The following is a 68454-nucleotide window of genomic DNA, read 5'->3' on the forward strand; positions in this document are numbered from 1 at the left end:
GCCAAGCATGTGAGCAGCGGGCTGAGCTTGGGCTTGACTTGCTGAGGTGGTGTCAATGAGGTGTGGGCTTCCTAGTTTGCTGGGTTCGGGCCCTTGTGTAGAGAGAGAATGTGAGGCGCAGGGGCGTCTGCCCCCCATTCTAGCTGAATTGGGTTGAGAGGGAAAGGGACCAGGCCGTAGAGCTTGGCGTTGCTGTTGGCTCCTACGATTTTGGGCCCATGGCTAGTTGGTCCTTAGGCCGTAGGGTCTGGTGCGTTTTTTTTTGTACAACCGTTTTAACAATTTTTCCTTGTATCTTTGTAGAATTTCTTTGAGCATGTCTTCTTCAAGCCATTAGAGTGACGATGGTGGCCGCCGTTGTATCATTAAGGCGAGTCTTTGAGTAAAGTGGGCTACTTCAAAATTAATTCCAATGACTCATTCAGAGATTTCCTTGAAACATATAGGCACGCCATTCCATCTGGGATGCGTGTGAAGCATGTCACGGAGGGTAATAGTCGTGAGCCATGTAGGGTGACTCAGAAAGCTATCTAGTTTCACCCATACTACTTCGTGTTGGGATTTACTTTTCCTATGTTGCGTTTCTTCCAAGAAGTGCTTAGCTCCATGAAGTGTGCCCCCGTTTAATGTTCTCCAAATGCGGTCCGTGTGATGGTAGGATTCCTTAATCTAAGCCAATTCTTTTACTTCAAACTGACCATCAACGAATTCTAGTACTTCTTTGACATATGCCATATTGATGGATTTGGGCAGCTGCGATCTCGCCATGGCCTCTTCAACCATTCGATGTTTACAAACTGGGTTATGTAGATCATTTATTTGGTAGGCTGTCTGACTTTGAGTTTGCTCAAAAAGACTTCGAGACCTTCTCTATTTTTCTAGAAGACTTACTTGCCTTTACTTTTGAGGTTTCCATTGGTGAAGTAGTCGGAGAAGTTGGTGCCTTGGTTGTGGTAGCCGGAGGTGAAGCACTGGATGATGCCGCTGCTGAGAATTTCCTGGCTGCTGAAGGTATGACGACCGAGTAGTCGTGGGATGTCCAAGCTACTGAAGAGTAGTTTTCTAGGTAGCCTTTAGGATTTTCTTTATTTTCCTTGTTTCTTTTTGATTTTCTTGAACTTTATCGGCCTTTGCTAGTTGTCTATCAATTTTGCTAGAAAATTTAATAAACTTGCTTTCTTCGTTTTTCTTCATCTTCGCTTCTTTTGTTTACACCTAACCTTTGACCTTTAGACCAGCAACAGATGTGTTGCTTTTCTATAAGCAGACAGGCCCACGTAGCCTATATAGCCGTAGGTTTTGATGTAGAACATTTTCAAAGTTGTTAGCCATAGGGTTGGCAGACGAGTTCGCGTGACCACTTGGCTGTTAACTTTGGCTTTCTTCAATTCTTCAAGCTGTGTGGCCTGAATCACAAAGGTATGAGATAACTCTTTGCTCTTTATGTAACAAATTATGTGGGTTATGTAGCAAGTATCACAACACTTTACCAATTCTGTGGCTTATCAACTGCATAGCATGTTGACAGTGGATAGAGCTTTGTTTATGCACGCTAACTGTTTAACCTTTCACAAAAATGTGTGGTTGTATAAGTTTAGCGTGGCTTACTGCTCGAAGGGCAAGGCGTAGGCAGTCTTCTGGAAATCGTAGGCTACCTTAGTGCCCTTGGTAGCAGCTTTAGGGTTTTAGGGCATCCGTCTATAGGGCGTACTTTGTAATGTGCCTCTTTCGCGGATTAGGCCAAGAGATAAAAAATCCTTCAGTTAGTTAAGCCTTAAAAAAGACCATTGTGGCTACTTTTAGGAATCCCAGCACAAGCCATCATGCACCTAGTTACACCAAGGTAGCCCAACTCATCCAAATCTAGATATTTGAAGTGTATAGTTTATCCTCTTACATTGGAGAGCAAACCCATGTACGTGTGGGAAATTGGTTTACCTTCTCACACTGGAGAGCATAGTTGGTTCCAAGAGGTACAATTCCTGCGATAAGTCCTTAAAAAGGGCATAATCTTCTTTTGAAGTGTATGAATGATAAGTTGTTGTAAGCATGCACCCGAGCCAAGTTGTAAATTACTTCTGAATTCCTCATTGAAAACAAGTGAAATGAATTAAAAATTAGTTGTAAGGTAGGAACTATATAACAACTGGATAGTCTTTAGCGTGTGAGGTGGTGCTTGTCAAGCTGCTTGAGTCCTCGGGCTTTAATGTAATGGGAGGTCATACATGATACTTTCTCAGATTGTAGGCGTTCCACTATTTTTCGATCTCTTTGTTGTTCATGGTGGTGAAGGTGTAGCTACCCTTGCCATATACTTTGCTAATCTTGTACAGACATTCCCAGATGGGATCCATCTTTTTTGAGCCTTTTTGCGGGTAGTGATGAAGGATTTTCTTAGTACTATATCTTCGAGTTGGAATTATCGAATCTTGGCCCTTTTGTTGTAGCTGTAGAGGAGCTGCTGCTAGTAGGCTGCGATGCGGGTGATTACGTTCTCGCTTTTCTCCTCTGCCAGATCTAAGTTTGTGGCTATCTTTTTTCTGTTTTGCTTGATGCTTGGCAATAGAGTATTGATACTTGGCACAATGACATTGGGATGAATGATGGCTTTTGAACCAAATGTGAAGGAGAAATGAGTCTCGCCGGTTGCTCGTCGTTTGGTTGTGTGATTCGTCCTTAAACATCTGGGAAGTCGTCTAGCCATTTTCCCTTCTTGTTGAAGAAAGAATTCTTTAGGTAGTTGAGAATCATCTTGTTGGATGCTTCGACCTGCCCATTGCCTCGAGGATACCTTGGCATGGGCATGCGTTGCTTGGCGCCATATTTTTGGAAGAACTTCGCCAAATCTTTGCCTACGAATTACGGACCGTTATCTGTGACGATGGATTGAGGGTTACCAAATTGGAAGATGATGTTCCTCTATATGAAGCGCTCTATGTCTGTTTGAGTTATGGTTGTCATGGGTTCTGCTTCCACCTACTTGGTGAAGTAGTCATTTGCCACGATCATCTTGCCCCTGCCCCTAGTAGCAAGGGGTATTGGCCTTACTAGGTCGATTACCCACTGCATGAATGGCCAATGACTCGTTTGTGGGTGTAGTTTGCTAGCAGGCAGTGTTGGTATAGTTGGCAGTGGTTACACTTTTGCACTAACTCCTTAGAATGTCGTTCCACATGTAGTAGTGTGCTACATTCGTTTGGAGTTTTCTAGACTCCAATTTTTTCATGTGGAGTGTGCTATTGACTAGGTAGTCTATAATGGAATCTTGCCAGTTTGGAGTTGTACTAACCTATGACACCTCGGCTGCTGGCTCCGCTTCTATGCTTGGTTTGTCCAGATACTCTTTTGGAATAGAGCATTTGAGTTGATGGTTGAGGGTCTACCTAGGCTGGCTATCGCGTCCGTGTGAGCGTTGTTTGATCTCGGAACTTGAGTGAGGGTGTAAGTCTGAAATGCCTCAAGTTTCTTTTGTATCTTCTATAAGGATTGCGCCATCTTCGGATGCGTTGCTGTTTACTCATCAGTAGTTTGGCCGGTGATTAGTTGGGAATTGGAATGAATTGCAAGCTTTTTCACCGCTAACTCTTTTACCATTTAGAGACCTACTGGTAGGGCTTTGTACTTTGCTTCGTTGTTGGATGCTTTGAAGCCTAGAGTGATCGCTTACTCAAGCATCGAATCGTCTGGGGTGATGAAGACCATGCCTGCTCCCGAGCCCTTGTAGTTGGATGTGTCGTTGATGTACAAATGCTAGAAATCTCCATCGAGTGAGGCAAATATCGGTTGCCTCCAGGGCGTCGTTGGGCCGCTCTGTTGCGTTGCCTAGGCTAGGCGTGAATTCTACTATGAAGTCTGCTAAGGCTTGGGCTTTTATAGCCGTGCGAGGTTGGTAAACTAAGCCGTATTGGCCAAGTTCTAACGCTCATTTCATTACTCGTTGAGAAGTGTCTGGACCATGTAGGATTGATCGTAAGGGATATTGAGTCATAACAATGACTGTATGAGCTTAAAAATATGGTCTAAGGTTCTGAGCCATAACAACTAATGCTAAAATCAATTTTTCGATCTTCGGATATCAGGTTTTTGCATCGAGAAGAGCTTTAAAAATGTAGATTATTCGTAGATGGTCCCCAGCTCTTCTCATATGAGGGTAGAACTCACTACTACTTCTGAAATTGCCAAGTAGATGTACAAGTCTTCCGCTACTTCCGACTTGGATATTAAGGAAGGTGATGTGAAATACTTCTTTAGGTTTTGGAAAGCTCTTTTGCACTCATCATCTCATTTGTTTCACTGTGCCCTTTTGATTACTTTGAAAAAAAAGCTTGCATCAATCAGTGGACAGCGGGATGAAGCAGTTAAGTGTGGATGCTCGTCTGGTTAAGCTTTGGATCTCCGTCAATGTAGTTGAAAACTTCATCTTTAGGATTGCTCGGATCTACTTGGGATGTGTTTCGATTCCTCATTGGGTTACTAAGTACCCTAAGAATCTGCTTGAAAATACTCTGAATAAGCATATGGCTGGATTGAGCTTCATCTAGTACTTTCTAAAGGTATCGAAAGTTTATGCCGAGTTATCGATATGGTCTGATCGCTGCTTGCCCTTCACCATGATGTCGTTGACGTAGACTTCCATGGTTACTCCAATTTGCTTCTTGAACATTATGTTTACCAGTCGTTGGTAAGTATCTTTCACATTCTTAAGGCCAAAAATCATGATTTTGTAACAGTAGGTGCCTCGCTCGATCACGAACGTGGTTTTCTCATTGTCGGGCTCGTGCACGGCTATTTGGTTGTAGCCAAAGTATACATCCAAGAAATTGAGCCACTGGTTCCCGAAAGTTGAATCTACTAGTAGATTGATTTGGGGAACTGGATAAGGATCATTCAGGCATGCTTTGTTGAGGTTGGTGTAGTCGATTTCTGCTTCAATGATCGATACTCGTTCGGGTACGAAATGTCTTCTCTTTTAGATCACCGATTTAGCAGCGGGGTTGACGTGTAGCTTATGACAAGCTATCTTGGGGTTGATGTCGGGCATGTCGGAAGGTGAACATACAAAGATGTCATGATTTTCCCCAAGGAAAGTTGTGAGTTCCTCTTTTTCTTTCGGGCTCAATCATGAACCGATTCTAGCAGTTTTATTCGGTTGCTGGGAATCAAGAATGATGTGCTCAGCATCTTCTTTAGGTTTCCATCCTGTCTTGTTTGCTAGCGCGTTGATTTGGACATCATTTTCTTGATTCGTCTGTTGTAATTTCTATTTGGTAACTTCATCGTCCTCTTGGACCTCGGTGGCATCTACAGGGGTAAAGGTCTTATTCTTCAACTTCTTCAGTACTTACACAGTGCATCGTCAAGATGTGGCCGGGTTATACTTAATTTCTTAGACTCCTCTTTCCGGGATGTGGAATCAGATTTTTTCATACTTGACAGAGGCGATGACATCCAGCTTTATTAGCCAAGGTCACCCTAGAATCCCATTGTAAGGAGACGTGTCACTTACTATCATGAACATCTGCTTTGAGACAACTGGTGATGTTCTCACGTCAAGTGTCAAGTTGTTGATGGCAATCGAGGTATGTCCGTCGAATCTGGTGAATACCTCCGCTCAGCGTATGATTGTGATTTCTAGGCCTATCTTCTAAATTACTGAGAACTGAAGTAGGTTGACCGCGCTTCAGTTGTCAACCATCATTTTGTCGACTATAGCTTGGGCTAGTTGGATAGATACCATTAGGGCGTCGTGGTGTGGGAAGTCAATACCTTCGACATCCTGCTTAGTGAAGCCAATGATTGGTCTAGGTAGAGTGTTGATTGCCTAAGCTTGAGAGACTAATAGAGCTTCATAGATCTTCCTCTTCTTGGAGTTATTGGTGGCCCCCAAGTGCTCGGACTCGGTGAAAATGCCATTGATCTGAATTGTCTTGGTTGGTGGTTCTTCATTGATGTCTGTGTTTTTCCTAGGCTGCGCAGCTGACTTGTCCAGGTATTTGTCGACTTTGCCTTCTTTCACCACCTTCTCTAGGTAGTTCCTCCAAGTGTAGTAGTCGTTGGTTGTATAACAGGGACCTTGATGGAATGCACATCACTTGGTGTGGTTCAACTTGGAGGTATCTGTATTTGATTGTTTCGGTAGCTTGAACCATAGTTCACTCTTAATGTTGTAGAGGATTTGGTGGATCGAGATCGAGAACTTATAGTAGTTCTTGGGCATTGGGCCTCATTTAGTTGAGGATCGGTCCCTACGCTTGGCCTCCTGCCTGCTTTTGTTGTTGTACCGGTTCCCGTCCTCATTATTTTGAGCTATTACCGATTCTTTTCGAAGTTGCTCGGGTGCCTTGTCTGCTCGTTGAGCTTCGTCCCAAAGTGTATGCTTATCTGCTAGAGCAAATGAGTCTACCAGAGTTAGATCTTCTTTCATGGTTAATTTTCTGAATAGCGGGTGATCCGTTATGAGTCATTTTTAGAAGGCTACGCTAGTTATTGATTTGTTGCAACCGACTATTTTTTCCTTTTCTGCTTTGAAGCTCTTCACATAGTAGCGGAACGACTTCTTTGGGTTCTTCTTGACGTTGAACAAGTGGTCGGACTTCTTTTTGATTGAGCGATAAAATGAATATTCCTTGGTGAAAACCAAAGAAAGCTCATTGAAACTCCAAATGGATTGTGGCGGTAGGGTGTAGAACCAATCTTGCACCTCACCTTGGCAAGTGGTGGCGAATATCTTGCACATAAGGGTGTCATTCTTCCAACAAAGGATCATCGCACTGCAGTAGTGCTTTAGGTGCCTCTTTGGGTCACCATCTCATTTGAAGGATGTAAAATATGGCATACTGAACTTGCGTGGAGGTTCTGCTTATTTGATCTTGTCTGTGAAGAGTGACTTGCTTATGCTGGCCATGTCTCGTCGTAGCGCATCGTCAGTGACTTCGTTACACTGGAAGTTGCGCAATCGCTCAGTCAACAGCCTTTCTACTTCTTCTTGAATTTTCCTTTGCTGGGGTAGCGAAGCTATCGGTTATTCCTCGTCGTGATCTGCTAGTCTGGGCTGCTATTTCATGTGCTTGGCTCATCTATGTTGCAGTTGCAGTGCATGTGATACGTTCTTAGTAGATGAGCGAATTACTTGGAGGCTGCTAGTTGAACTTGAGCCGGATTGAGTGACTACTTCTCTCCATCTATCATGTTGCCTACTTCGATGTGAAGTGAATGATGCTTTTTGCGGGCCTAGTTGAGAATAAACACTTCGCCTGGAAGGTTGCTCATGTTGATTATCGGAGTGTGGCCCAAATCGTGAATATATGCTGGTCAGTGGGCCTAATCGAGAGTGCACGTTTCTCTACACACTAAGACAAGAGTATACGTTATCTCGGGGGCCCAATCGAGAATGTACACTGCTAGAACACTTGGTTCGTGGCTAGTTAAGATGCTGCTGGAGAGGTTCATCGTCTGCCCTTGTCTTGCTTTGGGAAACCTTGTCTGGGAATGCTACATCTTTATGTGCTGCAAGAGCTGATTCACCAAGTTTGTCTGCTGTGCGACGGCGTTCGTCAACTCTATGACTTGTTGAGATAAGTGTTGTTTGCCATTTGGATTGAAAGAGTTTGGACGGTGTGTTTCTTCTTGAGTAGTGGAAGTGTAATGAACTCTAGGCGCGAGATTTGAGTTGGAATATGTCAAATCTACAGAGAAATAAGGTGAAAATACCCCCGGTTTAATCGTCGATCCATAAATCTTAAGCTGAGACGGTTGAACCGATGTTGGACTGGTTTGGATTGTTAGATGGGCCACGAAGTGGGTTGGACCACGGGGACCGTGGGTGAGGGTTGGGCCGTTGGAGCGTGTAGGCGCTAGGCTCTTTTTGGCGAGGCTTGAGCTTGCACAACGTTCTGGGCTTGCGGGTCTTGGGCTGCTGCAGCTATTGCTTGGGCCTGTTTGCACTGGGCCGTGTTGGGCACCCTTGTGGTGCGAGCCTGGGCTTGTTGTTGCAAGGTGGCATGGGCCTGGGCTTACGGCTGTAAGGTGATGTATTCCCCGTGGGCTTCGTTCTCGCCATAAACTGCCACAATGTCTGTTGCAGTTGGTATAGCCATGGTGGTGTCGTTCCACTTGTCGTAGCGTTAAGCCTCATGGATTACCGTGGTGGGACTACATCTCGATCTGTATCACTTAGTCCAAATCCTTGAACGTTGGAATTTCCATTCGTCGTGGTTTTCGAATTTCAAGTCATTGTACTTTTCTTTTACGTTTATTCAAAGAACTTTATAAAAAATTCTAGGAATAAAAAATTCTATGAATGAACGAGAAATGAGAAACCTTGAATGCAAGAGTCTTCTTCAAGCGTGTGAATTAAACTCTCAATGAAAGGACCAATTTGTGGATGCAAATTTCTGCCGTCTTCTCCTTTGACGAAAATGCACCTGCAAAATAATAACACCTAAGTTTTAAGGCCAAAAGCGACATGCGCCCGCAATGATAGGGGGCTTTGGCTGAAGAATCTCCAACGCCAAAGTTAGAATTCTAAAAAGAATGTGGTTAGAAGTTTGTGGGTAGCAAATGACTTAGCTTTTTAGTGGAATAATATGGCGATTTATAAAGGAGTGGCCGACTCTATTTGGAGAATAGTGGCCGGCCATATATGGTGTAATTGGGTGAATAATTGCAAGATATTATATGAAATAATATCTTGCAATAACATGGAAATTAATCCTAAATTAAATAGGAAATTTGGGAGTTACCATTTGAATAAGGATTTGATAAGGAGTGATGAGAGAGATTTGAATAAATATCATTTTGATCACATTTGACTATTCCTTGATTGAGCCGTTATTCTCCGTTGAATGCGTGTAGGAATCCTGGTGTGTCTCGAGAATAATTTTGTCCTTTTAACCTAAAAGACCACTTGTCACCTCCATAATTTTCTTGATTATTTTTTGCTCCACACTTGACATTTACTAGCATTAGTTTTTGAGGTCCTAAATTTTGTGTTTCCAATTTTGCATGCAAACAATGCATGTGAGTTTTAACTCAAAGGACAAATAAGCCTTTTATTCCTCTTTTTTTTCTTGAGTAAATTACATTTTATCCCCTCAGGTTTGGGGTTGATTGCAACCTCATACAACATCTTTAAAACATTTCAATTTCATACATTTACTTATCATTTTATTTCAATTTCAAACATCTGTTAGAAAATCCGTTAAGTAAACCGTTAAGTGATGAAATGGCAAATATGGTCACATTTGTGCTGATGTGGCTGCCAACTTTGTGCCATGTGGTAATTTTTTTATGCATTTAAAATATAATAATTTACCTTATTTATAAAAAAAAAACCCCATCTTCCCCAACCCCATCCCTATCCCCGCAACCCAAACCCTCCCTCGCAACCCCCCACCCCACCCCACCCCAGCAATCCCTAGATCTGGACCTTGACAACCTCATCTCCCAACGTTCTGACCTCGATAAGCAATTCCTCGCCCTCTGCAAGTCCTTGACAACGTAAAGGCTGACTTCGACCACATCTTCTCCAACGTCAGCGCTAAGGTCCGCGAGCTCGATCTCGCCCAGTCTCGTGTCAAGTCCACACTTATCCGCCTCGATGCCATCGTCGAGCGTGATAACTGTATCGATGGCGTCAAGCAGATCCAGGGATCGTTGGGGTGAGGGGCATTGTGAGGGAGGTGGGGGTGGGGTGGGATGAGGGGGTTTGGGTTCAGGGGAAGGGGTTGGTTGGGGGATGGGTTACATGTGGGTTTTTTGGACGGGAGGGGAGGTGGAGAGAGTGGAGGAGAGGGTATCGATGGCGTCAGGATCACTGGGGTAGGGTGAGGGGTTGTAGGGGAGATGGGGGTGGGGTGGGATCGTTGGGGTGGGGGGGGTTGTAGGGGAGCTGGGGGTAGGGGGTTTGGGTTGTATGAAATTGGCAGCCACATCAGCACAAATGTGGATCCCATATTTGCCATGTCATCACTTAACGGTTTACTTAACTGATTTTCTAACGGATGTATGAAATTGAAATAAAATGATAAGTAAATGTATGAAATTGAAATGTTTTATAGATATTGTATGAGGTTGCAATTGATTCCAAACCTGAGAGGGTAAAATGTAAATTACCATTTTTTCTCTATGCATGTGAAAGGAAAGGAGGAGGAAATATGCAAATTAACTAGAAGGTTTGTGGTCATAATGCTAATTACTATTTAGTACTGGATTCCAAAGTAACAAGGGAGACAACTCAAGAAATTAGACTTGCTCAAACTCCATACTAAAACATTGAATGGACCATGGACTAGCTTACCACCCCCTTGAAGTTTGAACCTCTGCATCTTTTCATACTTAAATCATTTCATTTGCTTCAAAAAATCAAACATTTTGTGGCAGATATTTCTCGGAAAATAGCATTGATCGATCTGCGTCATTTGTGGAATTTCCCAGTAAAAGTCCAAAACGCCCAGAAAATAGAGGTCAAGCAATTGGCAAAGACTCCACATGTCCATGTCACCATTTTCTCACGACTTTTAAGAAAACCGTGTGGGTCCATCTTGTTTGCTAGGTCCCAGTTCCCCACATAACTCCCGTTTCTATGGACTGATAAATTGAAGACTTGGTCTAGTGGGTCCCATAGTCCCCAAGACCTCTCCATCGTCCAACATTTGAAGTCATGGGGGCACCTCCCACCCCTTATAAATGCATCATTTAAGAGTATGTCTTCAGTGCACCAAACATTCATTCTCTGAATTATATAGTCTCTAAGCAGTACACTATAATTTAGCCACTAATTGCATCTCCAATGGCAGCCAACACCATAGAACCTGATCACCAAATGACCCCAGAATTCGAACTTCCAGGGTTTCGATTCCATCCCACAGAAGAAGAACTCCTTGAATTCTACCTGAAGAGTATGGTTTTTGGCAAGAGATTGCGTTTTGACATAATTGGTTTTCTCAATATCTACCATCATGACCCTTGGGACTTACCTGGTACGTACACACATTTCTGCTCATGTATTTTTTTTTTTTTTGTACAAATGATATTACCTATATTAAAGGATTGAGGGAGTAGACTAGACTTATGGTTAAAATTTTGCTCATGCATTTATACCGTCTGAATTGTACTAATCACTGCATGGTTGTGCTTAGTTATAATGTATAATTAATTAACGGGTGATTGATTAATTTATATAGGGTTATCAAAGATTGGAGAAAGGGAGTGGTATTTTTTTGTGCCCAGGGACAGGAAGCATGGCAGTGGAGGAAGGCCTAACAGAACCACTGAAACTGGGTTTTGGAAAGCCACAGGCTCTGACCGGAAGATTGTGAGCCTCTCGAATCCAAAGAGGATCATAGGGTTGAGAAAGACTCTTGTTTTTTACAAAGGGAGAGCTCCAAGAGGAAGTAAGACTGATTGGGTCATGAACGAGTATCGTTTGCCTGATAACTGCCAGTATCTCAAAGTAATTACTTGTTAATGCTCAAAATAAAATTGATAGGTGTCACCTTCACATTTAAGTAATCTTGATTAGGTATTTTTATGGTCAATTCTTGGATAGTGATCTAATGAAACTTTCACTTTTTCTATTTGTAACTGCAGGATATTGTGCTGTGCAAGATATATAGAAAGGCAACTTCCTTGAAAGTGTTAGAGCAAATGGCAGCAATAGAGGGAGATCAGATAAAGAACTTGCATGCTTCCCCTAACTCATCACCTCCTCCAACATCCATGGATACCATCTCATTTTGCAGCCAAGCATTACGGGAAGATCTGACTCCGCAAATTTCCACAAACCATGTGGTATTCAAGCAAGAAATAGAAGATGCAGCTCTGGTAATAGCACAAGAGCAAAAGGATGAGAATGCAATGGAGATCAAAGGGTCTCCTCCCATGTACAATCTACCAGAGCTCCAAGTGCCTAAATTTAGCATGGACTGGACCCAAGACACAGTTTGGACCCAAATGAATAGCCCTTGGCTTCAAAACTTGACCCCTTTGGCCAATATTCTCAACTTCTAATTATTTCAATGCGTTATGATAAAAGTTTGGTCAATGTTAACCTAGACGAAAATCCATTATTTAGGCTTTAATTGGTTATTTGAATCTAAACGTGGTAAGGCATATAATATTCGGGGTCCAAAAATTCCTGTAGATAGATTTTTTTTTCACAATTTAGGGCATCTGGTTATCCCTTATCCTGCGAGTGATCACGTGTTTTATTTTTTCTAGACTTCTAGTTAAGGAACAACCTCTCTGTTTTTTCTTTTTTCATTCTTCTTGTTTTTTTCTTTTTCTCTTGAGAGAGGGAGAAATGGTATGTTATCTTATATCTCATGGACAAATAGACCTGCAAATATGGCAATTAAGGAATTTTTATTCTGTTCCACTTTGAGCTTTTCTGTTTTTCTTTTCTCTTTTGAATGCGGGCTACTACAAGTACATAAGTCTATTTGCTTTGTACGAATAATATTGCTTACATCTAGGGTTCATCTCGTGTCTTAAATTAAATTGGATAATTTATGAAATTTAAGATATTTATTGAAAGTAGAAGTTAGATTTTTTATTTTGAGGGAATTAGAAGGCATTACACGACAGAAACTTACCCTTTCTCATCCTTCCATTTTTTAAGGATTCTAAAGGAATAATGCTTTTTCTGCCTTTTAGTTGGAACGCATTTCTTCATTTCTTCACTCAACGTACTTTAAATAGTGAAGCCAAATTAAATTTACAAGTAAACAATAAGCATTAAGCTATAACCGAACTTTTTTTTGAACGGGGGCTGACCAAACTCTGAAACACATTCACTGGTAAAATGTAACTCTAAGTTTAACTATGAGAAGTAAACTAATGCAAGGCATAAGAAATGTTCTCTTCAGATAAGAATGTAATACAATTTAAAATGCAATGTAACTATACCTCTCATATCAATGTCAAACAAGTTTCTTCTGTCTTCACTTTTGAATCTGAATTGCCACTACTTAAGTACTGTCTAATCTATTAAGTGATTTAGCAGATAAACAATTACAAGTAAACAGTACAAATATCTAAGGTATATTATTAATGCACCAGCATGCAGGTGGTTTTCCACTTGTAAGAGACATCAGATTCGACTAATTTAGATGGCAAGTTTGATATCTAATGTATAATAGCTAGCAGAGACGTATCAAAGTACACAACAAAAAACGGAATACAAAACTATGAATAATATTTTACTTAACGAAACAAAGAAATACTATGAAATTTGTTGAGAATCTGAGATGGCTACATAACTTGAAGGACTAAATCTTGACAAACTTATTATTCAAATTAAACTATATGCTATATTTATACAGAACAAAACCTAGAAACCTTCATTCAGATGGGCTAGGCTCAAATCCTAAACTAACAAGCAAACCCAAATAATTAAATAACCAATTTTCCAAAATGCTCGTCAAACTCATAGCGGACAAGCAGGCAAGCATATGTTGCTATACGGATAGGCTAGCGAACTAAACTGGCTAACTAAACTTGACTTGACTTGACTTGATGAATTGGCAAATTGGCGAACTAGGGAACTAGCGAATTGGCAAACTGATTATGGCTAGCAAGCTAGTTCTGATTCACACATGATGATGTTGAGAGTATGAAAAGAACGTATATGAGTTCTCCCCATCACTAAACGGATGAGATTTTCATATCCTAATTGTAGTAATGAACAAACAGAACAAACACTATCACTTGAGTGGTCATAACTCCAAGCAGTTGAGTGACAAGCACGAAAAATCGACAACCAAACAAACAGACCTCAAACAAATCACTAATAGCCCACCAACAAACCGTGTGGGCCTCAAACAAAAAAAACACAGTATGCTGTAAATGATCTTCTTGTGGCACGATAACCTCTCCAACAGGAATCACAAAGGCCTTTCAAGGAAAGCATATTAGAAGCATGAAATAACAGACCTTGACCAGGAGTGCCTTTGATGTATATGAGGACCATATATAGGCAGTGTCCCAATGTGGTTTCCGAGGCTGATGCATGAATTGCCTAAGCATTCGAATAGAGTATACTATATCTGGCCTTGTGACAATGAGATAGGTTAACCTGCCAACTAGTCTCATGTACTAAGTTAGATTAATCAGCAGCTCTCCTTCTATGGGAATGAGTTTTAGATTCTGTTCCATTGAAAATATGTCCGGTTGTGCACCTATAAGTACTAAGTCTTGCAAAATATCAAGTGCGTATTTGCGTTGAGACATGAAAATACCTTTCTTGGAACAAAAATATTAAATGACGAAACAATACTTCAAACCTCCAAGGACATTGATACGGAAGCGTTTGAGAAGAAGTATGTCATCAACGTATATAATGACGCATGACAGAATCAAGGGTCTCGAGGAGGCAGGGGATAGAACCTGGGAATCACTCAACCAGGGGCAACCGAATCACTCGACGTCGCTAATCGTGGATTCACTCAACACGACCAAGCCAAACACTTGATTGGAGAAGGAGAAATCACTCTCTTCAAATGCACTAGACAAATATAATTTTTTATTAATCAAGTCTTCTTTCTCAAAAGTTTAGTACATGATATTTTATATTTATAAGGAATACAACACAATGAAACTCTAGTCCGAATTGGACTTTTACCCTACCCCAAAAATATTTAAAATGTTCTTAAATGACTACTTAATTATTTGTGTTGCTCTAAAACTCAATTAAATATATTTGATGGTTCCAATACGCATGAGACTCCTGTTAGATTGCAATACATGCAGAAGAGCCTTGATTACTGCATCATTCTCCTTTTCTTTGAAGAAACTCATCCTCAAGTTTAAATCTTTGTTGACTCCGTTGTAATCTTGAAATTGATTTTTCCCTTTCCAAGCGAATAAATACTTGGAATATCTTCGTATTCTTGAAATGGTAGATTCATGCTCCATGAAAAATCTTGCAATCCAACTTATATCAATCTTCATTTGATTGACTACATCAACTAAAACTTGAGAAGCCTTCCAATTAAAAATATCAAAACCAATAAAATCAATGTTTTCATAAATACTACCTTCTTTCATATCAACAATATCTTGAAATTTGATATCTCCCACTCCATCAATGTCATCTCTCATATATGCAATGCGGTATTGACCTACTTCCTTCAAATATTCTTGAAATGAAGACCCTTCTTCTCTTCCACCGAAATTTTTGTAAGATACCCATTTAGCATGTCGTGGGTTAAGCTTTTTCTGAGCACTAAGAAAACGAAGTGCCTCATAATCAAACTTCAATACGAATTCCGCATTTTCTCATGCCTTTGCAATAGGCAGCACCGAAGAACGTACACTGGAGCTCGACAAATCATCATCAACATAATCATCGTAAATTGGAGGAGAATTCCAATCTACCAAGCTAATCTCTTCAACCATTTGGTTTTCAAACGGATAGAAAAAATCATCCATGGTCTTCTAATGCAGCGGAAAAGTTATGATAGTTGGTGTGTCTTCTCGTTCTTTAAAGAATATGATTAAGGCTCTCTTAATTAGGTTGCATTGTAAGTACAAGATGCTTTCTTTAGTTTTAATTATCTCTTGTATCAATGAGTATGTATCTCCCTATTTAAAGGGTTCCATATGTAAGGTTAAGTAGTGAATTTAGTGAATTATAATGAGTCTAAGAAGAGAGTGAGTTTTTCCTCTTAAATTAAGTGTTAGACTTGGTCATGTTGAGTGAATCCACAATTAGCAACGTCAAGTGAATCCGTTGCCTCTAGTTGAGTGATTCCCAGGTATATATTTCCCCATCTCCGCAAGACCCTTCGTCCCCTCTGGCGTCATATCAGAACTGCAATAAATAAAGTACCTTGTGTCTTGGTAAACAGAGAATAATCTGCTTTTGATTGATGATAACCAGCTCTGTGAATGGTATCAAAGAAGGTGGAAAAATAGTTTCTGGATGCCTGTTTGAGTCCATAGAGAGTCTTGTTGAGCCAACATACAACGTTCTCCCCCTATCATGAAAACCATGAGACGGTTCCATATAAACTTCTTCATGCACATAACTTTGAAGAAAAGCATTTTGGACATCTAATTGGTGGATATACCAATGACGGGCAGATGCAATATTGAGGAGACATCGAAGGGTGGTGAGTTTGGCGGTGGGCAGAAAACATTTATGGTAATCAAAGCCCTCAACTTGAGTGTAACCCTTGGCAAAATGACGGGCTTTGTAACGGGCAGTGATGTTGTCGGATTTGTATTTTGATTTTATAGACTCATTTACAATCTATGGGTTTATGACCAACTGGCAGAGGAACCATACCCCAAGTGTCACTGTGTTGTAGAGCCTCTGATTCTGTTTGCATAGCTCACTGCCAAATTGGATCGTGGATAGCTTGAGCATGGGAAGTGGGTTTAGTGTGACCTAGAACGTTAACTAGAAAAGCACAATGTGCAGATGAGTGTGCCCTTATAATATTTTTGTAACATAGAAAATGATTGCTTATTGTTAACTTGGAAAATTCAAATGGGTATATAATTAGTGCAATCCTGATAATTCCACAAAATTCTCATAACATATTACTGTTCTGCAATGAATACTTAAAATAGGAGAGGGTAAAAATTACTCAATAGAATGTATCAATTTGATATCAGATGATGTATACATGTATATTTTTCATGTGTGAAATTTGAAATCTATTTCTAGTAGTTTAGGACGTTGAGAAATGAGACTTTTGTTTTGATCAACTGCCTATACAGGCTTTCAAGTCGTTCTTCGTGATCTTGAATGCACGACTCCAGATTATCAAGCTGGTTTTGGGGATTAGATTTGCTTGTCTTGAATGCATTGAGAAATGATTTCATTTCATTGATTGAATTATAATTAGTTACACTGAGGTATATATATAATCTAGATTTACACAGGTAAAGAAAATAGTTACAGTGGTAACTATTCTAACAACTAACCAACTTTTACTAAAGCTAGCTTTTACTAGATTCTTTTACAACAGTAACTTGCTCTTCACACCCCCTCAAGCTGAACGGAGAAGATTGAAGGGAAAGCTAGGATCTAAGCTGAAGAAATCTTGGTCTTGGTAGAGATTTAGTGTGAACATCTGCTAGTTGATCTGCACTACATACAAAGTGAACAGTAAGAAGCTTAGCCAAAATGAGCTCTCGGATGTAATGATAATCAATTTCAACATGCTTTGTTCGAGCATGAAAAACTGGATTGGAGACTAAGGCAATAATAGAAACATTGTCACTCCATATTTGTGGCAAAGATGACAGTTTGAATCCAATATCAGTGAAAAGTTGACATATCCAAGTAATTTTAGCAGTGGTATGTGCTAGTGATCGATACTCAACTTTAGTAGAGGATCTTGCAACTGTGTGCTGTTTCTTTGCACTCCAAGTAACAATGCAATGACCAAGAAAGATGCAAAAACCACCAGTGGATCGTCTATCCCAAGAGTAGCCTGCCTAATTGGCATCTGAAAAGGCTTTGAGAAGTAGAGGAGATGTAGTTTTGGGAAACCATAATCCATAACCAAGTGTCCTTTTTAGATACCTGAGTATTCGTTTCACTGCTTGAAGGTGAGGTTATCTGGGAGAGTGCATGAATTGGCACACCAAGTTAATTGCAAAAGACAAATCAGGCTGAGTCCATGTAAGGTATTGGAGGGCTCCAACAATGGATCTATATTCCTCTGGATTTGATAATAAAGAACCTGTGAGATCAAGCTTGGCTGAACTAAGTGGAGTGGCATATGGCTTTTCCCCATCCATTTTGGTTCGCTTGAGAAGGTCTAGTATGTATTTGGATTGATGAATGAAAGCTCTTGAGGTTGATTTCTGAACTTCCAGACCAAGAAAAAAAAATGAAGATCTCTGAGATCCTTGACTGGAAATTGAGAACTCAACTAAGAAATGATGTTGTTACAAACAATAGAAGAGGGCATTGTCACTATGATATCATCCACATAAATAAGAACCAAAATCATAGTAGGTTTGTGCAGCACAAAAAGACTATGATTAGAGTGTGAAGCTTTAAATCCCATGGAGAAAAGTAGATCAAAGTTTTTCATACCAAGCACGAGGTGCTTGCTTTAAGCCATATAAGGATTTCTTCAAGTGACAGACATGAGTGGGATTATCTTGATCAATGAACCCTGATGGTTGAGCTATATATACATTCTCTTTCAAATAACCATGCAGAAATGCATTACTTACATCCAACTAATGTAGAAACTAGTTTGATTGTATTGCAAGAGTGAGAATGATTTTTATAGTCACATGTTTAGCAATTGGGCTAAAGGTATTACTATAATCAATGCCCTCTTGTTGATTGTAGCCTTTAGCAACTAGCGGAGCCTTGTAGCGATCCACAGAGCCATCTGGTTTCCTCTTAATCCGGAAAACCCATTTACATCCAACTAAATTATGATTGGAGGTAGAGGGAACAAGCTACCAAGTTCCGGTATTTTGTAAAGCATTGAATTCATCTTGCATTGCAGACCTCCACTGAGGATGTTTTGAAGCTTGGATATAAGTAGTGGGAATAAACTCATTGTCTAAATGAGATGGCACATGATGTTCTGTGGCAATAAATGCCTTAGGTTTGTATATCCCTGACTTGGATCATGTTTGCATCGGGTGAACAGATGAAACAAGAGGTACAAGATGTGGTTCAGGGTTTGGAGAATGAGGGACTTGTATAGGAGAAGATTGAGGTGAGGAAGGTTAAGTTGGTGCAGTAAAAGATGTAGGAGAAGAAACTTGCTCAGGTTGAGTATGTGAAGAATGTATGGGTGTTGTAACAGGGGAATTATCAGGATTAGGAGAATAAAGATTGGGGAATGTGAGTGAAAAGGGTGAGTAAATTTCTGTGGTATTTGGAGTGGAGGATTTAAGAAGATGTGGATCATGAAAGAGAATAGTTTGTTCATTAAAATGGACATGTCTAGAGAGATAAACCTGATTAGTAAAGGGATCTAGACATTTATAACCCTTATGAGCTAAACTGTAGCCAATTAAAACACACATCTTGCTCTTAGGTTCTAACTTGGATTTGGTGTATGGTTTCAGCCAAGGAAAACATTGATATCCAAAGACCCGGAAAGAATTGTAATCTGGAACTTTTTGAAAAATTGTTCCCAAGAAGAGGACTTGTTGATTGGAGGTAGGCGATTAATAAGATACACTGCAGTAAGAAAAGCTTCAACCCAGAATTTATGAGGAACTTGTGATGCAATGAGAAGAGTTCGAGCAGTCTCAATAATGTTTCTGTGCTTTCTTTCAGCACATCCATTTTGCTGAGGAGTGAATGGACAACTTAATTGCTGCTGAATGCCATGTAAAGACAGATGATGCTTGAATTCAGTATTGATAAACTCACCCCCTGAGTCTGACCTTAAAGTGCCAATCTTGTGTCCAGAAAGATTCTCAACAAGAGCTTGAAATTGCACAAAAATGTGAAACACACCTGATTTATGTTTGAGAGGAAACAGCCAAGTATATTTGGTAAAATCATCTACAAATATGACATAAAAGCGATAGCCACTAATAGAGCATACTGGAGTTGGCCCCAAACATCCGCATAAACTAATTCTAGAGACCTAGAAGTAGTATAGAGCAATTCATGAAATAGTAACTTGGCACATTTGCCTAAAACACAATTTGAGCAGAAAAATTGTTGAACAATATTAGAAATAGGCAGTGTAGACTTTGATAGCAGTGACCAAAAATTCTTAAACATTGGATGTCCCAAACGTTGATGCCAAACATGAGAGGAGGTCCTTATTGTAGAATGAGCATGAACCTTTGTTGCAGAAGATGCATAAAATGGATAGAGAACACATTTGACAGGAGCTCTAAAAAGCATCCTCCCTGTAGTAAGATCCTTGACATTGAAGTAAAAGGGATTTAGGGTTAATGAACACCAATGATCATGCAAAAATATTTTGGCAGAAAGAAGATCATGCTTCAATTGTGGAACATGTAACACATTCTTTAATTGAAAGTTTGCAGAGGGTGTTTTAAGTAAAGTAGAACTAGTATGGAGAATTGGCAAACCTTGGCCATCTTTTATATAAACTTAATTTGGACCAGTATAAGGCTGCAGATTCTGAAGATTTTGAATATTGTTGGTCATATGAGAGCTTGCTCCGGAATCAAGTAGCCATGGTGGAGGAGAAGAAGTGTTGGAAGATGCATACATCGCAAGTTTAGCTGGCGGAACACGCCTTTGAAAATTTGGATTCATGCGGCTGGAACAATCAATAGCAAGATGTCCAGTGTCCTCACAAATTTGACATGGAATTACTACAGAGTTGAAAGATCTGAAGCCACGATTTCCACCTCGATTTCCACCACGGTTGGTTGAGGTATTATTGTACCGATTGTATCGATTACGGTTGTTGTAGTTCTTCTGAGAGTTGTTCCGCTGAAAATTACCTTGATTATTGCTATTGTAAGAATTTTGAGAAACATTAGATTGAGCATTGTATGCTTGAGGTTGTTGAGGTGTAGGAAGCAAAGGAGGAGCATTTGAAGCTGCTGGAATAAAGGTGAAGGCCTGATACGGTTTAGAGGAACCTTGAGTTTGCTTTCGGCGAGCAAGAGTAATTTCTTTGCTGAGAAGAAATCCATGTAAATCATCAATATTAGTATCAGCAAGACGAAATTGAATGGAATCCACGAAGGAATCATATTCATCAGGCAATCCATTAAGAATGAGGTGAAGGAGATCTGAATCATCAACTAGTGCACCGATAGTAGCGAGAGCATCTGTAATTTCTTTGAGGCGTTGCAAATATTCAGAGATTGTGGAAGTTCCTTTTGACATCGATTGCAAATTCGATCTCAATTGATGAATGTGAGAACGAGAGACTCCACCAAATCGCTTTTCAAGATTTTGCCAAAGTTCACGCACTGATTGAACACCAACAGTAAAAGGAATCAAATCCTCAGAGAGAGTGGAATTGATCCAAATGATGATGTTTTGATCCTTTTCGTACCAAATCTCAAAGGCTGGATTCGGAATCAAGGACAGATTTCCAGAAATATCAGCAAGAAATTGAGGTAGTGGCGGTTCAGATCCATCAACGATGCCAGTTAGCTTGTAGTGGCAAAAGATTGGCTCGAACAGAGAACGCTAAACAAGGTAATTATGACGCTTGAGTTTTGTTTGAATCACACTCCCAATGTTTTGGATCGTGATGGAGTTGATTGAAGCTTGAACGGAGGAATTAAGGTTTGTGTTCATCTGAGAAGAATTGAGATTAGTAGGCAGCGAAGAAGAAGGATTCGCGATCACCGGAGAAGAAGCAGCGTGTGCGGCCACTGGAGAGGAAGAATTAGAAGAATTTGTTGCCATTGATGAACAAGATTGAAGGTTTGCAGACGGAAGCTATGGTGTTTGGTAGGTAGGAAAATAAGCAAGAAAATAGCCAAAGAGGATCGGAGTTGGTGGACTTAGTCGAGAGATACCATATTGAGAAATGATTTCATTTCATTAATTGAATTATAATTAGTTACACTGAGGTATATATATAACCTAGATTTACACAGGTAAAGAAAATAGTTACAGTGGTAACTATTCTAAGAACTAACCAACTTTTACTAAAGCTAGCTTTTACTAGATTATTTTACAACAGTAACTTGCTCTTCAGAATGCAACATCCGCTTCAGCAAATTCATTGATTTCTGTTTCTTCGTCACTAGCGTCTTTTTTCGAGTGCATCGTCTTGGAGACCAATGACCAGCTGCTTGGCTTTGACTTTGGCCCGGAGATGAATGACAGTACTGATTCAAGCACCATGACGGTGACTGCTTCAACATCTCTCAACTTGCTGACAATGACAATAGCCTCTTGGTCCTTGTTGAGGGCAGAGTAGGTGGATCGGTTTTCGATGCCCTTAAGATTCTTCAAAGCCTTTCGTATTGCCTTTTCCACAATCTTCTTGGAGCTTAGAGATTTGTTAGCCTCACTTGTGAGAGCTCCTGATTCACGCCCTCGTGTTCTTTGTAAGGTTGATTGAAGATCCAATATGCATTCCTTGGTTTGCAAGACGACATCCTTGGCAGTGGCACAAGCATCCAACAGTCTGATAGAGCCATCTAATAGCTCGTTAGTCCATTTCTCGTTCTGCTCTTGGGCTAAGGCTTGCTGAGTGAGGGGCAAAGCAACCTATAAACACAATCTTGCAAATCTTGTAAACCATTTAGCTTGCGGCTAATTGATGATGATGTAGAGGTGGCATCGGAAGACCTCAATCTGCACAAAAGTTCATCAACTTCTTGAGCGATCAGGTGTGGCCTTGAGGGGAAGCTGTTTGAGAAATTGAGAGAAAATAGAAGAGAAGACTTTGTAGTTATGTATTATTGTGATTGATGAGTTTTTTGCATATGCGTATGCTTAATATAGTGTTGGTTGAGGAAGGGGACATGGAATTTCATCCACTACAATCACTAGCCAAAAGGATAACATGATTTCGATTGGATCTATATGTTTCCCTAGGAATGTCTATGCCATGTCTCTTCCTACTCCAGCATTCCAACTCAAGAAGTGATATGTTTAGCATGTATTATCTTAGAGTATCAATATCATAATTTAATTAAGCATTCATTCATTGATATCTAACACATAGAAAGTTCCAGCCATCCTTCCTATATGCTTGATCATTATTTAAATAAAAAATCATTTATGATGATCTATGTGATTAGTTAATTCATCTTATTTTGCACGTCCCTGACATGATTGTTGCGCACGGAGCAGACAAGAACTGCAATCTGTATTAACTTGTGACTGCGATGTAGAAAACTGGTAAGTGCTGGATTAGTTAGGCGATGTCCATGCAGTGTTTCCCCATCACTGGTTTCTCAGCTCATATAAAATCACTTATCATTTAAGCTTTCGGATGATGCTCCATAATATTTATATTTAGGTTGACACCTTTTCCTCACACAAGAAAAAGCAAACACCTATTATTTTTCTCTTCTGTTTCATGCAATAGCAATAATGGGATGACATGTTTGAACTTTCACAAGAAAGTAAGTTTAAAGCTTTGAGCTAACTGCCATTGTTGAACTATGTTTGCATGAACAAGGCAGAGATGAAACCATCTGTGAATGTTTCCTAAGTTTACAAGGAGTAACTATAATCTGTGGTCATAGTCCTTAAGGTTTGACTGTGCTTGTGGTGAATCATACATGAGTTTTTCACCATCACGTTGATATGCTAAGAAGAGAAATTAAAAAAAAAATATATTCAAACATGCCAACATTTTTCTTTAGACAAATATAAACAGGCTGACCATGAGCACAAAATCCTCCATGAGACTGGTGTCAAAGAAGGTGAACAACTAGTGAGGAATCACACTCAATCCATAATGAATGCATATCTATATCCCAAGCTAAGGATACAACATGAATAACATCGTGTAATTCGGCATCCAAAGAAGAGGACAAACATATTGAACCCAAAAAATAACCAAGAGAATGGCTCATAAAATCCCGAAAGATACCACCAAATGCAGCCAATTAGGGGAACCTCTTGCATCGCCGTCAATATTTACTTTGATCCAAGAATGAGAGGGAAGGCGACACAATACCTCAATAATTTTGAAGCCTTAGCATAATGTCTATGAACGCCAATAGATGAATAATGCAAAGCTCGTCCACAAAATTCTTCATAAAGCCAGATTAGAGAGAATCATTTTCAAATAGTTGGAATTTAATAGATCGTACAACAAAATTAATGGAAGCGACCTCCGTTTGAAAATGAAGAGCGTCGCAAGCATGCTTAATAGAATAAAAACCAAATCCAACCACACTCCAACAAAGTAGCTTTACTTCGGCACCAACTATTTTGTAAAGGAGAAAAAGCTAAAAAAATCTTGAAAAATATATTGAACTCTAAATAAGTCCAAAACAGTAGATCAAATTTGACATGCACAAGAGTACACAAAGAAAATATGCAAACTAGTTTTCATACGTTCACAACAAAGAGAGTACATAGACACTATAGAAAAACCTATTCACCACATGAGATTGTCAGTTAAGATCTTACCATTAAATACTTCCACAATATAACATAATTACAAGGACGAAATCAAGCCAAACCCATCGATCCTATTGAACTGCTGGTTGTTTACTACGGACCAGGATCCTCCTCATCAATCAGTGTGGGCCGTTGGATGAAAATCCAACGGCTACAAACAGGAGGGTCCCTTTAAAGTTATAATAATTGTAGCCTTTGGATTTTCATCCAACGACCTACATCTCTTGATGAGGAGGATCCTCATCCTTAGCTCAGGAGAGGATCCTGGTCCGTTTACTACACTTAAATATCATAAGTAAAAGATAAAGAAATATCACAATTAGAAGCAGACATCCAAACCAATTAATTTGTCATCAATCTTAGACACTGAAGGAAGTCCAGTAGAAGAAATATCATTCCAAATGAGGGCTGGCCATGAATGTAGAATAGGTGGGGAGTCCAACAACCATCTACAATATAGTAAAGAATTTAGCTCGTAAAGTCTTGCATAATGCTGGTGGAATACCAAGCCCATCAACAATTGGAAAATCTATATCACACCCCAACCCATGAATAAGGACTATTCACGAGTTAGGGTGTGAGCCATATCTTAGCTATATAAATAAATTATATAACCAAGACATGGTTGGAAAAAATGAAAAATGATATTATTGTAACTAAAACAAAGTACACCAGACAACACTGGTTAATAACTTTTACATAATAAATGCTTGAATTTACCAAATAAAAATTATCGAATACACAACGGAATTACAGTAGGGCACAAATTACTTCACAAGTGAAAGTACTAACAAAATAATAATTGAAATGAGTAAGTCTTGCAAATGCATAAAATTAATATATGCAAATGAGATGGATGAATGTTCTCACTCCCCTCTAATCTCGCTAACACATACCTAAGGCTCCCAAGCCTGCACATCTCATACCATGCTTAAGTCACTTTGCTCCGAATACCTTAGAATGTAAGTCAACTGCCGTTCATCCCTTAAGCCTAATTTTCATAATTTAATTCATAATTTCCACTTTATATATAGGTACTTTCCCCAACGTCCAATTGTATACTCAAGCCCTTTCCCCTACACCTGACAAATACAGGATTCAAGATTGAATAACTACACAACTCCCCACTTTAGACACAACTCAACACCACCAAACACTTGAACACAATTTTTCTTGCTTTGTGATGCTTATGCATGTGTAATGTAACATAGATATCAATAACCACATTTTATCTAATTTTTTTTTTTTTTTTTATAAAACCTCGATGGTATGAGGGGAATTTTATTGATATCAAAAAGAAGTTACACCTAATATGGGGGGGACATAAACCTAACCCCTCATAATACAAGAAAAATGGATAAAAATACATGAAAAAGAAGGGGGGCATAAACCTTACCCTTCTAGAAACACAAACAATTAAAATACAAGGAAAAAAGGGGGGACATGAAACCTATCCCCTCTAAAACCAAACCTAAAAGACTAAACCTGCAAAACAAATTAAGCAACATCACAAGGTTAAGAAAAAAAAAACGAAGAAAGTGAGTCAAACATGTATGCTGATATGCAAAATAATTTATGAAGCAGTAGCCAGGAAAGCCACCATAGTCTGAAAACAAAGCAGCACGAGCCACCAACGGAGGGGAATCATGCCATATTAAAGTTGGTGAAGATAAGCCCACGTTAGCAAAATTGTCCGCATCAATATTTCTTGCGCGACATGTGTGAGAGGCATAGAAAGTCATCTTTCGAATGCGGTCCAAACAAATAGACCATTGCATACAAAGAGGCCAAGGAGGATCAAAATCAGTTAATTGGAGAGCAGAAATGACACTAGAAGAGTCACTTTCCATTTAAAGGCAATGCCAACCCTGCTGATATGTAAACTCTATGCCAATAATAATTGTTGATAATTCTGCAAAGAAAGAGTTGCGATGACCAATCCCTTGGTAGAAGCCACCAAGAAATTGACCATGGCAATCCCTAAAAACTCCTCCACAAGTAGTAGGACCAGGATCTCTTTTGGACAAATCATCTGTATTAAGTTTAATCCAAGGAAACCAGGGAGAAGACCAAAGCACATGAAGAATAGTTGGCGCCTTGCGAGAGATAGGTTGGATCCCAAAAGAAGAAATGATACGAGTGTCAAAACCTTGGGAATAACCAGGTATAAATTTCCCACCATGAAGGATCCCAGAATTGATGGACATGCAAAAAATAAACTTATTTCGAGCTTTCCAAATATCCAAAATAGTATAAAGACCCGCAAAATCTACTATTGGAAAAATGACTTATGTATGTAGGCATCCCAAAAAGAAACCAGAGAATATGAAAAAAGACAAAGAGGTATGCTAAGATATCCGACAACCGAAGAAAAGATGAATAGTAGATTCCTCAGAATTATGACAAAAAGAACAAATGGACGCTAAAGAAATACCACGTCGTTGTAGTGCACATTCGGTAGGAAGTTTATCATGAAAAAGCCGCCATGCCAAAATAGACAGTTGAGGTGGGATAAAATGTCACCAAATAACCTTTGCCCAAGCACAATCACTATGTTTTCGTCGAATAAGATGATAGGCAGAAGAAAAGGAAAATTTCTCAGTAGATGTAGGCTTTCAGATCAATTTGTCATCCTTTTTATTTAACAGCAAAGGTAAATGTAGAATCTACTCTACTACAGAATAAATCTACACAATAATCTGGCAAAGACCAACTTTGAGCTTCAATAACATTTGAAACCCTAGGAAGAACTATAGGTGCATGATCGAAGATAATGAAGAACCAATAATCGGGCTATCCAACAATTTGTCAAACCAAAAGGAAACTGACTTCTCATCACCAATAACCCAATGACTATTATTATTCAAAATAGGCAAAGCACGCTTCAACTTGTGTCACATAGAAGACCATAAAAAGGTATCCTATTTTTTATAAGGTGCAAGAGAAAAATGTTGACGAACAAATGAACCCCACAGAGAAGAGGATTGTAAAGCATCACAACCAAAACTAATCAAAGCCGTCAAGTTCAAAGTAGTCAAATCACGAAGACCAAGGCCACTTTCATGCTAAGGTCCACACATCATACTCTAATCAATAGTTACTAGCTTTCCTGAAGCCAAGTCCTCTCCATGCACAAGCAGAAAGATGCTTTAAAAGGCAAATGGGCCATTGATAAACTGAGAAGCTATGGAGAAACAAGCTTTGATAAACACATTGCACCAATTGGAGTTGTCTATCCATTAAGAGAAGTTTACCTTTTCCAACTTGAAAGACGAGCTTACCACATTTTATCTGATAAGCTTGCAAGCTTCAACTTAAATCAATCTGATCGAGTTTTATCTAGCTATAAATTTTCTTTGAACTAACAGTGCATGTGATAAATTAGAATGAGCTTGTAATTCAGGCCCATAACGTTCATTAGTAAAACCCTCAGTGACATTTCCAAAGACATTAGCATTCCAAAGTTTTAGAATAAGTTTGAACAACGTAAGCTTCTGTTGAAAAATAAATATAGGACACCTATAAACTTGAATAGACTGCCGTGAAATTTTAATCAAAATAATAAAATAAGGATGGTCTAACCACATGCGATGAAAGTGAAAGGAGTAGGACCTTAAGCTGCAAATTTCTAATAAGAAACTAAAAGAGGATTATGGTCTGAAGAATGACGAACCAAAGTAGAGCAATTGGTGATAAGCCATGCATACAGCCATGCAAGAGAACAAAATCACCGATCTAATAACATTTCAAAATGAGATGATATGCCATACCCATTAGTCCAAGTGAAAGGAGATCCCTTAACATCGGAACGAAACAACACTTATCCACCAGAGCTTGAAACTTCTCACATGCTATTCAATGAGGTAGAATACCCCCTGTTTTCTCATGGATGCCAAGAACCGCATTAAAATCACCCAAAATAAGTAAAGGACCAGAAAAGCCAGCACAAATTTAAGAAATAGAAAGCCATAGTGGTCCACGTTCCACCGCTGTAGTAGCACCTTAAACAAAAGTAATACAATGGCAGTGCCAGCTACCCAAAGTTGATAGTAAATGTTGACTTGAAGAAGATAATACCGTAGGGGATAGAACATTAGTTGTGTGAAAAACCCAAATATTAGGTAATCTTATTAAGTCATGCTTTGTTGTGTAAGCTGATATTGGAGTGCTAAGTGTCACAATCCTAGAAGGGGAGTTGGTTAGATGATTAGCTTAGTCATTAAGCTAACTAATATGTATAAATAGGCGAGTGAATAGGATTGTAAATACTTTTGAGACTGAATGAAATAACTCTTCTTCCTCTCTCTATTTCTCTCTGTAAGTTTTCTTACTCACAAAGCATCAATGGCGATACTTTCTTTGGTCTGTTATGATGGTATCAAGAGCCAGGGTTCATCAAGTTCCTGAATTTTTTGCGGTTGGTAGTGATAGCAGTGGAAGATTTGCGGTTACGAGGCTCCGAAAGTTGATCTAAAGTCAGGTATGTTCTTCAGAGGATCTTGAAATTTTTTTTTCTCTTCTTTCAGTTCGAGTTGATGTGGTTGATAATTGCGGCACGAAGCTAGAATTAAATGTGTTTAAGGAAAGATTATGTGATATATCATGATGAATTTTAAGCACAAAGCTTGTTTGTTCTTGGATTTGAGTCGGTGTTTGTGTAATTAGGGCACTGAATTGAATATTGGCCTTGAAATGATTTTGTTTGTGAAATTTAAGAAGAATTGTTGAGCACGAAGCTCTTATTTGCACATAAATTTACAGATTTGGAAAATTTAGGGTAGGAAGCTTGTCTTTATCTATATACGAAGATCAGTTTCTTTATGAGAAATTTGGGGATTCTTTATAGCATGAAGCTCTTATTTGGTTTGATATACAATGCACGAAGCGTGTAGATTGATTCTTTCTTTATTCACAAATGGAGTCTTTTTCTCTCAAAATTGAAGGCTTATTGAGAATGCTCACGATCCGATTACAAGATGACAATTTTGCAAAGTGGTCATTTCAGTTTCGATCTGTCCTGGAAAGATATGATTTGTTTGATTTCTTTGATGGAACTAATGTTTGTCCACCAAAGTATGTGATTTCTCTGGAAGATGGTGTAACCAAGGAGATTACAAATGCTTATCGAGAGTGGGTTAAAACAGATAAAGCCTTGTTAAGTTTGTTGATTGCTGTTCTGGGTGATGAAGCCATTGAGTATGTGGTTGGTTGCAAGACCGCTTGTGAAGCTTGGACCAGTCTTACTGATAGATATGCAATAGTGTCTTAAGCGAGAATCAATCATCTCAAGACTGAAGTTCACACTATTAAGAAGGGTGCTGACACTATTGAGAAATACTTGTTACGTCTTAAAAGTTTAAAAGATCAGTAATTTGCCGTAGGGAAAACTGTTTTAGACAATGATCTAATTGTAGCTGCTTTGGCTAAGTTGCCATTTGAGTACAACATGATCAAAATTGTGATTATGGCCCGATAGTCTTCCATTACACTTAAAGAGTTCCATGCACAGCTCTTGAGTACTGAGAAATAGCAGAAGAAGTTCAGAGTGGTCCTCAATTCCCTATGACTGGCATGTATTCACATAGAGAATCTTCCAATGCTGCAGCTCAACGAGGACAGGGATTTAATGGTGGATATGGAGGTGAACAGTATTATTTAGGAGAGTTTTCAAATGCTGCAGTGCATCATGGACAAGGGAATAAGGGTCGTCAGTTTTATCTAGAAGAATCTTCCTATGTTGTTGCTCAACGAGGACAGGGGTTTCATGATGGAGGTTTTGGCTTTGTTAGTCAAAATCAGAGGGAAAAAGGTAGTGGTTCTACTGGTGGGGGCTTTAATCAAGCTAATATACCACCACAGTTTCATTCCAATCGAAACAATGGTAATGGTCAGAGGTATAATTCACGACCACGATTCAATGGAGGAAACGGGTTTAATTCTGGCTATAATAACAGAGGAAGTGGCTATGGTAATTCTGGTGGGAGTTTTTAGAATAAGGGAGGTTCAAGTTGGAAAAATTGGAATGGTAATAATGGTCAGAAGTCTGCAATTATTCCTGAATGTCAGATTTGCAACAAACGTGGTTGTACAGCTCCAAATTGTTACTATCGAAATGAACAGCCACCTGTGATACATGGTACTATATCTGAATGCCAAATTTATGGAAAGCGGGGGCACACTGCTCTCACTTGCTTCCATTGCAGTAACTATGCGTATCAAGGTATTAATCCACCCTCAACCTTGACTGCCATGACTGCTCAGGCTTATTCCAATTTCAATCCTAATCAAGCGTGGGACATCGGCGCCAATCATCATATGACTGGAGATCTTAATGATCTGGACATGATTGCACCATTTGAAGGCGATCAAAATATCACGGTTGGCAATGGAGAATGTCTTCCAGTGAAGAATACTGGTTCCCATTCTTTACATACTCAGTCTAAAACATTATATCTTGCTACTGTCTTACATGTTCTTCCTTAGCAGCTAGTTTATTATCTGTGTATACATTGTGCAAGGATAATAACACTACCTCAACCTACATGCTCCACTCACAAAGCTTCAACATACAAGCTTCAACAAAAGAAAAATTCAAAGAACTTAGTGAAGAAGGCTTTGGTGTATTTAACACAATACGTTGAAATGAAACAAAGCTTATTTATTGATATCTCTAAGAAGTTACAAATATGTACATATACACGAGTCAAAATAAACAAACAAGAGGGAGCCTTCACAAAGGTTGCTTAGGAGAAGTCTCAGCAGTCGGCAGAGCCCCAGAAAGAGAAGGCACCGGAGGGGGATCATTCGGAGCCTCAGTACTGGACAGCACCCTAGAAGGAGGAGGCATCGGAGGTTGATCATTTGGAGCTTCATTACGCGGTACAGCCCCAGAAGACGAAGGCAATAAATGCCTTTGGAACAAACCCACAAACCTCTGATGATCATGTAAAATCTGACCATCAGATTCCTTCATCTGGTCAAGCTTCCTCTTCATATTTGTAGCATAGTCATGAGCGAGCCGGTGCAACTGTTTATTCTCATGCTTGAGCCCTCTAATCTCTTGTTTGAGACTCATCACTTCAGCCGCCAATGATTCAACTTGGCGGGTTCGAGCAAATAGGCGTTGGGCCATATTAGACACAGAACCTGCACACTGAACACTGAGAGCCAGAGAATCCTTAACAGCCAACTCATCAGACCGTTTGGAAAGTAGTCTGTTATCTTTGGGAGTGAGAAGGTTCCTGGCCACCACCGCAGCGGACATATCATTCTTCATCACGGAATCCCCAACGGTAAGAGGACCAGTAGGGGATAAGAAGGATGGGCGCCATATGTTGTCTGGAGAAGGCGTGGCTGCCTCTTCAACAAGGTTCAAGTCAAAACGACGGTCGGAGGGGCCAGACATTTTTCAAAGGTGTTGAAGAGAAAAGAGGTCGGACAAATCAAGATCTTAAAAATGCAAGAAGGGAGCTTCCACTGGTGGAGATTCAAGTGTGCTTTGGAACTTAATACCAGTCTCTATAAAAATCCACACTCGATGGAGCTTCAGAAATCGAAGAGGCGCCTGCTCAGAAATCGAAAAGGCGTTTGCTTTCTCAAAAGCTGGGCTGCTCAGAGACCACGAGGGTCGATCCCAGGAATCGAAGAAGCTTTTGCTTTCTCAAAAGCTGGGCTGCTCAAAGACCACGAAGGTCGATCGCAGAAATCGAAGAGGCGCTTACTTTCTCAAAAGCTGGGCTGCTCAGAGAACACGAGGGCCGATCTCAGAAATCGAAGAGGCACCTGCTTTTTCAGCCTTGTCAGTACCTGTCACATGCACACTAAACTTTGCGGAAATTACGGGCATTCTGTCGAAGATTTCTAGTGAAGTAGAAAGCACGTGAATGTTTCTGTTCAATTATTCACTTTCCACACGCAACATCAGCTCACGGGTACCACAGATAACTTTGCCAAAAATCTCTGACAAAGTTTAAACACGTGAAGCTTGCAGCTCCCATTACATCGCTATGACCAAGAAGGGTAAAAGAATAGCAAAGAAACAGCACTAACAAAGTTTAGACACATAAATTTTGAAGGTCTAGCTACCATATTATTACCTACAAGGGTAAAGGAACAGGACCATTGCTGGATAATTGGAAAGCCCCTGTGGGTCAACCTCTGTGCTCCGAGGCAAGGTAGACTAGCAAACAGGCCTAACCTTTACTCACATTCGAGAAAACACTCAAAACAAGATTGCTTGCTTCAAGATCGAAGATGCACCGTCCTCCGAATCTCGAGAGCCAGACTCCTAACATGATTACTTTCTCAAAAAGCGACGAGGCACCGCTCTCCGAATCTCGAGAGCCAGACTCCTAGCAGGATTGCTTTCTCAAAAATCGAAGAGGCACCGTTCTCCGAATCTCGAGAGACAGATCCCCGACATGATTGCTTGTTCGAAAACCGAAGAGGCACCGCTTTCTCAACTTCGAGAGCCCCTTAGATAAAGCTTGTCTATAATCCTTACACCGTTTTCTCAACCTCGAGAGCCAGATCTCCTTGGATAAAGCTTGTCTGTAATCTTCACACGTAACATCAGCTTTCCAGATACCACAGACCACTTTTTCAAAGTGCTCTGACAGAGTTAAAACACGTGAAGCTGACAGCTCCCACTACCGTTCTATGACCAAGCAGGGTAAAAGAATAGTATTACTCTGTGTTAGGGAGACTCCTATATATGTCGACCTCCATCCTCAACGGATAGGCAGACCTGCAAAAATGCTCAACCCTTCCTCATATCTGAGAGGGCACTCCCAACGAAGCCTCTCGAAATACTCAGCTTTCTTTCCCCCCGAGAATACCTCTGCAAACAAGCTACACTAGAGCAAGAATATCTCATATCATCAGGGTTAAAAGCAAGAGTATCCCATATCATGCTTTTTCCCTGTCTTTTCCTTTGGCCTTGTTCTTACCTGCAAGACAAGGAGAAAGAGAGCAATCAGTCAGCACTTGGAATCAAGCTTCCAGTCCGGAACTGACTGCCTGGAACCCCATTGCTCTCGAGTACTCATCTTCAACATCTTATGCTTCCCGAGAAGATACCACATCTGCCTGAGGAACAAATAGGGCAAGTGAGAAGGATACAAGGAAGCATGTGGAGACAAGCGCAACAGAACACGTGCCGATACATCCACTACTTTGTCAACAGCAAAAGTATCCCATATCAGCAGGGTCGAACGTACTCTAGATTTGATGGACTTGTTTTGACCCTCAAATTCTTCAGTCGGCCTTATATTCTGGCGGAAACAAGAAAACCCTCCAGCCCAGTTCAAGAATAAGCCTGTGGAAAGTTACTTCTTCAAAAGCAAAAGTATCTCATATCACATTTTCTCCTTTTCTTCTCTTTATCTTTCATGCTACCTGCAAGATAAGGAGAAGGATAACAATCAGCCGGAACTCGAAATCAAACTTCTGATTTGGGACTGATTGCTTGGAGCTCTGATTGCTTACCTTGTCTGTCACCTCTTTCAGCAGATCCCCTAGCTCGGCGACTTGGGGGACTCCTACTACATGGTTTGTATCGCGCTTGACTAAGCCTGAAACTACAAGTAAGCGTCAAGTGAAATTGACACATTACCTTGTGCATCTCCACCAGTTAAAGATAGCACCCCTGGAAGGAGGAAGAGTACTTCCAAAGAAGATGCCACATCTACCTATGAGACAGATAAGGCAAGTGAAGACGATACCACACTTCGGTACTTAAAAGTTTCGTGATTACGAGATCATTCTTTCACAATATTTCCTAATGTCATTTGTACTAAATCATTCACTTGTACTCACTAAAGGAGAGCTTGAACCTATATATTGTGTAAACCCTTCACAATTAATGAGAACTCCTTTACTCCGTGGACGTAGCCAATCTGGGTGAACCACGTACATCTTGTGTTTGCTTCCTGTCTCTATCCATTTACATACTTATCCACACTAATGGCCGGAGCAATCTAGCGAAGATCACAAACTTAATATTTAAGATGATATTTTTTGGTGTATGCTTTTCGCAAACGATATAGTGTTGATAGATGAAACGCAGGAAGGGGTAAACGCGAAGCTTAACCTTTGGAGAGAAGTGTTGGAATCTAAAGGTCCTCGCCTAAGCCGATCAAAGACGGAATATATGGAGTGCAAGTTCAGTGTAAACGGAGGCCAAAATGAGTTAGGGGTGAGGATCGGAGATCAGGAAATACCAAAGAGCGACCGTTCTCACCCATAGAATACAAGCTGGATGGATGAAGTGAAAGAGTGCATCCGGCGTGTTGTGTGACCGTCGTAGGCCACTGAAGCTCAATGGAAAATTTTATAGGACGGCAATAAGGCCGGCAATGCTGTATGGCATAGAATGTTGGGCGGTGAAGCATCAACACGTAGGTGTAGTGGAGATGAGGATGCTTCGTTGGATGTGTGGGCACACGAGAAAGGATAAGATTAGGAATGAGGATATCCGAGGTAAAGTAGGAGTAGCCGAAATTGAAGGAAAGAGGAGAGAAAATTGGTTACGGTGGTTTGGACATGTGCAAAGAAGGCCTACTGACGCTCCGGTTCGAAAATGTGACCACGGGACAGAGGTTCAGGGCCGAATGGGTAGAGGAAGACCTAGGAAAACTTTGGAAGAGACCCTAAGAAAAGACTTAGAGTACTTGGATCTAACGGAGGACATGACACAAAACCGAGCGCAATGGCGTTCTAGGATTCATATAGCCGACCCCACTTAGTGGGAAAAGGCTTTGTTGTTGTTGTATGGTTTTTGGTTGCAGGACAAGGCAACAAAGACAATATTAATGAGAGGAAGGAGTAGTGGAGGTCTGTATTACATTCCCAAAAATATGTCTTTCAAGAATAACAAGCATCTGTCAGTTACAACTCCAAAGGCATTTCTTGGTCAAGTGGTGAAGGCTTCTCTTTGGCATCATAGACCAAGACATCCTAGTAATGATGTATTGCATAGTATGCTTTCTAATTCTCAGATTGTGTATAAACCAGATGTGAATAAACATGTATGCAGTTTATGTCTTAGTGGGAAAATGTCTAGGCAAGTGTTCACTTCTAGTTCACATTTGTCCGTAATACCATTTCAACGGATAAGTAGTGATGTATGGGGACCATTTTCTGTTGTTTCACTTGAAGGATATAAATACTTTGTTAGTTTCATTGATGACTATACAAAGTTTACATGGTTGTTTCCTCTGGTATATAAATCTCAAGTTCTATCTGTTTTTGAGACTTTCTATGCCTTTGTTTAGAACTAGTTTCATGCATCCATTCAGTATTTTCAGTCTGATGGTGGTGGAGAGTATATGTGTCTTGCATTTAAGAAAATTTTAAAATTCTAAAGAAGTCGTACATGTTGTTTCTTGTCCCCATACACCTCAGCAAAATGGAACTGCTGAGCGAAAACATCGCCATATTATAGAGACTGCTATTACATTACTAACTGCTGTCTCTTTGCCTCATAATTTTTGGATGCATGCTTGCTCTCATGCTATCTTTCTGATTAATAGAATGCCGTGCAAATCCTTGGCTATGCAATCTCCTTATTTCAAGTTGTTTGGGACTCATCCATTAGTCACTTCACTTGAAATTTTTGGAACTGCTGTATATCCATATCTTAGACCTTACACTAAGCATAAATTGGATCTTAGAATAGATCAATGTGTTTTCTTGGGCTATGTTTTAGGATACAAAGGGGTTGTATATTATCACAGAGGGAAGAGAAGGGTGTTTATCTCAAGGCATGTGGTTCATGATGAACACGTATTTCCATTTCAACAAGGTTCTATAGTGCAACACACTGTTCATAATTATCAACCTCAGTTAACACATCCAGTGGTTGTTCCAGTTGTGTTACCACAGTCTTCAGTTGGCAGATTTGATCACCATAACCATCATGCAATCTTAGTGCATAATGGTGTGAATTCAATGGTTCAGAATACATCCTCAGTGCATGCTAGTCCAGTGTCATCTGATATTAGTTAGGATGTAAACTCATCTTCTCATATACAGACTTCCTCTCTCAATACTACTCCACACTCATCTCCTCAAACTACATCTTTGTTGCCTATCCACCAATCTGCACCATTGAAGGTATCTCTTAATCTCACAAATACTAATGCACTGCCTTCTGATTCTGTACATACTGAAAATTCTGATTCTTCAAATGTTCATCCTATGACTACTAGTCTTAAATCTGGGGCTATTCATAGAAGAGATTATAGTGCATATGCAACAACAACTAGTCCTAAATCTTCTAGTTCATCTCCTTATCTTGATGATACTATATGTCTTGGTTTCACTGTTGTCCTAGATATATCTGAGCCTATTGAACTTGTATCTTATAAACATGCTATTGTGCATTCTCATTGGAGAGATGCCATGTCAGAAGAATTTTCTGCACTTCAAAAACAAGGGACTTGGGATCTTGTTCCTTTGCCTTCTAATAAGAACATTATTGGTAGCAAGTGGATTTATAAGGTCAAGAGGGATCAAAATGGTGCAGTGTCTAGATACAAGGCTCACCTTGTGGCTCAGGGTTTTAGTCAAGAACATGGCCTAGACTATGATGAAACTTTCATCCCGGTTGTTAGGCACAGTACTGTACGAATTGTATTGGCCCTTGCATCTTCTAACAAATGGTCTTTAAGGCAGTTAGATGTCAAGAACGCCTTTCTTCATGGGGATTTGCAGGAGGAAGTGTTTATGAAACAACCACGAGGGTTCCAGGATCCTCAATATCCTGACTATGTTTGTAAGCTCAGAAAGTCGCTCTATGGGTTGAAACAGGCGCCTCAAGATTGGAATTCCAAGTTTACAACTTATTTGCATACATTTGGGGTTCAATGTTTCAGATTTAGATCCCAGTTTGTTTGTTAAAACTTAAGAAAGTGCAGTGGTTATTCTTCTCTTGTATGTTGATGATATAATCATCATAGGTTCTGATGTAGTTCTTGTTTAACAAGTTATTGATGAATTAAGCATGGTATTTGATATGAAAGACATGGGTCTACTCACTTTCTTCTTGGGTTTACAAATCTCTTATCAAGATAATGGTGACTCGTTTGTGTCTCAATTAAATTATGCTAAAGAGCTCATCAAAAAGGCTAGTATGGTCTCTTGTAAACCTTGTCCAACTCCGTGCAAGCCACACACTCAAGTACTTAAAGATGAGGGCATAGAACTTTTTGATCCCACTGAATTTCGAAGTCTGGTAAGAACATTACAGTATCTTACATTCACCTGGCCTGACATAGCTTATGTTGTGAATTATGCTTGTCAATTCATGTCCAATCCTACTGATGTTCACCTTCAGTTGGTAAAGTGGATCATTCGATATCTTCAAGGTACTATGGCATATGGCCTTACATACTCATCTGCACATACTTTGGATTTGTTAGCATTCAAAGATGCCGATTGGGCATCCGATATCAACACAACGCGATCAACTATTGCGTATGTGGTGTTTTTAGGACATAATTTAGTATCATGGCAGTCAAAGAAGCAAGGAAGTGTCTCGAGAAGTTCAATAGAGGCGGAGTATAAAGCTTTCGCCAATGTTGCTGTAGATGTTGCATGGATAAGATTAATTTTGAAATATTTACAGGTCTTTCTGCCCTCATCTCCGGTCTTGTATTGTGACTATATTTCAGCGTTGGCTTTGTGTTCGAATCCAATGTTTCATACTAGGATTAAACATTTGGATACATACTTTCATTTTGTTCGTGAAAAAGTGAAAAAAGGAGACTTACAAGTTGATTATATCTCCACTAATGATCAGGTTGCTGATATTTTGACAAAGGGTCTTCATGGTCCCTTATTTGTTCAACATTGTATCAATCTCAAATTGGGAATTCCCAGTTGAGATTGAGGGGGGGGGGGTTAATAAGTCATGCTTTGTTGTGTAAGCTGATCTTGGAGTGCCAAGTGTCACAATCCTAGAAGGGGAGTTGGTTAGATGATTAGCATAGTCATTAAGCTAACTAATATGTATAAATAAGCGAGTGAATAAGATTGTAAATACTTTTGTGACTGAATGAAATAACTCTTCTTCCTCTCTCTCTATTTCTTTCTATAAGTTTTCTTACTCACAAAGCATCAATGACGATACTTTCTTTGGTCTGTTATGAAATCTCTGGCCTCTGTCATTTACCTCACAAAACGCATATGAATAGATTTCCCAAAAAGATGGACGAATTTTCATTGTAGAAGTCATAGATTCTGCCAGAAAAAACATGTTTGGAGAATATTTTCTGAGAAGGCTCCGTAAAGCTTGTTGAGTGGGGTGATCCGCTAAGCCCGGAATATTCCAATAAATGGTCTTCACGTATCATGAGGAGCCATAGCAGCAACCCTAGCACGAGTTTGAATAGTCTCACACTTGTGCGTATGATAACCAAATTCCTCCTGTTTTTTTTCGTAAGTTTAAATGTAATTAACTGTTCATTATTAGTTGTCTTCCCTGCGACAAACAATTGAAATCTTAACGACCTTGACATATCTGATATGATTTGCACAAATCCATGTCGGCTCGGTCATAAATCCTTGTGAAATCACATTTATTTGATTCTTTTGCAATTGTAATTAGACAAAAAGGAAGTTATTGTCTGAATTAATTTCTATTATGGTACCGTGGATATTATTATAATTTGAACATTTGTAACACTACGGTAGAAACAAAAGTAAATGAGTTTTCAAAGGTATTTGCTGCATTCCTCGCAAGCTGCTTGGTTGGGATTTTGGTCCAGAGATGAAGGACAAAAGTGATTCAAATACCGTGACTGTTTCAACATCTCACAACTTGCTAACGATGGCTATCGTTTCTTGGTGGTTGTTGAGGGAGATGGGTTGGATTTCGATTCCCTTGAGATTTGACATAGCCTTGTTGATTGTCCTTTTTACCGTCGTCCTGGATGTTAAGTACTTGACCTTGCTTGTGAGTGCTCCAGATTCAACTCCCTGCCTTCTTATGATTGATTGAACGTCCTGAACACATTCCTTGGTTTGCGAAAGGGCATCCTTTGCACTTCCACAAACATCCAAGGGCTTGAGAGAGCCGTTTAATACCTCAGTAGTGCATTTCTCATTCTGTGCTTGTGCCAAGGCCTGTTGAGTGAGGGGCAACTGATACTGAAGCAACCTCTCAACAGAATCATGCAAGTCTTGGAGACCACTTAATTTTTGGCTGATTGATGTTGATGATATGGAAGTGGCCTCGGAAAACCTCAATCTACACAAATGCTCGTCAATTTCTTAAACAATCGGGTGTGGCCTAGAGGGGAAGTTGTTAGAACGAGTGGGAAAGTCATTTCTTCGCGTTTTGGTTGACGTACAATTCAAACTTGATGTGTTCCTTTCCATCTGCATCTGGTTAATATATAGTGTTGGTTAAGGGAAAGGGGACATGGAATCTCATCCACCTCAATCTCCAGTGAGAGAAAACGCGATTTCGATCTGGATCTATACGTTCCCTATGTAATGCTTTTGCAATGTCTCTTGTCCCACCAGCATACCAACTCATTTTTGTAAATAAAGTTTCTGTTTGGGTTAAAACTTAAACTTTGGGCTCAAAAGGAAGTTGGCCCAAAAAGATGAGAGAAGCCCGAAATCCAGCTGAAGCCCTGAAGGCAGAAAATGCCTTTCTCGACTAGGTGCAGGTCATTTGCACCACTTGCTCACCTACCCAAAGACCAAGTGGTATAGACCAGCCAACTAATCAGCCCAAAAGTACTTTACAGTGGCAGTACAAGTAAATAGCTGATGAGTCACTATCCTTCAAACCGCATTCGGGCAAGATTACTGCTATAGGAGGCCAAGCCAAAGTGTCTATAAAAGAAGAAAGAGAAATCAGAGTTGAGGACACTCAAACAAACAAACAAATACAAGCACAAACTCTGCTTAAAAGCCAGATTTGCTTTCAAACGAAGCTGTAGTCAGCCCAAGCCTTCATCCCTTTCGGGATAAACCCTCACTCAAGCCTTTGTAATAGCTCTGCTACCCTGTTCAACTCTTGCTGCAGTATCGATTTCTTTCTGTAAACTCATCTCCCTACCCCTCTTCTAAAGCTCTCAACCCCCTTGATAAACCACAAAGATAGACAGTTGCAAGACGATCAGCCTTGCCCGACAAGGTTAAACCTTGCCTGACCCTTTTTGTTTTTGTTTTTTCATTCATTAGCCTAGCAATATGTTGTATACTTTAAGTTGTATTCAAGTTATTTCTAGTAAGATGGCTATTAAAAGACTCTCTCAGTGCTTGAATTCGATTTGAATATGTCTTCACAGTTCAAACCAGATCTAAGTTCGAAGCCCTCGGGCATGTAAGATTTGATAATTTAAAAGTCATTTTCCTCAAGGCATAAAAAAGAACCTTATGTGGACTTAACCCATCCACGACAAGCTTTGATAACAAGAAGTCCGAAGTTACTTGGGGCGCAAGTAATCGACCTATTCCTTAGTTTTATTTCTATTATATTATGATTACCATAAAACGTTTGAGTATGGAATGAATTATGATAGGAAGCATCAAGGCCTACACCTAAGGCCCTACAAAGGCACCTATTTGGATTCATTCTATTCCTCAGGTTAGAACGTTTGAGTATAGAAGTAATTCTGATGGGAAGCCTCAAGGCCTATATCTAAGGCCCTACAAAGGCACCTATTTGGATTCATTCTGCTCTTCGGGCTCAAGTAATCAGAAGTATAATGGTTATAAGACTCATACAATCAATGAAGAGGACATTATATGTTCGAGTACTGAGTTAGTTATTGACTGGAAGCCTTAAGGCCTACACCTAAGGCCCCACAAAGGCACCTGTCATAACTAACATAGTCTCTCAGATATATATACAACTAAAACTCAACATCCGTTTTACATCTGCCATGCTGAAGATGGCAGTGACATGCCTGAGCACTTAAAAGTTAATCTTGATTGTGAGCCTCAAGGCCTACACCTAAGGCCCCACGAAGGCACCTTTCAAAGTTAACTCTGTCCTTCTCTTTCAGCTTTGCCCGACAAGCTTTGCCCGATAAGCCCACCAGTGAAGCAGAAGCCCGACAGAAAGCATCAACCGACGCCAACCTCTCAGGGAGCTGTGTGCTCATCGGCCAGGGAACAATTCTTGCCACGAACAGTTTCATAGTATGCTTTCTTGGATTTCTGAAAATAAATTACGTGATTGCACGAGTGGGATCGACCCTTTGTGCAACAATATTCATCGAGAGGCGAGAAACCATCTTAGCCAACCTTCTTATATGCTTAAAAGCCTCATCTAAATTATGCTAATGAACCCTTTTAGTCCACTTTGTTCGTGTTAGGGCTATTCACTAATTATCCACATCAGTCTTTTTATTAAAATGTGATAAATGTCATCCCTTAGGGCTATTCACTAATTATCCACATCAGTCTTTTTATTAAAATGTGATAAATGTCATCCCTTATTTATAGGTTTATCTTTTACTGAATTTAGAATTGAATATTATTTCTCCTTTTTCTTGCTCCTTATTTGTATATCAATTTTTTCTTTTATCTCCATCATAGGTTAATTATGTTAACTAATTTATGTGTTGTATCACAAACCACTTTTTATAGCATTTTTTATAGCATTCAATAAATTCTATAAAAAGTGTGTTAAAGAAATCAACCCCATCTCATTGAAATACCCTACACAAATCTAGAATAAAAATTTCTAGAACATTCACTAAAGTTGGTTAGCTAGATTATCCAAGTTATAAAGTAGTCCTTTGTAGAAAGGACTAGAAGGTTCTTTCTTAAGTTGGTGGAAGAGTCTAGAAGAATGGTGAGGTTTCCACCAACATGCAAGATTAGTGTAGGTAATTATAGCTTAGGAAGTTACTGGAATTATCTAGATATCTCTAGCATTATGTTTCCATGCTTCTCCAAGATTCTATCCATGCCTATAAAAGGAGAAGGCATCCACACCATTTGTATCAATCAATGTAACCAACAAGAAAGAAAGAAGTAATCAAGCAAGTAGACAACCAAGTGAGAGTGAGAAGTAAGTGAGTAGTCTTGTGAAGAGTGTGAGTGGTCTAGAGTGTGTCTCTAGAAAGAGTGAGTGTCATAGCTTCTAAAGAGTGTCCTTGAGAGTTTGTGTGTGTAATACAAGTAATTTGTTTACTTGTTTTGTCTTTCCAACACTTGTGTTAGAGTTGTGTACTCTAATTTTTCCTTAACAAAGTGTTCTATAGCATTTTCTTTAATGCTATGGTGGACCGCGCTATAGAAAGCTTTACACCTTCAATACTTTTTCGATTGCTATAAAGAAATTGCTATGAAATGTTTTCTATAGCATTTTCCAAATGTTATAAGATAATCTATAGAATTTTTTAAATGCTATAATCACTCTTTGTAGCATTTAAAAATACTATGAAAAATTTGTCATAGCAACTTCAAAATGTTACAGTAGACTTTTTTATGGCATTTTCAAACATTTCATAGCATTTGGTAGCATATAGGAAACATCTATTACATTTATGATATCGTTGTACAATCTATCACTTCGGAAACAATAAGTGAACGAAGAAATTTTTTTTTATTACAAATCACCAATGTAATATCACCATTCAATCATTTAAAATCATATGATATCTATACACAAATAGAATTGAACTAAACGAATACAACCATATTTTAATTAACCATTGCATCTCGCGCTTATTGTAATATAAATCAACATAAACAGACATGTTACGCCCAACGAAAGCTTAATTAAAAGGGAAACAACCAGAGCAAAATTCCAAGAAGTATTTACAACAAGAAGCAAAGATTGAAAATAGATATGCTACTAGGTCGCTCAACAAAAAATAAAAAATAAATAAATACCAACTACATAAAATCCTGACACATTATGACGTACCAGAGATTGAAAATAGATATGCCAACATATGTATGGATTAGAAAAACAATTTGGACAAAAAGAGGAATAACAAGTCGGAACCCAAAATACAGCCTACACTCTTACATTTCAAATGTCATTTTGACAGAAGCTACAAACTGCAAATTTACAGAGAAATATATAAGAGGAATTATTTGGCCCCATATAACCTCTTTCTACACCCAATTTAAATTTTAAATGTAAATTGTTTTTTTCTTTTCCTTATTGCATAATTACGAACAAGCACAAATATAATTAACAATAAAACTAATATTTATCCCATCCCAAAAATTAAACCCTACCATCATACAATGTTTATCCTACCTCCATTCCGGCTGAAACCCTATGAGCTCTCATAAAGAAAAACAAGCTTTTTTTAGAATGGAGAAGATGAGTTTTTGGGTTTCAATTCATGGCTATCAACGCTAGAAGTTGAGAAGATGGGTTTTGAGTTTCGCATCGTATATGGTGGCGAAACCTCCCCTGCCAATTTGGTTTCCTCGAAGGTTTAGGCAAATCTTATAATTCCATGTCTCTCTCATCCCTTCATGAAGTTTGGTTTCCCCTGCCAATTTGGTTTCCTCAAAGGTTAGGCATATACTACTTGCCTCATCTCTTTCATGCATTTTTGGCAAATATTATAATTCTACGCTTCTCTTATCCTTCCATGCAGTTTTGGCAAATATTATTTTCTTCTTCCTGTTTTCTCTTTTTTACTTGATATATATGGAGAAGTACACAGAGAAGTAGCAATGGCATTGAGTTAATGAGGATGGAGGCTGAAGGATTTTCACCCTTTTAACCTAATGTTCTTTCAAATTCAACCAAAAACAAACTCTAATATTCTTTCTGGATATACTTTTAATTACTATGAAGTTTGTTTTAACTTTTTTGCCATTGTCATGCATCTAATCTTCTCAACAAACACAACAGTTCCTCAAATTCAAGCCGTACAATCTGAAGGGGAAACTAAAAAAGAAATTATTATTAGTATATGGAAGATTCATAAACAAGTAGAAACTTCATCAAATTATTCAGCTTGTCCATAGAAGTTGAACTCCATAAAGCTTTCATAATTCCCATAAACAAGTAGAAACTTCACCAAATTATTCAGTTTGAGATTTTATTTTCTAAATGGGTGTCAAGATAAATTTACATTTTGAATTGGGTTTGTGAGGTTAGTTTAGGTAGTAAATGTGGGTTTAAAGAGATATTAAGTATTGAGAGATACTAAACCCACTCCATTGTCTTATTTCCCCACTCATGTTATATTTACACCCACTATAAAAAGTTACAAAATTAAAATGTTATTTTCCCACCCACTATTATTCCTAAAATAACCCTATATATAATTAGGTATAAATTTCTCTTAAAAAAAGAATATAAACAAACCTTCTAAAAAAGGGAAAAAAAGAAAAAAAAAAGAAAAAAAAACCATGTTTCCTTTCCAAATTCCAATTTGAGTGTCCTTTTTGAGATGCATTGCAATTCGCATTGTCATTGACGAATAGTATTTTCAAGCTACTCAGCATCAATTAATTTAGGGAGCTTTAATGAAAAGGGTTTGGGTTAACTTTTATTTAATGAAAACCCACCCTAAACCATTATTTAATAAAAAGGGCTTAAATTTTAATCAGAATGACACAAAAATTTTATCCTAGGCCCTACAAAACTAAAACACACGGGCTCACCAAAAAGCCCAAACCGCATAACAATTAATATTCCAAAATTGCCCCTAATGGAGCTTAACCCAGGCCCGTTAGCCAAAGTTACAGTTACTAAAATTCATCATCCCTCCCAACGCCATTAATGTTCACCAACCCCTTCACACCGTACCAAAAAATCGAAACCTCCATTGCTCCAAACGTCAAGATCTCAAAGCATTTTCAAGTTCGATTCAAGTTTTCAAACAATAATCTACACATCAAATCCGGAATTTCTCAACCCAAAAACTTCATTTGAAGACGAAAAACTGAAAACATTCGAATTGTATGTTTGCAGAGTCGAAATTGGACAAACACAAGTACGAACCTATAATTTATGATATTCTTGATGATTTCTTACTTTAATTTACTAAATATGTACATTTGCATGTTTGAGATTCTAAAAAATGAATTATGTTTCCAATTTAGAGTTTTGATTTGCATCCAAACGAAAACACACAAAAAAATTGGGAAATAAAAGCAACAGAGAAGAAATAGAGGTACGTACCACAAAATGTCTGATATTTTCGGTGATTTTACAGCAATATGTAAGTTTGCATGCTTCGAATTCATTGAATGAGCAATGTTTCTGCAAAATGGTATATTTTTACTTCACTTTGATAACTGCTCATTTTCTTATAACCTTTAAATAGTATTTTCTTGCCCTCATATGTTTGTTTCTTTGCTTAAATAACTTCAATATAAGAAAAACTAATGAAAAGGGTTTTAAAACTTTGAGTTTTAACGATAAGGACAAAATAAAGGGTAAAGTGAATAGTACCAATATTGACTTTTTAGTGTAAAAATGTGGTTTTTCGTTAAAGTGAACAGTACTGGGAGCTTTTCGTTAAAGTTCCCTTAAATATAATCAACATTCTATTCCGGTGGTGTTTTAGTTTAATAGACAGTGTTTACAAAATAGTTCACGATTTTTAAGTTTAATAAACAGTGTTTACGAAATAGTTTACAATTTGCTTCATTTGTAAATAGAATTGAAATGTAAGGAAATAGTAAAATTTGAGATGCATTCACGAATGAGTATAAACATTTATTATGCTATTACACGAACTAATGTGATTCTCTGTTAATAATTTGTACATTCAACAAACAGTATAGTTTGATAAATAGTGTAGTTTTTTTGTTTTTGTTTGATAAATAGTGTGGATTCAGAATACATATGGTGTTTTAGTTCATTTTCTTAAATAGCATGTCCGACTCTGATGTAAATCTATCAATACTTTCAGTATTTTAAGTTTACGTTTCGTAAGTACTTTGAGTTATTTTGATTGATAAATAGTATGGCCATGTTGTTGTGGATCCAGAATCAGTGTGGTTTTCCAATTGTAATCTATTCAGATATAGATCAATAAATAGTTCAGTTTTCTGGTAAAAAAATTGTGGTTTTCTTGTTCAGTTTGCTAAATGGTTCAGTTTGATAAATAGTTCAATTTGCTTTGGTTAAAAAATGTGGTTTTCTAGTTCACTTTGATAAATAGTTAAGTTTGTTTTGGTAAAAAAGTGTGGTTTTCTACTTCAATTTGCTAAATGGTTCAGTTTGCTATGGTAAAAAAGTGTAATTTTATAGTTCACTTTGATCAATAGTTCAGTTTGCTTTGGTAAAAAAATGTGGTTTTCTACTTCAATTTGATAAATAGTTCAGTTTGCTTAATGGTTTAGTTTGATAAATAGTTCAGTTTGCTTTGGTAAAAAAATGTGATTTTCTAATTCAACGGAAAGAAAAAAGAAGTCTGATATGGATCTAATCAAGATTATACAATGCTATGACTCCAAGCAACAAAAATTCAAATTTGGAGATCATGAGCCAAAAGCAATAACAAGTGAAGACGTTGTTGAAATATTTGATTGAACAACCAAGGAGTTGAACTACCAAACACAGACAAATCCATAAAGAACATAAAGGACAACTTTGTCAAAACATATTTCATGAACAAAAAAATAGTGAAAAAAGGACATTCTTGAAGCATACCAAAAATCAATCCAAGACGAAACTCCTAAAGGGGCCAAAGCTATTGCTTCAATCATATGTGTGCATCTGCTACAATCCCTCTTATTTGCAACCTCCGGAACTTACATCACATGGAGCTTCATAACAATTTGTGGGGCATTGGACCAAATCAGCAAATGCAACTGGGCAAAAGGAGTGTGGGACTACTTGTTCAAGAGGATTAACAAATCAAAGAAAAAGAGGAAAAATGGAGAAGAATCAACAACAAGTGGATGCACTGCCCTTATTTTGGTAAGAAATAAGAACTATATTTTAAAAACATGAATTCTGTCTTATAAATTACACAAGAAAGTAATTCAAAGTTCTTATTTCATGCAGTATTGGATTTGTCTTCACACCAATCTGGTGAAGACAATCAGTGGGCGAGAAAACATGATTTCTGTCATTGGAAGATAGGACATAACGAAAATCCACAAAGCAATAAGAGACATTCGAGTTGAAGAAATTGAGGTAAGGACAAATAATAAAAGTATTTCAATAAACAATATATTTTTGCACTTTACAGTTTCATAACATAGTGATCTTTATAGTTTAAAGTTTCAGAAGTGGTAGCTTCATAATCATACAGAAATAGTTCAAACTAGTAATAAGCCCGCGCGATGCCGCAGGACTTGAATTCACCAGCCTTAACTACATGAATAAGACACATTTAACCTGAAAGACATTCAACATAATCATGAACGAACAAAAATGATAGATCTAGGAAATTATAAAAAGCATTGTAACCGTAGATCCAAGAAATTATAAAAATCCATCCAATCAAGAGACTAATAGTTGTGGGAAGGTGAGTATGCAACCAAGAATCTTAAGATATATTTGACTTGCAATTCCATTATAATTTCACAAGAAAAAAAAAAGGATCAAATTTTGATTGAAACATCAAACAAAACAATCTCATCTGTTACAAATTGGACCAACTAAATAAAGAATATATCGATAAGATTTTCAACCTAACTATAAAAAAGAGCTTTATAACAGCGCAATCAACATTATTTGAACTCAATTAAACAGAAACTAATTGCATGTTATAAATTCCATAGGTAATTGAATGGCAGCGCAGCCCCTACAGAATGTTTTTTAATCGATTTAGTAGTTAACACTGGACAATTGCACAATACAAATCTTAGAAACTATTCCAACTTAGAGCAAAAATTACCTCTAATCTTTGTTTCTCTTGTACTTTGGTATTGGGGTGAATGAAGTCCTGAAAACACAAAGAATAAAAAGCCTCTGTTTCAGTTAACTGAAAAAAAACAAACCATAAACAAAGTGAGATATCTGGTAACCAAAAAATGAATCTTGGAAAGCAGACATAAACAAACTTCCATCAACATTACTTTAATACATTTGGATATCAAGGAAAATTAAATTTATTCAATTTAGATATAAAAAAAATTAATTAATGCAGGAACAACATTTGTGCCTCAATGACGTGAGAAGTACTCAAAACAAACATTGTTTTCTTTAAGTCTTTAGTCTATCTCTGCAAATCGCAATAACTCATATCCATTGAGAATCAAATTAACTAATTAACTTACTAACCCGTCCTGTAAATTTCACATCTATGCTCTAAACAGATTTTGTAACTAATATCCCAAAAAAGGGGCAAAAGGGAAGGAAACAAACTTTTGTATGGTACACTGCAATGTTATTTGTGTAACCAAAGTCAAGTGCTGAAACGCCAGCAACCTCATTGTATTTTTGGAAATCTGTTGCAGATTTTATGGCTCCAAAAGAAAATATATCCTGCAGCATTAATATCATTTAGACTGACGTATTTTTTCCAAGTGAATACACATGCAAAGTATCAAAAAGAGAGAAAGGAGAAAAAATTATCAAAATAAGAATTACAAACCTGTCCTATAATATAAACAAAAGGTAATTATAGAAAAATAGCTGGAAAACACAAAATAAGTAGAAGAGAAAACAGACAATCAGCATAATCTAAAATTACTTAAACAATTAATCCACATTGAAAAGCATAATTTACAAATCCAAACCAAATTACATCATCCAATAGATTTTTTTTTATACATTTGTTATTGTGCCTTTAAATTGATTTCAGCAAAACTTGTTTCTTTTTCCATAGTTTGTGAAGCTCAAAATTTTCAAAAACCTACAATCATTACACAACGTTGTCACATCATAAGTGTAGAAGAAATCAACGCTACCAAAATTTATAAAGACCAAAACAGTTAGCACCCAAAAATAACATTGATTAGCAAAGACCAATTTGCCAACAAAAGTTGAATAGGAGATACCCAGAAAATTTCCTTAGTTTTTACGATTCTTAAAAATATGACCTAACTTTAACCAAGACTCAAATTTTATTCAAGGATCGTGTTAAGCTAAGCAGCAAATTATAAATTCACTAATCTTGTTCTTAATTATAGTAATTTAGAAATCAACAGATACAAAAAAAAAAAAAAAGAGTCACAAAGCTTAATAAAAACTCATGAAAAAAAGAAGTTTTAAACAGAACACCTACACATGACCCTATAATTTGGCTAATTTACAAACGCTCAACGTGCTCAGCAGATGTTAAACTTTTTAGTAGTATATAATTTGAAACTAATAAAACCATCTCTAACTTTTCAGAAATATTTAAACTGAAATGAATTGATATTTTTTTCTATACACTGATAAATCAAGGTTTGCTACAGAAAAGGAATCTATAATTTAAGCTTCAAAATGCATTATAACATCAATTAATCCAAAGAGAGCAAGCTGACGATAACAATTTGATTAGCTTTGGAAATCTCTTTGCTTTATCACTTCAAGATACTAAATTTTTCAAGACGTCTTCTCTCTCTCTCTCTAAAACGCCTTTTTTTTTTCTAGCAACTGGCCTAGAAAAGACTAAAACCCAAATGCATGGGGTAGAATTTCACCCAAAATATTGGGAAAACTAAATAAACAAATAAAATTAAAAGATAAGTGCATGAAAAATCAAATCTTTCACTCCTATAAAATGAAAGCAATTTTTTTTTGTCGTTGATGAGTCTAAAATCCCATCCTCATAATACTCAAAGGTAAAAGAAATATAGCAAAAAGATAAGATGTAACTACGGTCCCTGATGGTGCGCAACTAAAGAAAGAAAGACAGCGCTCATAAAGAGAGAAAGACAGAGAGAGAGAGAGAGAAGAGAAAGATGATATCTCCATATGGTATTCTGGAGCCAAAAGAAAAGCTGCAGATAGAAATAAGATGGAAAGAATCAATTTAAGATAAACATCCAACAACAGAAATCAAGAAATCAATTTAAGATTACTGACCCAGGTAAGTAAACTGTTGTGAAGGCAAAAAGACGCCCAAGAAGCTCATATGAATGAAAGGATTTTGCTTACTGCACACATAGACCTGTAAACTCGAGTAAACCCAACGTCAATCAGACCATAGGCCAAAAATCTCAACAAACAAAAAACTGAGCATAAATTCAAAAATCAGAAGTCAGAGAAATTTGTGACCCTAATTTTTGAAACTGCAGAGATCTGAGATGTAGAGAGAGGGGAATATATCCCAAATGATCCCATATTTTGGAACTGCTTTAAACCAACCTACTATGAAATTATAGCCACTTGAGAAATCTTCAAATCAGAACAGAACAGGCAGCAAAGGGAAGAATTTGCAAATCCCTAAAATCCCTCAATCTCTCGCTCTGTCTCCATCTCTCTCTCTGTCTCTCTCCATCTCTATCTCAGAGGCGGCATAACCTCCTGTCTGCCCTACAATCCCATCAACATTAATCCCAATTTTTGGCAGACCTCCCTCTCCCTTAGTCTCCCTGACATTCCACACCCTCATCCCCTTCTCCGTCTGTAACTAATCCAGCCCTATTCCACAAACCCAGCTCAAGCCTTACCCCCACTCCGGCCCTCTCACTTTCTCGAAACCAACTCTCAAACCCTAGAACACAGCACTCTCTCGCAACCCTCTGAATGACACGGATGCAACAACCCTTGCCCTCCCTCCTGTCGTTGCCTAACCCTAAATCGAGCATCACCACTCAATCCACTCTCTCTCTCCCTTGAATCATACACCCCTGTGACTCTGTCTGCCTGCAAGCCGCATGCCTTCCTCTCACCAAATCCATCTCTCTCTCCCTCCCTCCCTCCCTTCCTCTGAGTGACACAGTTTGAGTTACTTCTACTGTGTTTGACCATTTTTCTTCAAATCACATAATAAACATTTTTCATCATCATCACAATCATTTTGGGAACCAAATCTTAAGAAATATAAGAATCACCCTATTTATTTCACTTCTTCACAAGGGATAATCTTATATACAAGAATTCGAAACGTATTCAAGGTAGAGCAAGCTAAGGATTTAGAAGATAAAGACCCTTTTTTAGCAATATCTAATTTAAGCATTAGTCTATACTGCATGAATACAATATATAACACTACCAAACAAAGGAGATGAAGTGGAGAATGAAACACATACAGACTGATTAACAAAATAAGAATCATTTACCCTTCCCTACACCATGTAAGGTGCTTATGGGTTGCCAAAAAGCGGAAAATGTAATTCCAATGCTAAACAAATGCACTATACTCCCAACCATCCATATCATGAAACCATCATCGCCAAATTCTTGAATGGGACCTGTGCAACTTCCCAAGCTTTCTGCTAAACACAAAGAAACCATGAGATGATGAGATCACATAAATCCAAACCTTTAAGAAATCAGGTTATACTGTATTTTATAATTATTTGCATAGTCGAACTCAGAAATCAGGTTATGCAAAACCCTAAAAATTAGCAATTAATTTCTTTGATCCTAATTACAAAATGTATTGGCATATGAAGTGGGATCCCAAAATATAGTTTGAGAACTATATTTGGAATCCTGAGATCATGCACCAACAGAGTCACAGATTACCAAACACTTTAATCGAAACACAAAATAACCACCAAACATTAAAATTCCAAAAACCTAAAACACAAAGCAAACAATTACGGTAAAATTAATATTTAGCAAAATAAAATGAACGAACAATGTATACAAATCCCTTTTCCTAGCTTCTTGCACATTCTAAATCTGTGGGAACCATATACAATTTTTTTTATTTTACAAAATTTATTAAGCATTTAATTAACATAACAACATTCAGAATTATAGTGGTTCTCTATGGTGCAATTATAAATTACAGTGGAAATGTAAACTTGCAATTCAAGTCTATGCACCTGGTTGAATTTAAAATGCTTACATGCTAATCGTCTACAGTTAAGTTGTTAAACTCTAATTGATGATGTTGAAGTGAATAATTAAAACGAAGAGTAAACATAGTCATACAACAAATTAACAATGCCATGCAAAAAACTTGCTCGTTGGACAACTCAACCCTGTATTCCATCTCCTTCTCTGTCATACCAAAAATCTGCACAATTGTTTAAATCCAAATTCAGGTCTTTCCAAAACCCGCCTGAATTATTTGAAAAACACGAATTTAGAACAATAATTCAAACCCAAAGAAAAGAATATCCATTACTCAAAGTAAAAATTAACCATCTCGTTGCTTCCTAGCTCTAAGGAAATGCCTAGGTTTCACTTTTACTAATGTCGAAACACCGCCATAATTGACCAATTAGACAAATAAGACCCAATTCGATTACGCCCAAACTGACAGAACACCCAGATTCCCAACACCCATTGAGCAATCTAACCATAATTTAGCACATGAATAAAGTGAAAACATAAAAGATGCGTGGGATAAGCTGACAGCCAGGCATCCCTGCATAATACATTCACTTCTGAACCCCAAACACAACGAAACAAAAATCCACACACATGAACTAGTGCTCCCCTATGTAATAAGAATTAAGAGCATCTTAAAACAAAATGGCAAACTATAAGAGCACTGTAAAAGTAAAATTGCAAGAAATCTAATACTTGGAGGGCAAGTACTAATCAGACCAAAATGAAAGATTGAACTACCTTGCGTGGAACTGTGCCTTGGTTTTTTCCCATACTTACAGGAAGCTTTGCACTGAGCTCTTATAGCCCAAATTTTCTTTGAAGGGAAAAAACACAATTTTGAAATAAGATTTTCATATTATACCTTAAAGAGAAGAATTAGAAAATGAATAAGAGAACAATGAGTACTTTTCATCATATATTGTTAGAGTATGTGGTCCTCTGGTCCAATGGTCCTGCAACCATATTTACTTTATAACTCTTTCTTTTAGTCTAAAAAACATCTTGGATCTCTAATTAATATGAATACGGATTCATACTTTATAACTAAAGATCTTACTGCTCCTAATAAGATGAACAAAACGTCATTTATCTCATGCATTGCATTACAAACACAATGGAACATCTCATTAGACATCCCCACACAAAAAGTTTTTATTGCTACTTTGATTTTTGCTTATCCTTTTCCTGAAGCATGAGGGAGCTAATTTTTTATTTATTCCAATAACGTTATAGGGTTGCAAGGATATTATCAATTTAATTGATTGTATTTGATTGGTGGAACTTCTACATCTATATTTTAGGTTTTCAATTTTAGCACTGGGAGAGTCATTCAGAAAATGTTCGACATTGAGATTACCTCCATGGATTATGCTCACAATGGACAGCTCATGTTCTACGGTGATGGGACAATATTTTTCAGTCATTCGCCATTCAATCAATTCAAACTGAGGAACATGCAACATCAAGAAGAGGATCTGCCATGTCAGGATCACTGTCGTCCAATTAATACAAAAAAATGGAGATAAAAACGATCAATTTACATAACAGCCTTTCATTTTCTCAACAACCAAGCAAAAGAAAATACCTATCCGTCAAACACTCGATTTGGGAGTAAATGTCGCTGAAACTGGGCTTCAATCCCCTCAACTGCAACAACCGAATCGAGGTGTGCAAGTCATTGAAAAACTCACCCATGATTTCAAAGCTGCATAAAGAAATAAATAAGCACATAAATTAGCCAACCCAGAAATCAAAGAAATCAAAATACACCCAGATTCAAAGAAATCAAAACCCATCCAGAACCAAAGAAATCAAAATCACACACAGATACGCAAGACAACCCAAATATGAAGCCTTACTTTTCGGGTAGCTTGGCGGCTGACATGAGTCTTTTTCAGTGTTTCATCCATCCATGGATCCATTTTCTGCCAGTCACTTCTGGGTCGTACAATCTTAAGATCTGCAAAAAGAATTTAAAGAATCAATTTTTACGATTGAAAAGCCAAAAGTGCTACAAACTCCAAATTAATGAGAACCAAAGTGGAGTAACACTTACAGGTCGCGAGAGGAGATGATGACGTTGTTGGATTTCAGGCGAATCGGATTATGGAAATTGCATCTCGGATCGGGCTTTCGAACTTCATGGTAGACCCAACAACTCTCTTTCTGTCCCCCTAATCGTGCATCTGCCCTCACCCACTCTCTGCACCCAACCCCCACCCCTATCTCCCCCAAATCACGCCCCCACAACATCCCATCAGTGAAGAATCAAATCCAAAAGTAAATTGTAGTTACCTATTATGGTAGGATTTAAATAAGAATCTCCAAATAGAAAGACAAAGGATATAATACAACAGATAGCTCACCAAAAAGCTGCAGCCCTTTCACAGCGGTGATACATTTCCGCTTATCATGCATGGCCTTTTCAATTGTAATTTCTTACTTCTCCTGCAGAAAAAACACAACAGAACAGATTTCAATAACCACTCATACCTATTCCATCTCTGGAACTAAAACTTTCAGTTATTTATCTATATATAAATATTGATTATGATCACATTTTGATCATCGACATAAAATACAAATCATTGTATATTTGCACAATCAAATATTTATGGAACTCACAACCGAGAGCCAGAGCTTCAATTTCGGTGAAACCACCCTTTTCTCAAACCTTTGGCGACCAATTCTTACATCATCTATATGGTAAAATTGATCAATCAATCAAAGATTTAAAAAACTTTTGAACTTTAACCTCAATTACAACATGCAGACCCAAAATCGATCCATATCAAAGTTGAAGAATCCTAATAAGAACAAAGGCACTAAACTATAGAACTTGGTATTTCTTAAAACCCCTAACCCATGATATTTTAAATCCTTAAATTTTCTGAGCACCGAAACACTATCAAACTAACATGATTAAAGAAATTGCTAATTACAAATGGGGGAAACTACAGCCCATGGGTAGTTCTTGAAATCCCATCATGTTTTCAATTCCAAAATTTCTCGTCATTTAGGAAAACCACTAAGCTTGTCTACCCTGTACTGTGCACCTAATAATAACGCAAGGAAAGAAGAAAAATAAGATAAAAAAAATACATAGCTATACGGCCATAACTGCATCCTATCTAAAACGCACTAAAATGTTAGAGATAAAGTTTGGAACTCAACATTGTATAACATTTACAGATGACAACCAGTGTAAATTTGTGAAAAGCGAAATCACTCCATTGTTTTGAATGTTGTTATTTTGGGAAACCTTGCAAATCACATTTTTAGGCGAGGGCAAACTACCAAAAAGGAAAAGGATTTATACTTTTTATCAAAGATCTACAGCCTTGGTTCCTCCGCCATTGCTTGTCTTCTCCGGTCTGAGTTTCACTTTCCTCGCAGTCTTTTCCTTCACTGGTAGTTTTTTGTCCTGCAGAGAGAAAAACAAATTAGGGTTAAATTCCAAACGCAAGGTTCCTTGATCCTTCCGCTTCAGAAATTTGTTGTCGCATAGCCAAAAATTAGAGAAAATAAGCTTTGGTTCATAACTTACTTTCTGCAGGCATGGGTTCCTCCTCAATTTTTGTCATCCTCCTCTTTCTGTGATCTCTCTTTCTGTCTCTCTCATTGTCTCTGTGCAATCGTTCTCTCCCTCTCTCTCTCTCTTTCTGCGTTCTTCCCTCTATGCAAGCCCATACTCACCAACTCCCTCAATCAACTCTCTCTCTATCTCTCTCTCTCTCTCTCTCTCTCTCTCACTCTCTTCCCTGTCCGTGAATCCCTGTGCATCAATAATCTGAAAACCCAGTTCGATTTTTCATTGCTTGGATGGAGAAAATTGAGGAATGAAAGAACAAATTAGGGTTAGGACTAAAGTTGAGAGAGATAGAGAGTTGGGAGAAAGGGAGAGTTTGAAAGACAGTGAAAGAGAAAAGGCTAGAGAGAGGTTGAGTGTGACAGAGATGAGGGGAAAACACGGGATGGGATTACCAATCCCTGTAATTTCTCTTTCTGTCACTGTCACTCTCACTTTCTCTCACTGTCGCCCTCCCACTCATCCATGCCAGGATCGGCATGGCCTTGCCTGTGCCGAAGACAGACGAAGTGATGGGGAATGAACCTAACCCTAATCTGAAACCCTAATGATAAAAAGACAATTCTACCCCTCTAACTCACCATCCTCACCGTGGGATCTGAAGATGAGATGGGTAGTCTCGTCATTTAACACAATAAAAAATTTCTGAAGCCCAGTGGCAATTTTGCAAATTTGGTGAAACCGATATATCTGTTTAGACAAAATTACCCCCTAACTTTTGATAACTATGTTCCAACCCAGCCCCAAATCCCACGGTTTTGTTGTAAATAAAGCAAAATCGAGGGGGGATGAATTGACCTCAAAAGACAAAATCACCCTCTAAACTTTTGAGAATTACCCCCAACCCAGCCCCATTCAGCTAGCGTTGTTGTAAATAAAGCAAAATAAAAACAAACATGAACAGTGTCTGCCCTCCCCCTACTTTAGAATAAATAATTTGAAGTTCAAGAATAATTCAACTTTACATTTGTACAAACAATGAAACCTGCATAATCTCTAAGACAACAAAACCAGTCGTAGTGTCATTTATATAAAATAGAAATAGTGTCAAATCCAGCAATAGTTTCTAAATTTCTTGAAGAGTCCATGTTTGCAGTCTAAAAGAAAAGTGTATTTCAATAAATAGTGATCTATCGATAATGTAATAATACAAAATCCAGAAAATAATGTCATACTACTAATATTGTTAGTTTACAAGTTCAGAAATAGTGTCATAATAATGATATAGGAATAGTTTAGATTTCACGTTGTATATATAGTTTCTTTTAGCATTTCTATAAACAGTAACATATATTACTCTATTACACAAACTAGTGTGATTCTCTTTTAATAATTTGTACATTCAGTAAATAGTTTGCATTTTTTAAAGTTTAATAAACAATGTTTACGAAACAATGACATTATTATGTAATTTAACAACTATTTAATGTGTCACTGTACAAATTGGTGGTGGTATTCCTTGTGCTGAACCAAATGAGCCGTTTGGTCGTGGTATTCCTTGTTCTGAAGAACCAACAGAGGAGCATTCCAACATAAACCAAGAAGAACGTAATGCCATTCCTTATCCTGAACAAAACAATGAGTCTTCTAAGAAAAAGAAAAATAAGACAACGGGAAGGAAAAGGAAGAGAACTGAAGTTGGAGCTCAAGAAGATCAAAACATCACCATCACTAAAGCTCAGTTATAGTTTGATCAACTGTACAAAGAAAAATTGATGAAATTTGTTGCAATTTATCAAAAGGACTTCATTGGGATTGATAACACATTAGGTGTGGAAGGTTTTGAAAAGTTTAAAAGATGTGCGAGCATGGATCAAAAGAGGTATCTAGTCCTCAGTCACATGATGATATATGTACTCGACAACCTACACACAGATTCAATTGTAACGAATCAAACAACTAGAGCCATCAACAGAAACATTGAAAAACTTCTGCAATTTAGACATGAGGACAAGCAGAAGATTAGTTCAATGAAATTTGAAATGAAACAGTTGCAATTAAAGAACACATCAGTTTCTATGAAAGTAAATAAATTTCTGGATGAAATTGGAAGTTTGAAGAAGAAGCTACTGGAAAATCAAGCAATAGTACGAGATCTAAATGCTTCAACCAAGGAAGATCCAAAAGAGGATGAACCACCTAAAGAAGATCTAGAAAATGATGATCAAGTGAAGAGCATACACATGATAAGGATACTGCTACTGAGGATCCAGTTCAAGAGAATGCAACTGAAAATGATGTGGCTATAGAGGATCCAAAACAAAGGCATGCAACTGATCATGATCTAGATGAAAATGAGGAGGATTAAGCTGAAAAGGATCAAGAACATGAAGGAAAAGACATTGCCATTACAAAAGGAACCTCTGGAATTCAACAAGATGTTCAAATGCAGACTCCAATTATGAAGGATCTTGAAAAGCAAGGAAAAGAGACTGCAAAAAAGAAGACGAGAACACTGGTAAAAAATATTCAAAAAAAGGATGATCGTAAACCAAATTTCGATCAACAATATGATTATATCCCCATCCAAAGAAAACAAAAGAAGGAAAAATACATATATGTTGTGAGTGACAGTGAAAACCCTTCAATTGTTCCGTCAAAAAGCCAACCGTTGGAACCAATAATTGAGAAAGGAAAGGAAGAGCCAAAGGTTGAATCACCCTTGGAAGAAATAGCAAAGAAACCTGCAAAGAAGGCTGCAAAGAAACCTGCAAAGCAAAAGTTTGACAAACGGTATCATCTACCTGCATCAACAAAGGCGTACAAGTTACTTGAAGATGAGACAAAAGAAAAATTCAAGGAACATTACAGACAAGAGAAAATGTAAGTTTACATTATTAATCATAACTTAATACATGCGTATACACACACACACACACACACACACACACAGATATATATACATAGATATATAATACGTTTTATTTTCTGATACAGGGACTACTTTTGGATTAAACCAAGGCAAGAGTCTATGGCGACTGACCTTGTTGTCCTAAAATCAGATATGACGTCATTGTTTGTGGATGTCTGACGTCATTGTTTGTGGATGGAACAATTGACACCAACATAATTGATGCTTCGTTCTACACAATGGTAGAAAACGAATAAAAAATATGGCAACAACAAAATCTGTATCTTCCTTCATTCATCTTTGTAAGTGCCAAACAGTTTTATTTACAAAAAAAGTGTGGTTTTCTAATTCACTGTGATATATAGTTCAATTTTGTAAGTGCCAAACAGTTTTGTTGACAAAAAAAGTTTGCCAAACAGTTTGCTTTGGTAAAAAAAGTGTGGTTTTCTAGTTCACTATGATAAATAGTTCATTTTGATCTATAGTTCAATTTGCTTTGGTAACAAAGTGTGGTTTTCTAGTTCACTTTGCTAATAGTTCACTTTCATATGTAGTTTGGTTTGCTTTGGTAACAAAGTGTGGTTTTCTAGTTCACTTTGCTAAATAGTTCACTTTGTTATTAGTTCAGTTTGCTTTGGTAACAAAGTGTGGTTTTCTAGTTCACTTTGCTAAATAGTTCACTTTGATATTAGTTCAGTTTGCTTTGTATACTTGCCTCCTACAAAAGGCCTTGCATTCACTTTAAAACTTTAAATGTGTATTATTGGTTCAGAATTATATGGAGATTGAAACAAAAATGTGTATTCTTGGTTCAGTTTAAGAAATTAGTGTTACTTATTAATTAAGATTAATAAATAAATGTGTATTCTTGGTTCAGAATGATATGGAGATTGAAAAAAGTAAGAGTGATCAGGAGCACATTGACCAAACATTGAAGATAGTCTTACAAGATAATGTGGATAAAGTCAGAAACGTCTTCATACTGATCAAGCATTACTTCCACTTCAACCTAATAGTTTGGGACATTAAAAATGGAAAAAATGACACACTACAATTCCAAACTATCGAGGGTACATGGGCATACAGACCAATACTTTGATCATGTTGTGCAAGTGGTAAGAACAAAACTATAACTCAATTACAAACTATATTCTTATGCTGATAGGAAAAATCAAACTTCATAATACAATTTCTTTTTTTGTTTTTCTTTTTTTACTTTTTATGTTATTTTTATTTGTTTTGGCACAAAGTAGAAGCATTTTACAAAGATTTCAAAGGAGACAGCAACCTCACAATAGATATTCAAAGATGCTTAACTTGCGCACAACAAAAGGAGGACTCGTAAGTACAAACAAGAAGATGATCTCTATATTTTTCAATCAAATTTATACATTCAAACACATAAGAAGGACCGTGAAAATCATATATACAAACACAAGACTCATACTTGAAAAATAGTTTGCAGTTTGCAAAATAATGTCATAAGAAGTTTCAGAAATAATTGATTTTTCACTCTTTACACTTTACGAAACAATATTACAAATCAACAAATAGTTCATTTTTTCAGTAATTATGTCACCTAACTACAAATATATGGAAATGAGACACAGAAAACAGAAAACAAAATCATTCTAGGAAAATATACTATAAATTTAGACTTTGCAAAATAGTGTCATAATATAGTTTCAGATATAGTTCTAGTTTGCATAACAGTGTTACGAACAAGAAATAGTTCCATTTTTTTCAATACTTATCTGTTATCTAATTAAATTATATGCAAAATAAAACAAAAAACAAAATCATTATGGGAAAAAAATAGGGAACTTTAACGAAAAGCTCCCGGTACTGTTCACTTTAACAAAAAAACACATTTTTACACTAAAAAGTCACTATTCACTTTACCCTTTATTTTCTCCTTTTTGTAAAAACTCAAAGTTTTCAAGCCATTTTCATTAGTTTTAGAAATAGTTTCATTTTTCACTTTTAATATGTCATCGAATGTTGTAATATGATCTCATTATCTGTCATACTTATTTGTTTTTCCAAAAAAAAAATGCAGATTGGATTGTGGCATATTTGTCATATTTGTCATTTAATTTGCAAACCAAGTGCAAGAGGGCAAACCAATAGAAGCCACCTTTGAGAAGGAAGAAGTATTTGCCAAAAGAGCTCAAATTGGAACTACACTTGTGAATCACGAGAATAGTTATGCAAATAGACTGAAGAAGATACTTGAAGACAGAATACGACAAAATAAACATGGTCAATACGATGACATTCCTGATGAGGATTTTATTACATTAGCATGAGTTTTACAAATTACATTTTATATCAATGTACATCTACATACAAAACCCAGAGCTTAGGTGGGCTTGTATGTTGGTGCCCATCCCATACTTGCATATGTTTTATAATTTTTTTGCCCTAGGGGTCCTAACACCATTACTCATCTAAAGAAACCATGTAAAAATGAAAAAGAAGTAAAGTTTAGTATGAAGCCAATCAACTTCACATACTTGATTTTTTGAGTTATAACTTATAAGAATGAGAACTATATTAAAAAATTTCACATGCTTACATTTTGACTCTTCTTTTTTGTTAAAGTTCCCTATTATTATCCAAAGAATATAGTTACCAAATTAGATAAATTTATGCAAAACAAAAAACTAGATAACTTAAACTGTTTCTGAAATACATGTGCACACTATATCTAAAAAATGAAAAACAACAACTTTTTCTTTTCTTTTTTTTTTTTCCAGTTCCAAATTAGCACCCAAATTTCCCATCCTTCACGCATAATTAACGCCCAGCAAAAATCATCATTTCACTATCGCACTAACTTCACTTTCTCTCTCTAACACCAACTCCCATTTTCACGCACAAATAAACCATTCACGATGAAGAAACTGCATACACTATAAAAAAAAACCAGAAACCCAACCCCCAGCTCAAAGCATCCATCCTCATTTCCCCATTTCATACATCATTTCAATTCTTTTACGGACGAATTCACGCAAATTTCAATTTCGCTGAGCAATTTGGTTGTAGAAATACCCAGAAAATAAACAAAAGGTAACAATCTTACAATTTTTCTCAACATATTTCACAAAATCATAAGGTTCATTGTTTATATAACTAATATCTACTGGAATCAAGCATATAGAATAACATGTATCAACTTAAACAAAACCCAAATTATACTATTTGCTTAAATTTATTTTGTTATTTACTCTCAGTACGAATCCATCACAGATCCACAAAAAAAAAAAGACTATTTACTAGTTAATCATTCAATATATAAACATACATTATGCTATTACACGAACTAGTGTGATTCTCTGTTTGTAATTTTTACATTTGAGTAAAATAGTTCCCGATTTTTAAGTTTAATAAACACTGTTTACGAAATAGTTTACAATTTGCTTCATTTGTAAATAGAATTGAAATGTACGGAAATAATAAAATCTAGGATGCATTCACGAACAAGTATAAACATATATTATGCTATTACATGAACTAGTGTGATTTTCTGTTAATAATTTGTACATTCAGTAAATAGTTTGTGTGTTTTTAAAGTTTAATATACAGTGTTTACGAAACAGTTTACAATTGCTTCATTTATAAATAGAATTGCAATTTTCCAGATCTTACACATAATACACCTTCTATTGTACATTTTTATTTCTAATTTATTTAGTTATATGAATCTTATAAAGATTTATACAGTTATAAAAATGTTTTCTATTTCCATAAATAGTAATTCACCTTGGTGTGTTTCAGATATAATTGTGTACTCATACTAATTTTTATTTGTTTACAATCAAGTTGCATTCTAATAAAAACTATATTGACAGATGGTTCCAGTCAGAATAACTGTACAAATGTCAAACTCAACCAAAGCCAATGTCAAAATGATATCCAAAACAACAAAGAGGACAGAACAAAGGAAAATGCTTGAAGAAATACAAAACATATCACGTACGAAGAAGGAGACAATTCATCTACAGATTAACACCACTACTGAAGAAGAAGTTAGAGAACCAATGCAAAGTGCAAACAAAAAGGTGCAAAAAAAACAACCATTACAAAGGCAGAGGAAGAGGGAGACACAACCTAAAGAACAGAACAATTGTGAATTTAAGATGCAGAATAAAAGATGCCAAACACTCCAACCACCAACAGCAATCAAGAGAAAGAAAAAGGAAAATGACAAACCAGTTTTAAAGAGAAAGAAAAAGGAAAATGCCAAACCAGTTTTAAAGAGAAAGAAAAAGGAAAATGCCAAACCAGTTTTAGAATCAAACAAGCAACAAATTGAGGAAGGAATAGTGCAAAAAGAGGCAATACAACAAACAAATGAGCATAGTGACAGAATTGGCACATTGCCGGATAAAAATGTTTCACCAATGGCAAAAGAAAGAGAACAAGAAACAAATATTGAAGCTTTAAAAAGCAACAATGCTCTCAACAAGAATGATCTACAAGTCAAAAAACAAACATTCAACCAAAAAGCAACAAAGCCAACAACAAAAAACAAAAAGAAAGTCTTGGGTGAAATTCCATTATTCAACCTGGATTTAAAAGATGAGCCTTCTTCACAACCGGATGACCTTCCAACAACAAATCACATACACATCAGTGTGAATTGGATACAACTTCAAGTGTACAAGATGCTGAAACCAAATGATAGAATAAGAATAACTCAATTTTGGTCAACAGATAGCAGGTAAGTAATATAAAACAAAACTCTTAACTGAAGTTTTTCTACACACTCCCATAACTTTATAAGCACTGACGAATTATTGTATAACTAATACTTTTGCATTGTCCTGCAGCAATGATTACTGAACGGCTGAAACTTCAGATTTCAACTATTACAGAATAATGGTGTTGAAAGAAGACCTGCATAGTTTGATGGCAAATGGACTTACATCAACTCAGAGTGTTGATTCTTTCTACTACTTGAAAAGAGAAAAAGAGAACATCACGAAACAAATGAACTTCTATGTCTCCATAACAATCTTTGTGAGCAAACAAAACAACTAATATTCTGCAAAAAAATATTTACATATGCATATAAAAATTAGAACAATTAATCTATAATTATGATTTTCAATTTCAACAGCACAACATCAATGAATAAAGCATTGAAACAACTCTGCGAAACAAGGAAAGACTCTACAACCAATTGATGAACCAATATGGAAAAGTATCAAAGATTTTCTTCCCATTGTTTCATTACAACCATTTCTCCTTGGTAGTTTTGGACACAAAAAATGCAGAACTGATTCACTACAATTCTCTTCGACAAAGCACAACAGATGAAGATCTGGACTTTGATTGCTACTGGGAAAATGCAGCAATAGTGGTAAGCAAAAACGCACAACCAAAAACTCTGTCATATTTATAGAAAACAAGCATCTTATTATTACATTATAAATTTTTGCAAGGCCACTTTGTTCAATATTGGCTTGATAAAGCAAGAAAATCATCAAGCAATTCAAATGTTATGGATTCAACTCAAGCCACAATGAAGAAAATCAATTCCATCAAAAGTGACTTTGAATTCCAAGTCAAAGAAGATAGAACCTGTAGACAACAGAAACCAACATCGTACATTATAAAATTAAAGCATTTTAGTTATATATATGTATAGTTTGTGCTTACTACATTTTCAGAAACAATATGAATAATTTGATACAATTATATAAATAGTTTGTACCACACACTTCATTTCATTTTAATACTCATAATCATTCCATGAATTTCTTTGTAAATTAGATTAGATTTCGGCTTATACATAATGAGCTTCATTGACCAACTATCAACTAACCGGAAGGTTCAAGGATGTATCAAAGATTATCAAGTAATGAAAGCAAGGAAAGATATCCTCGCGGATTTGATGAACCATGATTTCAGCTGGACAAAGGAACCAGAAGCATATATCGAAATCTCACAACAACTCACAAGCATTGGACATTAAAATAAAAAATACGCATTATATGTAATTTTGATGCGGATGTACTTTTGAAGGTTCAAGATGAAAATCTGAGAGATGATGGAAAGTATTGGTCTAAACTAAAGCAATACTTACATGTTCAAGTTTACTTTTGCTATGATTTACAAATGTCATTGTCAAACATGTTTGACACAACTCTATATATATATATATATATATGTTTCATGACTTAATCTAAATTTTAATCTATTTTGATAAGTAGTTCATTTTACTTTGTTAAAAAAGTGGTTTTCTAGTTCAGTTTGCTTTGGTAAAAAAGTGGTTTTCTAGTTCACTGTCATAAATAATTCATTCTGATATATAGTTTAGTTTGCTTTGGTAACAAAGTGTGGTTTTCTAGTTCACTTTGATAAGTAGTGTGGTTTTTTTTCATTTTCTCTTACCTAAAATGGAATATTAACTAGATCAAGAATGAAAACCAACATACTTGCCTCCTACAAAAGGCCTTGCATTCACTTTAAAACTTCAAATGCAACACACAAACTTACATACAACCTACAAAACAGATATTGAAACCACAAAGCCATAAACTTATATATGTAATCACTGTTTATGAAACTTAACATACTATTTCGTAAAACTGGAAATACTAAAACATTGAGTTCATATTTATTACTCGAACATAATTCCAAATCAACAATTACATACTCCCAAACACCAATTGAAACAAAATTAAAAAAATATCAAAAATGAAAATCTGTTTCATATCACCAAAAACTCTTGATTGTTTTCTTACAAGTTCTTGTATAAAAACTTTACATGAAACCTTGTTATGTCTCGAACAACCACACCTACTACAAGTGACAGTCTTCTTACTCCCACTGATTTCTCCAACAAATTTGATCCTAGTTTTCTTTGGTCTTATAGACGGAATCTTTGTAATTGGAGGCCTCACACCATTTATGATAGTATCAACTTTCGGCTTTTCCAAATCTAAAAATGGATGCATGACAAATTGATATGTTTTCTAATAAAAGCTTGCTTTCCAGTAATCATCAATGTAATAAAAAAACATCACGATTATCATGTTGCAACACTTGCAAAGCATGAGAACATGGGAAACAATTATGTTGTCACTGCACACAAGAACATGTCCTATCATCCAAAAAAACAACAACCGATTCCACTCCGTCCTAACTTAAAAAACATCCGCATCAGAACGACTAATCCTCCAATGCATGCCCTTATTCAACATCAACTTCATCTCATTTTCTTTCTTTGGACACTTGGATGCATACACACGCCGAGACAACCTTCAGATTCCTTCTAATAACACTTGGATGCATACACACGCCGAAGACAACCTTCAGATTCCTTCTAATAACACTCCGCACTAATGCGATTCTTATCATTCTTCAAATACTTCAAATCAAAACCACATTCAGCAGAAAACTTCTTCAACTTATCTCGGAAATCAACACAATCTCCCTTAAAGACTTGCCCCTCAGATTCTATGTAATTGTCCCATTCACATGACATATAAGCTTTCTGTAGGTAACTAAATTATGGAACTATCACATTTATCTATAACCAATATTTCTATAATCGATTTCCCAACAACATTAAGAACCATCAGCATGTTCAGAACATCGGCATCACAATCTAACACGCAATTGGGATTTTCATTCAAACCATATCTCATCTCAAAACAACCAACTCTCAAACCCTTAAACCTAGAACAAAGATCAATGCAAATCTGATTGAAGGTAGAAGTTGATAAAATAGAACTAACAACGCATAAACCACCATATGTAAACCGAAAACAAAAAAGTGAAAAAAAATTACACTATTTATAAAACACATCAATCACAAAAACAAAAAAATAAACTGAAATATTAACTGTTTCATAAACAAAAAGAACATTATTATCATTAGCACTTGTTATCCAATTTGCATCTGAATATCCTTCAAGTACTGCTGGAAACTCAGAGTAAGTTATACTCAGGTTAATAGTTCTTTTAAGATAACCAAAAATTCCATTTATTGCTTTTCAATGAGCAGTACCTGGATGACTAGTGTATCTAGAAAGTTTGCTTACTGCAAATGTGATATCTGGCCTGGTACAATGCATGGCATACATTAAACTTCCGATTACACTAGCATACTCAATCTGTGCAATAGACCTATCAGAATTATTAAGCAAAGTTTCACTAGGGTCATAAGGGGTATTTGCTTCTTTTATTTGTAGATGCTTAAACTTAAGAAGCAATTTTTCTATATAATGTGACTAACACAAAGCGTAACCCCCACTATGCTTCTTTACTTTAATTCCCAAAATAGTATCTACTTCATTCAAGTCCTTCATCTTGAATTTTGAATTTAGATACTCTTTAGTTTCAGATACACCTTTCATGTTTGTACAAAAGATTAGCAAGTCGTCGACATATAAACATATAACAACACCATAATCATTTGTGAATTTAGAGTATATGCATTTATCAGTACTGTTATGTCTAAATCCATATGATAAAATGACAAAATCAAAACTTTTCATGCCATTGTTTTGGTGCTTGCTTCAATCCATATAATGACTTTACTAATTTACAAACCTTCTTTTCATTCCTAGAGAGAACAAACCCTTCTGGTTGTTCCATATAGACTTCTTCATCTAAATCACTATTTAAAAAGGCCATTTTCACATCCATTTGATGCATATGCAAATTATATAAAGATGCCAATGCAAACAATATTCTAATTGATGTGAGCCTAGCTACTGGTGCATATGTATCGAAATACTCTATTCCCTTTTTCTGCTTAAAACCTTTGGCAACTAACCTGGCTTTAAATGTCTGAATAGACCCGTTTGTATTGTATTTTCTTCTAAATACCCACTTACAACCTATTGCTTTTGATCCTTGGGGCAAGTCTACTAAAACCCATGTCTGATTAGATATTAATGATTCAAATTCATCATCTATAGCCTCTTTCCAAAAGGCTGCATCTCTTGAAGTCAATGCTTCGCTTAGACTTTTAGGATCATCCTCAACATTCAACAATATGGGTATTTTCTTAAGAACCTTTGTTCTATTTCCTTCGACTAAAAATACAATAGATTGAAATGAAATGAAATCAGAACCTAGAGTCTTTTCTTTTCTTACCCTTTGGCTTTTCCTTGGTTCATTAACAATTTCAGACTGTTTTCTTTTCTCACCTTGAGAATGACTAGTAGACGAATTAGAGAAAGGTGTTTGATCATTCTCTATTCCAGACACTGAGTAGTCATTATAGAATTTAATTTCTATAAATTAGACATCTCTAGACTGAAATATTGTGTTTGAGTCTAAATTAAGCAACCTATATGCCTTTGAATTTTCTGCATATCCTACAAATATGCTTTTAATTCCTCTTGGACCCAACTTGGATCTCTTAGGATCGAGTGCCTTATAAAAAGCTACACAACCCCATACTCTCAAATATGACAAATTTGGTTTTCTTCCCTTCCAAATTTCATATGGTGACACATGTGTCTTCATAAATGTAATTCTATTGTGTATATGACATGCAGTAAACAATGCTTCATCCCATAAATATTTTGGAGTATTAGCATTAATCATCATAGAATTAATCATTTCAGTGAGTGTCCTATTTTTTCTTTCTGTCAAACCATTTTGTTGTGGTGTATAGGAATAGCAGCAACAGCAGAGAGATGAATCGCGATCGTTGCTACAATGCAGCAGCGCCAACAAGATTGTGATGCCGTTGATGGAACCTCCCCCGCCCTCGCTATTGCCTCGCTGTACCCTCCGTTTTGTATGGGAATTGGCTTTTGTAAACAAATTTACCCTAACCTAATGAAAACGAATTCCAGTTTCCCAAGAATTCTCATAGGAAAACGTGAAACAAATTGCACCCTAACCTAATGCAAATTCAAATAAAAAGTCACAGAGCTATACATGTCGACAAATCAAGATGACCCACATAAAATTATCTTTTACCTCTTCGACGGAGACATAATCATTTACTTCTTCCAAAGAAATGTCATCTCCTAAGTTCATTCTTTTTGCTTTCTCTGAATGAAAGGAGATGGAAATGATGAGTTAGGGTTTAAGGGAGATAAATTTTCTAAACATAGCGTGAGAGTTATCCCTCTCAAACTTTTTTTTTCTTTTTTATAAAAAAA

At 37.1% G+C, this 68454-nt stretch overlaps 1 protein-coding gene, 1 long non-coding RNA gene and 4 pseudogenes across 2 annotated transcripts; 2 read left to right on the forward strand and 4 right to left on the reverse strand.

Moving 5' to 3' along the window:
• The first annotated feature begins 10707 nt into the window (after window positions 1–10707).
• On the forward strand, window positions 10708–12376 carry LOC126585907 (NAC domain-containing protein 6-like). The gene is made up of 3 exons (XM_050250489.1): window positions 10708–10979; window positions 11184–11452; window positions 11590–12376. The coding sequence occupies exons 1-3, from the start codon at window positions 10790–10792 to the stop codon at window positions 12007–12009; spliced, it is 879 nt and encodes a 292-aa protein (XP_050106446.1). The 5' UTR covers window positions 10708–10789; the 3' UTR covers window positions 12010–12376.
• Window positions 12377–16668: 4292 nt separating this feature from the next.
• LOC126584336 (uncharacterized) lies at window positions 16669–23049 on the reverse strand (annotated as a pseudogene).
• Window positions 23050–38498: 15449 nt separating this feature from the next.
• Window positions 38499–39472, reverse strand: LOC126585752 (uncharacterized; annotated as a pseudogene).
• Window positions 39473–46379: 6907 nt separating this feature from the next.
• LOC126585747 (uncharacterized) lies at window positions 46380–59253 on the forward strand (annotated as a pseudogene).
• On the reverse strand, window positions 47524–47863 carry LOC126585756 (uncharacterized). Its single transcript, XR_007610641.1, has 2 exons — window positions 47830–47863; window positions 47524–47736 (listed from the first exon to the last, which is right to left on the reverse strand). It is a non-coding gene; the product is annotated as an uncharacterized LOC126585756 (long non-coding RNA).
• LOC126585754 (uncharacterized) lies at window positions 48646–53222 on the reverse strand (annotated as a pseudogene).
• Window positions 59254–68454: the final 9201 nt, after the last annotated feature.

This window comes from Malus sylvestris, chromosome 10, assembly GCF_916048215.2.
Source record: "Malus sylvestris chromosome 10, drMalSylv7.2, whole genome shotgun sequence".
NCBI lineage: Eukaryota > Viridiplantae > Streptophyta > Magnoliopsida > Rosales > Rosaceae > Malus > Malus sylvestris.

Excerpts from the sequence above, each read along its gene's own strand:
- LOC126585907 (XM_050250489.1), top strand. The coding sequence starts at position 10,790 with ATGGCAGCCAACACCATAGAACCTGATCACCAAATGACCCCAGAATTC. Across the intron at positions 10,980-11,183 it reads TGACCCTTGGGACTTACCTG|GGTTATCAAAGATTGGAGAA; the intron begins GTACGTACACAC and ends TAATTTATATAG. Across the intron at positions 11,453-11,589 it reads ATAACTGCCAGTATCTCAAA|GATATTGTGCTGTGCAAGAT; the intron begins GTAATTACTTGT and ends TTGTAACTGCAG.